Source organism: Melospiza melodia, chromosome 12 (genome assembly GCF_035770615.1).
Source record: "Melospiza melodia melodia isolate bMelMel2 chromosome 12, bMelMel2.pri, whole genome shotgun sequence".
NCBI classification, from domain to species: domain Eukaryota; kingdom Metazoa; phylum Chordata; class Aves; order Passeriformes; family Passerellidae; genus Melospiza; species Melospiza melodia.
Window position 1 is genome coordinate 25,697,398 of NC_086205.1, and position 72,089 is coordinate 25,769,486.

The 72,089-nt window shown below is 42.0% G+C and overlaps 1 protein-coding gene across 5 annotated transcripts; it reads left to right on the plus strand.

The window, feature by feature from the left end:
- The first annotated feature begins 5,004 nt into the window (after positions 1–5,004).
- BCHE (butyrylcholinesterase) lies at positions 5,005–54,234 on the plus strand. 5 transcript variants are annotated; one of them, XM_063167376.1, is made up of 5 exons: positions 5,005–5,096; positions 13,165–13,227; positions 30,036–31,557; positions 47,285–47,451; positions 53,989–54,234. In XM_063167376.1, exons 3-5 carry the CDS (start codon positions 30,041–30,043, stop codon positions 54,108–54,110), a joined length of 1,806 nt encoding a protein of 601 aa, XP_063023446.1. In that variant the 5' UTR covers positions 5,005–5,096; positions 13,165–13,227; positions 30,036–30,040; the 3' UTR covers positions 54,111–54,234. The 5 variants fall into 5 exon arrangements, with proteins under 5 accessions (XP_063023446.1, XP_063023447.1, XP_063023444.1 ...); XM_063167377.1 differs by lacking the exon at positions 13,165–13,227 and having other exon boundaries at positions 5,013–5,096; XM_063167374.1 differs by lacking the exons at positions 5,005–5,096; positions 13,165–13,227 and adding an exon at positions 26,766–26,936.
- The last annotated feature ends 17,855 nt before the right edge of the window (positions 54,235–72,089 follow it).

Below are 72,089 nucleotides of genomic sequence, written 5' to 3' on the forward strand. Positions count from 1 at the left end.
TCTTTTTGTGTTCTACAACCCCTGAGCTGGGTGGGCTTTGGGCAAACAGACAATTCCATCCTACCTTTGACAAGCACAATTTCAAAGTGATGCAGACATGGAAGAGTTGTTGATGTCTTTGTATGCAGAAATAGCTTTAAACAGAGGGAGCGAGGGAAAAAAAGTCAAATAAGATAAAACCAGAAAAAAATCTCAATATGGGAGTTGACAGAAGCTTGGATTTTAGCAAAGCATTTGACACTGTCTCATGAAATCTTAATTGAAAAATTAATTCAAGTCAGCTTGGCTGCAGACAATGGTGTGTGGGTTGAATATTGGCTAAAGCACAAATGAAGAAATGCTGATAAACAGCTGGTAACAAGATGGGTGGAAATGTCCAGTGGGGTGGACATAACAAACATGCACTGATTGTTAGTCTCAGTTCACTTCATATCTTCATTAATGGCTTAGAAAAAATATATAATCATGATCACAATTAAATATTATGCCCATCCTAGATGGATGTCAATAAGGGGAGTGAAATGAAAAAGGAAACATGGATAAAACATGGCCAAAATAGATTAACTAAGGGAAGAAAATTATTTTACTGCAAACACAAAACCAGCACAAAGCAGAGTAACTCAAGAGATGAACAATGGTTTGTCTTTTAGGGGATGGAAGAGTGGCAATGAATAAGAGAGCAGAAGGATGCTACAGGAATGATAAAAAGTGAAATGCAAGTTGAGGATCCAGTGCCCTTTGCATCCAATGGACTTCAAAGGGTTTTGGGCATGGCTGGCAGTCCCAGAGCAGGGATTATCTGCAACCTTGTTCTGGCCACTGCAGGCAGCCATAGGAGATGCTCTCCCAGAAAGATGTTAAATTGGCAGCAAATCAGAGAGGAGACAGAATAAAAAATGAAGGGGTTTTGTGAGAGCTGAAGTGGGAAGAAAAATGAAGGGAATTAAGCAGTTATAATTTGGCCAAATAAGGAATAAGCAGGAGCACAATAACAGCTTTCAAATGTCTGAGGACCTAAGCCTGTATAAAGGATAATAATTATTCACTCTGTTACATGGCAGAAGGAGTTTAACAGGTGAAGGGAATATATTATGAGGGAAGAAAGACATTTGATGTAAATATCAGGAAATGCTGCATATTAAACTGTTGAATAATAGAGGAGATGGAAGTCCTGTGGTCTGGGATTTCTGAGACTCAGATTGAATGCCAGCTATTGAAATGCAGAGAGGAACCTTTTCAATTCCCCAGGACACCAGGAAATGCATCTGCCTTGAAAAGATTGGGATCTTCTCCTGACCTCTCCCTGTGCAAGCTCCATGTGGTTTAAAGCCCACACCAGGAGATGCAGAAATATCAGAGGATAAATTGTTCTTAATAAGGAATAAACACTCCTCATATCTTCGATGGTGCAATCTGCTCCCACCCCTGTCTGGCTGAGATCACAGCCTTTTCTCAAATCACAGCCTTCTCTCAAGTCAGTATCTTCAAACTGCTTCGTTCTGCTCAGGCAAAAATAAAATGCTTTACTGGAGTGGGAAATGGGGATATTCATAGCAGTAACCCAAAGATTTATTAGTAGAGGACATTTTTTACCTCAATTTGTCTCAAAATTCTCTTTTTTTTCTGCTAGAAATACTGTCTAGAAGTGCTATAAGACTTCTTTTCTGGAGTTTTTCTTCCCTGGCCTCGATTTTTTCTTATATCTTTAGATTCTAAAACCACTGACTACACTAAAAACAATTAATGAATTTGTTTGTTTGCATGTGCCCACTCATTCACAGAGCAAAGGGTTTGACTAAAAATATTAATCAAAGAGAAAAATATAAAAATCTGACTTTTATTCCATCATGCAGTCCATGATAGGAGAGGGAGCTATTTCTATCCAGCAATTCCTTCATTTTCCACCCCCTGCATTTTGGTTCCCAGCTCTCCACCAAACGTAGGAAGCAAAGACAAATTTCAGATGATAAATCTGGAAGTCTTTTTTTTTTTTTTTGCACATATCAATGTGAAAAAAACAATTTTAAATACAGCTAAATATTTGTAAACATGGGAAATGCCAGTTCTCACTCGGTGTAAATGAACCCAAGTTTATTCATTTTGATTTGAGCATGACTGTTTACACTGGATATTTCAGTGTGTGGTAAATTACAGGACTTCACTCACTTTAATACCAGTTTTAATGACCAATAATGAGCTCAGGCAACAATAAATCAGGTTTTAGACTTTAGACACTGCTACAGTCTATGGCAGAAAACATTAAAAATACTTCTTGGCCCTTCCTGACTTGATTTGATACTAATGCACAATGAATTGCAGCTTAAGGAAACACTAGAGAAAGCTTTCCATGTCTTAGTGTAAATCAATAGATTTTATTACAGCAAAACACGTCTTGTACATCTGCAACACCATAAATTTATGCCTGGGGAAAAAAAAATAAAAATCAACATGTCCTGCACTGCAGACATCAGAGATGAGAAGCTGAATATTCAGCGTCAGTGGAATGCTGCAGGAAAAGCAAGGACACAACACCTGAGGGCAAAAGCAGGACAGGAAGGAGCAGGAGCAGGGAAGAGGTGGCAGCTGTCCACGAGGAATTGCTGAGCCCTTGGTTGGAACAATCTGTTTAATTCTGCAGCCTGATTTCCAGGCTGATCCTGAAAATATTCCTGTTAGAAAATAAGGAATAGGAATGTTTTCAGGATCAGCCTGGAAAGGAGGCTGCAGAAAATATTCTGAAAAAAGGAAGGTGGGATGCCTGGAAAAGATGTTTTATGGAGAGAAAATTATGAGGCTGAGTGTATTTGGTTTATATGAGTGTGGTTGAGGGGATGATTTCCTTGAAGTCAGGGAAGCACTGATGTGAGAAATGTTGTAATAATAACTTATTAAAAGCAGTAACTCTTCTGATCATCACACAAACTCTGAGAGCAGCCCTGGCATCACTGGAGCCCCACAATTCTGGGAGTCAAAGCTCCTGGGGGGATTCTGTGCTGGTTTCTCCTCAATAAATTCAGTCCCTGCTCTGATTTGCACTTGCCTGAAAAGACATTCAGGATCACAACCAATCCAGATGCAAATTAAATTCAGTCTTGGATATATGCACAAATTATAAATACCTGGAAAGAAACAGATTAAGGATTAAGGCTGGTTAAGTAAAGAATTAGCTCAAAATTAAAGGGAAACAATACACAAACCATGGACTGTAAAATGCCCTGACATTCCTGAAAACCAAGATTCTGTATTTCTACACACTTGTATGATGAACCTTAAAAGCATGAATGTGTTTTATTCCTTGCCAGGTTTGTTCCTCTGTTTGGAAAACATTTATTCTGCTTCTTGTTTACACTGAATTTAGAATTAATGTGGCTGTTCTGGCTGAGCAAAAAACAACCTTGACTTGTATGAGGCATCATTTTATCATGCCAAGATATCTTGTGCAAAACCACAACATGAGCAGAGTTCTCAGAATTAAGCTGGTTAATAATTACTATATAAACAGGTCAAGGATCAAGAGAGAGAGTAAATTCTTGTGAAGTGTGTGTAGATTATATTTCCAAATTACAATACTGAAAGGCAGAGCTGTCTTAATGTGCGCAGAAAAAAATCAGATATCCAGAGGTGAAATATTGTGGTCTCAGGGAACATTTTTCACACACTAATAATCAAAATACAAACACCAGTAGTTAGTTATATGAAATACTGCACTGTTGGCATTAGTGAAGTATTTCTTAGGTGCAATAATATTTATTGAAAAACTACATAATCCAAGCCACATTTTCTTATACACTGTAGAAATAAACAGAAATAACAACTGAGAGACTCCTGCCAGGTTTTCTGATGAGTTTTTCAGCTCAAACTCATTTCCCTGGCCCAGCTTTCCTCCCAGAGCCTGCTCAGACCCTGCTCCCATCACCTTCCCCAGGATTTCCACAGGGGAGGCTCCTCTGGGGTCCCTTTAACTCTTTTATCTCCTCCAGCCTGGCTTTGAACATTTCCTGAGGGTCTCCCCCTCTTCAGCTTTGGCCATGGTCGCCCTTGAAACTTTTTAGGCATTTGATGTTCCATTTCATGGTATCAAGAGCATGATAACAAGCTCCTTGGGCTGGGAGGGGTTGTGTGAGCAGCTGGAGCCAGCCAAGGTTCTCTCCTGCTGAACACCTTGGGTTGCTCTGGATGGACAAAATTCAGGACTAAATCAATGGCTCAGAGTCAAGGTTTTGAAATTCAGATAGTAAATACACACAGGACTGGGAATACACCCAGGTGGACACATGAGAGTGACAGCGCTGCAGATCTGATGAGAACTGAACTGTGGACTTTCTTCAACTGGAATTATTTTTCAGACATTTTTTTGATGGAGGTTTTCTACTCAATTAATTTGTTCCCAGAAAATAGTATTTAAAAAAAAACAAACCAAAAAGAACTGTTTTGTTTTTTGTCAGAAAATGGGAAGTGGAAAAGGAAGCAGTTAAATGCTCCAGCAGCTCCCTGAGCAGAACCAGCCCTTTCTCCCTGAGCTGATGTCCCACACTTGAACAGCCAAGCAATACCAGACATGAAAGCTGAATAACTGAGTTATTCTAGATGTTAATGTTTCTTTATTTCTAATAAAAGCAATGTGGAATGTAAATTCCACTCAAATGACAAGTCGAGCCCATGAATTAAAACTCCAAATGGTTTTAAAAACAATTTAATCCACATAAATGTACTTTTTTGGGACCTTGGAAAGGATTTCAAAACAAATATAAAACCCTGGTCGTATCAGTAACTATAAAAAATATGCAATATCAGGGAAAGGTCTGAGCATAGTGGGAAAAGCACAGATGTGCAAACAGAGCTGAGCAGAAATCTGTGCATGGCTCATTCACTTGTTTGCCAAAGTGTCATTACTGCAGTACGTTATTTACAGATAAAAAATAGCATATCCTTGCAGTCATGTGGTGTTGCTGGCTCCTGAACCTCCTGCTTATCTGACAGGTTAACCAGCAATTCTGGGCATAAATAATCTGGCTGCTCTAGTAGTCAGCTCTTGGCCCAGGGAAACTCCTTCATTCAGAGAAAGGAGCAGCCAGACGGGAAAAGCAGCTCTCCAGGTTGGTGTTTTTCTGCTTCCTTTTCAGACCCAAGAGTGCTCAAAGTGGGAGAGGTGGAGGTGCTGAAGTGATCAGACAGGCAGGTTGTGGTGGATAAACAAAGCCCTGCTGCTCCCCTACATTTTGGGTTAATTTGATGCCACTCCACAGCTCTGATGCTTCGGTGGGTGCAGGATGAGAGCAGCACAGCTGGAGGGGCTCTGTGATGTCCTTTAGTCCTGAACTCTGCACTGTCCCCTCCTGGGTTCCACAGACACCAGAGCAGAGCAGCTGGAAGGTGCTCAGGGCTGCAGAAATCCAGAAAAACCATGGAATTGCACCCAAAACCTGCAGCAGCTGCTGCACAGGACTGGCCCTGGCTTTGGGATTAAAGCAGGAAATTGGGGGGTTCCTCCTCTGTGGGAACCACAAAAAGGACAATTAACTGATTGCTGATGGGGGGCAATGTTGTGGTGTTGGTGCTTTCTAAAAGCAAAAGAAATAATCCTAGAAATATTTGGGTTGCAGGGCACTTTGAAGTTCATCTCTGCCATGGGCAGGGGTGACACCCGCTGGAGTAGTTTGTGCAGGAAATGCTCTGAAGAGTGGATAAGCACTTAAATATGTTGCAATACTTTACAGCCTTGTTTAAATACTGAGAAATCTCACCTTAGCCAACCCCAGAAAGGACATGCAAACACCTCTGTGTAGTACTGAGGAATGATGATAGGCTCTACAAAATGTACAGGTACAGGGAAATGTACAGGTACAGGGAAATGTACAGGGCATTACCTCTGTGCAAAGGGGAACAGTGTAGGAACAAGCAGAGCTGCAGGGGAGGAAGAGAGATCACCTAAATTTAGTGTGGTCAAAAAAAAAAAAAAAAAAATCAATGCCAGCCTTAAAACGGCACAGGAATATTGGAGGGACAATTAGCATTGGTGGTGCAAACCAACAAGATCATGAAGGTGCACATTTTCTTTTCTCTTCAAAGTGTTAGCAGGACATCAAGGTGGAATTGAAACATTTTATAAGTCTGTTGCTTGATCCCACTGTGAGTTTCCCCAGTCTCCAAAAATCCAGCCATAATCAGTGCACTCTCAACTGTGCTCCTGTTCCTGCTGATGCCACTCCCAGGTGTCTGTACAGGTGTGTAACAAACACCACAAATGGAGCACTCCCCTCTGAGCTCATCTCCTCTTCCTCCAGGGCTCAGGAGGGCTGGGTGCCAGAGGGTTGAGGCTTCAGGAGTGTTTTCCTTTGTGCTGTGGTTGTGCACAAAGCTCAGACACTGAACTTTGCCATCACTTCCAGCCTGCTCCTTGCTTCTGCAGGAGAAGCTCTGAGATTTCAGGGCTGGGGAAGCTCCTTGGAGCCTCCTTTCAGATAACCCCTGGTCACAGCTCACCAAGGCCCTGCTGATACTGATGCCCCTAGATTTAAGCTTTCCTATTTCCATCTCTCTGTAACCCTGCAGTTCTTTAGTGTGTAACTCTGAGCTCCACACCCAGTGCCAGCTGCTGCTGTCCCATTTGGGGCAGACACAACAATTCCTCTCCAGGCCTGGCAATCAAGGACACCTCACTGCCTCAGTGCCAGAGATGGAAACAAAAGTGAGCTGGGGCAGCAAACTGGGGCTCAATGCCTTCATTACCTGGAGCTGGAATTGGAGGATGAACCCCCAAAGTGCAAATGGCCCAAAGTTATAAAAGTGTGAAAGCCGTGAGCCGTGGGGCAGTTTGGGTGTAGGCCCTGGGGGGCTTGGGCTGCCCTGGATGTACCTGAAGGGCTTCAACCAACAGAACTGCTTTTTATTCCTTTAACTCTGTCTGCCCTCTGGTTTTAGGTAGCACCAATAAAAGGCATCAACACCCCAGAGATTTTGCAGTTAAAAATTCCAATTATTAATGTAACCTCCCTGATAGCCCTGATAGCCCTGATAGCCCTGGCTCTTTCTTCTTCCCCAGCTTCCTCAGGACACAGAAACTGTGCTCAGTTTTCCCTTTCTCCCTTCCCTTTTCTCTCCCAGCTGACCCCAAGGGCACCTGCAGCAGCCAGAGCTGGCACAATTAATTAAGTTAATCATTACCTGGGGTGGATGCTGCAGGTAACTCAGCTGATTAACACCTGTGATCCTGCAGTGCTGCTTGGTTAAATCTTTGCATTCTTCCTCTTGGGATTAATGCCATTTTACAGATTTGGGCTGGGGTTTTTGGATCATAGAGCAGACAGGCTGCTCCAGAGCTCCTCATCTTCTCAATCTCTGCATAAACACTTTTCCATAAGCAGCACTCTTGTTTCACTGAGCAATAGCAGCAAATCACTGCATTTCTAAGAATTCTGAAAAATAAAGTTCCCAGGCTTTCCCAGCTGTAAAACCCTCAGAAAGGCTTCTCTTCCCTTTTCTGCACTCGGGTTTCTCTGGCAGCAGTGTGGCTGTTACACAGCAATTTTCTTTCCATGTTTTTAAAGTGGCTGATTTTAATTTGGATGTATTTTCCCCTGCAAATCCTTTCAGTCAATATGGAATTACATAAAGCAGCTTTTTGAAGAGAAATTGTATCTGGAGAAGTTTCCACTCTGTGTGTGTGTGTATTTTACACAAACTATTTATTTTTTATGTCTTGGTGGCACTATCATTTTCGATGACCTGTGCTCTACCAGACTGACCTCAAAGACATAAAATGAAAAAAAAAAATGATGTAATAGTTTTGAACCTTCCACATCAAGAGTGCTGCTTTCAGATAAGGACAGGGTGGAAAAAGTTTGCTTGGATGATGGCAAGAAAGTAATTTTGTTTTCTTATCCCCAAAAAATGGAAAATAGGTTGGAGTGACTTAGAAATATATTTCCTTCATATAAGTGTAAAATGCATGCAGTGTATTTTACAAGTTCTTCCCATTAAGAAAGGGAAGAAATTGTAAAATTTATAATAAAAGGAGATTTGTGTAGGTTTATCTGGAAAGGGCAGTAAAGTTTCCAATCATGAGTGAGTGTCAAATGCTCTTCCATAAAGGATCATCAGTCTTGAATAGAAGGTGAATTCTTTACATGTGCAACACAAAACCTGAAATAAAATACAATTATTGGCTTCAGCTCTCCATTATTCTCAAAAGGGTAAAAGTACTGTGTAAGTTGGGAAAGCTCCAAGAGACATTTTTAGAAAAATGAGGTGGTTTAGGTGTCCTCCACCAGGCAGGATTATTTATAATGGAAATGAAAATATTCCAGAGTCCCACATATCAATTTTGATGTTCTGAGATCATGGCTGCAGTAACTGACAATGGAAATTAAATATTCAGCTTTGTTTTCTGTCAGAAAACAAAGCTGCCATGATACTTATGAAATAGCACCTCCAAGAGAACTTTTGGGCTGGACTGACCATTAATCAGTTTCTGTTCGGAATGATGAGCATTCATGGTATTCAGGATTTTTATTTTTATGTGCCCCAGATGTTTGAGTCAGGTTTCTCAGACCCCGTGCCCATGCCAGCCTGTCACATTCTGGGACATGGCACAGCTGAAATGGTCAAAAGGGAGCAGAACCCTGTGTAAAACTGTTTTTAGACTTTTCAGAGCTCTTGCTGCCCTGGAGACACTCCTGTCTGCTCCTTCAGAACATTTTCCATATTTTCTGTATCATGACTGAAACAATTTAAAATCAAGAGGATGTGCAATACCACCAAACATTTATTTGAGCTTCATCTTCTTTGCCATGAACACATTAACCACTTTGGGGTGGTTTTGAAGAATAAGCAGACACTTTTACTGAGTTGTTTAATTTTTTTTTTTAACATCCAAACCTGAATCCATTAGTGTCTCTATTGGTAGACTCATAAATCTTTATCTGAATGAAAGTTCCTCCACTGTCTTTTCCAGTTGGCTCCATGTGCTGGCTTATTTCCATGCTGAACATCTGCACACCTTTGTGCTATCACTTAAACCTTCAAGACAAAGTTTACTTTGGATTTAAAGAATCTTTTTGATGCCATTCATTCACACAACATAACAGCAACATTTTCCACAGCACCAGCATAGTTCCCAATTATTTTTTAATATATATATACAAGGGAAAAATATGTTTTATCTACCTTGCAGAGCTTGAGACTGGCAGGATGTTTAAAAGAAAAAAATGTCTTTACTCTGAATTATGAGAAATCACAAGTAATACAGATTCCCCCCTGTGGATATTTCTGGGGAAGTGGAACCACATGGAGATGGAGCTCCCTCCTGGTGTGCCCTGACTGTCCTGTGGGGGCTGTTACAGTTTGGGGCACAGCAGCTCAGGAGCCTGAGCTAAAGCAAGCGCGAGGATTTATTGCAGAAGAGAAGTGCAGAATATTTGCTGAGTAAGCCAGGACTTCTTGCATTATGCCAGGGATTGAAAGGAACAAAATAAATCCATGCCAGCAGCAAATCTTGGGGCACTCCACATTAACCTCTCTGTATGTCAAGAATTAGAACTTTCTTCTTCTCCTTTGTTTTTCCTATCTCACCCATGCATTTTAATCCATGGCAGAAAATTACCTTTTACCCTGCAGCTTTCAAATTTCCCTATTAAGCTTTGGGGATGTATTGGGTCAAAAGCCTTCTAAAACCAGCACTAGATGATCATCTTCAGACTGCTTTTATTCTGTAGATCTTCCTGATGGCACTCAATAGATCTGTGGGACAAGATTTTGAATGAGTCCAAAGGGAGGGCGAGGATTTCCCCCTCTTTCCCCACTTTGTAGATATTCTGGAGTTAAATATTCGCATTTATCAGCCCATCTGAGACTCTGAACTCGACATAGGAGCAGCTGCTTGTCGATAATTTAGACAGGAGGAAATCTGAGAATGCCCAACATATAATTACCCTCTTTGTGGAAGGACAGATTCACATCTCGGTGAAATGGACGGACAGGAGCAGGCTCTGAAGTGCTGCTGTGAATTTCAGTAGCTAAAAAATCCTGGTTGTATCCTTTGGGAGACTATTTTAGGAGAGAAAAGCATTGTGCAGCACATAATCTGCTACTGAAGTTGTGCTCTACAAGCCAGGACAGCCCCGGCTCCCACCTGGGAGCTGAATAACCTGAGTTGTGTTCCTTGTGTTCTAACAACTCCTGAGCTGCTGTATTCCCACCGAGGTGCATGAAAGAAAAGGATTCTTCCTCCTTCTTCTTTTCAAGCTGAGCTAAAAGCTTTTTTTCCTTGGAGTGCTTTGAGGGAAGGTAGGAGAAGGTGGGTGTTGTATCAGCTGAGGAGGAAAGCACACAACGTGGAAAAGCTCCTCAGCACCAGGGAAAAAGTTCAAGGGTAGTTCAAGACTCCTAAAATCTTTGAGAATGCTAATTAAGAGGAGAATAAGCAATTTTTTTTTTTTTACTTAGTGATGTAAATTCAACTAAATCATGTCCAAATGTGACTCTCAGTAATTTGCTCTAAATCTAAAGATTTGGGGCCCCAGTTTGGGTTTGTGTGGTGGGACTGTCTCATCTGTCTCACCACAAACCCCTAAAACTGGTGTTCTCCACTTGCCTGCATTTCTGAGGGAAAGAATCAGCATCCAGCCTCGGATCTTTGCCAGGTTTGACTTTTCCTTTATCACACGGGAGGCTGGCAGGTGGTGGGTTCAAAAGCAAACCACAAGGAGGTTTTCCATGGTTCATGGCATTTGTCATATGGATCGGGCACCTGATGTTCTGGACTCCAAATGTTTACAAGGTTGGAAAAAGTGCTCAGATCAATTCAAGGGAGAAAAACCTCTGGGTGGCAATAGGAGACAAAAACATCACCTTTTACTGAGATTCAGGTTTTTGTTGGCTAGAAAGTTCCACTTTAATTCTGTGTAATTCCGTGCTTGGCTGCTCTTCTGCAAACTTCCCCAACATTTGGAGAGTGTCCAGAGGAGGCACCAGGATGAGCAGAGGGGTGGAGCAGCTCTGCTGGGAGGAAAGGCTGGAGAATTGGGTCTGGGGAGACTTTATGTAGGTTCTTCTGAAAGAAGGCCTGAAATAAGGGTGGAGAGGGAATTTTTGTAAGGACATGGAGTGACGAGAAAAGGGAGAATGGCTGTAAACCAAAAGAGGGGAGGTTTAGGTGGGATATTGGGAAGGAATTATTCCCTGTGAGGATGGGCAGGCCCTGGCACAGGGTGCCCAGAGCAGCTGTGGCTGCCCCTGGATCCCTGAAATGTCCAAGGCCAGGTTGGACACTGGGGCTGGGAGCATCTGGGACAGTGGAAGGTGTCCTTGCCATGGGACTGGATGGGCTTTCAGGTCCCTTCCAACCCAAACCATCGTGTAATTTTATAATTTGTTTATTTACCTTTGTTCAGATTCAGCATGGCCGTTTTTGAATATTCTTCATTTAATGAAAAGTGTTATTCCTCCTCTGCAATTAACACATTTCTTCAGTCAGAATAGGAAAGTAACTCTGGGTCACTTCACTGCCTGAGGGGCTCAGTCCTGCAGGAACAAATCTGCTCAGTTTAGCTGTGGTGTACTTAGAAAACGTGCAATGGGAAACCTGAAAAGATTGATTTTGTTTAGAAGTTTGCAAGAAAAATAAATAGGTTGGGTATAAACTATCCCAAAAAACAGCCAGTGTTTGGGTGAGCTGTGCAGTGCATCCTAAGGTTATGCTGATGGCTGATTTATTTTTAATTATTTTATTTTTATTGTTTCATTCTCATTATTTTACTACTTTTGATTTTACTGTGTATTTTTATTCTTTTCCCCACCTGAATTTCCTGGCTAGCAAACACTGATGATGGCTTTCAAAGCGAGCCAAAACGGGGTGAAAAATACTGAGCTGTATAATCACAAGTGAAAATGAGTCTGAGGGAAGTGTTTTTCCAGGATTTCAGGGTCTTCCCAGACAAACTGCAGCCAGGAGTTGAGCGCAGGTCTGTGGTGATGTGCATTGCTTAAGGGCAACAGCACAACCTGGTGGTTTCTGGTTATTCCAATGCATCAGGATCTGCACAGGAATTTCCCTTCCCCAGAACCCAGCTCGTTGCCTGCACAGAGCTGAAGCCTGCTTTCATTAATTCATTTGTAAGGTTCCATTTTACCCGAGGTTTTCTGAATAAATAGAAAACAACAGACTGCAAGGGCATATGCAAAAAAAGATGAAGTAACAGGTCCTTCTCAACATCCCCGATTCTGAAACCTCAGGGTGCTGGATATGTCTGAATTTTGCTTTCAAGATAATAACTAGAGGGATATAATCGAGGAAAAAAATCTTGCAATATGTACTATGCAAATTTTGGGGAAAAAAAAACAGAAAAAAGGACAAAAGGAAAGTGTGAGCAGAAAAAATTGGAAGTTAGCTTTGCTTTTTCAGTTATGACAAAGCCAAGAAAGGTATATAATGCATTTACATAGAATGAATATTCAGACACCAATAATAATATTTATTCTCTTTCTTGTGTGTCTTCGGGGTAAGTGGCGTTGTTCAGAGTGTAACTTCTGAGGTGGCAGTGAAATGAAACGGGTGGCAAATTGGTCAGAGAGAATTTTCAAATAAAATTAATTACATTTTGTGTTTTGCATGGTTGTGAAGCACAGGCTGTGTGATTGCCAGTAATGCAGATGTGGGTGCTGAACAAAGCATCTTGCGAACTACATGTTCAGTTCATTTTCTGATCATGTAGGATGGGACAAAAGCCACTGTGATTAGAGAGGGGATTCCAGTCCAGTGCTGGTACTGCTCCTGACACTAGGCAAGGCTTTTTCATGGAATAATGGAGTTATAGAAAGGTTTGGGTTTGGAGGCACCTTTAATTTCATCCACTTCCACCCCTGCCATGGGCAGGGACACCTTCCACCACCCTGGGTTGCTCCAAACCCCATCCAGCCTGGCCTTGGACATTCCAGAGACTCGGAGTCCCAGAGTTATTCTCAGTCCTGCTTGACTTGATACAAAGAACATTTGATTTCACCTGTGTGGCTTTGGAGCTGAGAGCAAAGGGATTTTCAAAGCCACCTCAGGAGGACTGAAGTGCTTTGGGGCAAAAGGCTCATTGTTTTTACGCAGTGAATATTCCTATAGGATTGTCTCCACACGGGAATGCTGAGGTGTCTCATTGCTTCCTCTTTGTCCTTTAGCCCAGTCCATGGCTGAGGAATGACTCACAATCACTCTCAAGAAAGCACTGGAGTCCACTGCAGGTGTGTGTGATTCATGCATTTAAACTGACTCTAAAGCTTTCTCTTTTCTCTTACGTTATTGTGACCCAATGTATGTGAATCCTGCTGAAATTCATGAAAATGTTTGTTATTCTGCTTTGGTTTGTTACAGAAGAAACACATTGTTACGTAAACAGGACAAAATTTCTGAGAAGCTGTACAAAGATCTTTGTAAAAGTGTAGGACGGGGGAAGGAAGGAAGGAAGGAAGGAAGGAAGGAAGGAAGGAAGGAAGGAAGGAAGGAAGGAAGGAAGGAAGGAAGGAAGGAAGGAAGGAAGGAAGGAAGGAAGGAAGGAAGGAAGGAAGGAAGGAAGGAAGGAAGGAAGGAAGGAAGGAAGGAAGGAAGGAAGGAAGGAAGGAAGGAAGGAAGGAAGGAAGGAAGGAAGGAAGGAAGGAAGGAAGGAAGGAAGGAAGGAAGGAAGGAAGGAAGGAAGGAAGGAAGGAAGGAAGGAAGGAAGGAAGGAAGGAAATTGCCTTCTTTTCCTTGAGTGCTGAAGTAGAAGACAAAATGATCAAAGACCAAATGCTGCTGTTCACAACCTTTCCCTGTATCCCACTGAGGCAGTTCCTGAATCCCTCTGGAGCAGCCATGGGAAGGATGTTGAGCTGTGTCTCAGCCAGCCATAACCATGGACAGAAACCAAACTCCTGAGATGGAAGCTGTCCTAGCTTCCCACACATCCTGCTTCAGACTGGAGAAACCAGAGTATTTTTCAGATGTCTAAAAACCCTTGGCAAGCACAGAGACGTCAGTTCTCCCTGCCTGATGTGCTTTGATCACTCTGTAATTATTACCCATCAGCTCAGACACTGATTTGTGCCTTGCTCAGGAGCAGCAAACAGTGCTGATAGCTGGCTGGAGAAGCTCAGATCAGCTGGGTTGAGCTGACATCTCCTCCTGCTGTGGGTCCTGGGTGATGCCTGGGGCAGCACTGACAGGGTTAATTCTCTACTCTTCTTCCCCAGCTGTTTCACAAAGTTATTCCACATTTTCATATTAGCACAAAGGATTGTCAGGAATAATTTCATGTACTACCAGGGACATCTTCCTGTCATGGAATCATTAGGGTTGGAAAAATCCTTCAGGATCCTTGAGTCCAACCCTTCCTCTTGCCACATTATGTCACAGTAGAAGGTGAGCATTAATGTGGTTATAAAAAAGAAACCCAGCCCAGTTCCATAACCTGACCCCTGGGCTGACTGACAGGGTCTTCCCCCAAAAACATCTTTCCCAACGTGCAAGTATTTCACTGGTCCAGCACCTGGGGGCTGTAAAGATCAGACCAATGAGCTGTCCAGACCCAGGAGTTTTGAATTGCCTATAAAATCCAGCTCAGAACAATCAAACATGCTGTTTGCTGGTGACCAGTTCGTTGGGGATTCTGTCCCTGACGCTCAACTGCTGTGGGAACATGTGGTGACCCCGATGTGATGAAGAACAGTCCAAGAATTGTCCTGTGGGTAGAGAGGAGGGAGACACAGAGCAGTGCCTGCAGAGCTTGTCCCCACAGCAAAAAGCTGGAAAAAGACAGGGGCGAGTAGAGCCGACCCTGCAGAAAAAAGTGCAAAAAATTACAGCCAAAGGGCTCTGTAAAACAAAAACCCAGAGAAGCTGAAAATACAAGAAAAACCCCACAGAAGATATGGGGAGCTTTGTCTGTGCAAGACCACCCAGTTCTAAAGGAATAGAAACTTCTTCTTGAGGAATGGGACATAGATTATGATGAAAAAGCATTATTAGCTTTAATAACATGAGCTAAAAACCAGAACCTCTGAGAAGACAGCGGGCATGGCCCTGCCCCATGCCAACCACTGAGAACACAGCCACGCCTCCAGTGGGTGTGGCCCTGTACCAAGCCAACTGCTGAGAGCACAGCCACGCCTCCAGCGGGCATGGCCTGCCCCATGCCAAGCTCTGAGAACACAGCCACGCCTCCAGCGGGCATGGCCCCGCCCCATGCCAACCTCTGAGAACACAGCCATGCCTCCAGTGGGCATGGACCCGCCCCATGCCAACCTCTGAGAACACAGCCACGCCTCCAGCAGGCATGACTCCACCCCCATGACAACCCCTGAGAACAAAGCCACGCCTCCAGCAGGCATGGCTCCACCCCCATGCCAACCTCTGAGAACACAGCCACGCCTCCAGCGGGCATGGCCTGCCCCATGCCAACCTCTGAGAACAAAGCCACGCCTCCAGTGGGCATGGCCCCGCCCCATGCCAACCACAGGGGACACAGCCACGCCTCCTAGTGGGCGTGGCCTCTCCCTCAACGCTGCCTCCTTTGGCGGCTCTGGGAATTACATCCTCCAGAGCTGCTGATGTCAAACCCGGAAGCAGAGCCACTCCAACGCCATGGCCCATCCTGTCACCACCACAGCCCCTCAGAACCTTGCAACATCTCCTGACAGCAATGGTAAGCTTGCCAGAGCGTGGGGAGAGCCCCTGCAGGGCGTAAAAAGCATCCAAGAGTGTTATTACATAGGAATATTGGTAAAGAAGGCTGCCCAAAAAAATGGCATTGGCCGTGTAGCACAGCCGCCTCTCAGCAGCAGGAGCAGGCCACCCTCACACCCTAAGTACGGGCAGCGAAGATGCAAACAAAAAACAATCTAACAGCTCCAGCCAAAGCAGTGCCAACAAAAGCAATGCCAAGTTCTACCCCTCAAACATCAACAAAGCTCCACAGCCTCTACTGCTTCAACTGTACAAAGGTTCTCATATTCCACGGACTCTAATACACTAATAACATGTGCTAAGGGAAAAACTGTAGAAAGGGTGTCACACAAGGGCTATAAAAATACACAACTGCTTATTAAATATGCCCTAGAATTAATAGTGCAATGTTTATTGTTGTTGTTTGTAAAATCAAAATTAACAAGTCTCTCCCAGCTGATTCTATTACAGTTACTAAGTATTATGTTTCTGTCTCAAGTACAGGCTACTGTGTATTAAAAATATCCTAGAATAAGTTAGGAAGTTTATTCATAATACTTCTATCATTATTACTTGCAATGCTACTAGATCAACCTAGAAAACTCAAAGGAATTACTTGTAACATTCTAGATTTGTTAAGGCATACACATATGCATTAATTCAGTAATGTCATAAGCACATTCCAGTTGCAAAGTTTTTCAACTGAGAATTTGCCACCTGTCATAATTCTAAAAACTAAAGTCACCTATTGAAGTCAGTAACAAATTTGTAATTATAACAAAAGGAATAAAAGCATGTTACTTGCACTGTTACCATAATAACTGAAAGATTAAAATGCCTATATTTCTTTAATTATTCATAAGTTGTTCATGTTAAATGTTTTTGTTCCCAAGTGCCACACCCACACAGTTTTTGAACATTTTCAGGGATGGTTCCATTGCCTTTCACCCTTTCCCTGAGGAAATCTTCCCTGTTATCCAGTCAAACCTGCCCTGGCCCATTGGAGGCCATTTCCTCTGGTTCTGTCATTCTCACCTGAAAGACAAGACCCACCTAGCTGGGACCCCCTTTCAGGTATCTGTAGAGAACAAAATGTTGACAAATTAATGTCAAACACCCACTCAGAAAACAACCCCAGTTTTCCTGCTAGGATAAAGGAAAATTCTCCTTTTCCAATGCTAAATTGAGGGATAATAGAGAGGGTCTGCACTGTGTTTGGCCCCAAAGTGAAAGCTGCTTTCAGTACGCACAGATGGTGAATCATCCTTTACCCAGAGGAGTACAAATTCTGTCCTACAAATTCACTGTGTTCCCATATTTGTCCACCAAATTGTGTTCTCACTGCTGTAAATTTTGTATTAAATTATTTAGGTCAGCTTAAATTTGGAAAGCAGCAAAAAGAGCACCATTTTTTTTTGCCTCATTTACATGTCTGTGGTTGCTGTAACACAGTTTGCTTGCTAAATTAAAGTGATGCAAGCAGTCTGCCAAGGAAATGCACGGCAATATTTTTTGGTTATATTTTTGAAAAGCTGGTTGTAACTCTCAGTCATTAGCCCAAAAATAGGTGGACACGTGGAGTATAAAAATTTAGATTTCTTCCAGCATGCACTGGGTCTGTGTATGCTCTGGTTTGAGGTTTCATAATTTTCCTGTGAATGAAGAGCATTTTGAGTCTTTGCTTAATGGTTTAAGCATATCAATACCTGTGATCCTGTGATTGAGGCCTGCCTAATGGCAGGTATTGTCAGGATCCAGAGGATCACATTAAAAGCCAATAATAGCTGCATGCTGTGCTCTGACATGATCCAGTCCAGCAGCTGCCCCGCGGAGAAGCACTCCAGGCATCGTGTCAAAGGGACACAATGCTAATAACTGAGTTAGGATGGGTTTATTTCATCCTGATGGTGCCAGAGCCCTTCCTGTGCCTTTGGACAGGCTCCTCCTCAAGGCCTGCCCTCATCCCACCTCTTGTTTTCACTGCTGCTGAGATTCCATTCCAGCTCCTGCCAAAAGCTCCAGACCCCATTTCTGGCTGGCTCTGTCCCAGGCAAACACCTCTCAGTTCCTCAGGGCTTCCCATAAACATTTCCACACAACTCTGTCAGCTCCTGCTGCCTGACATTCCTCTGGGGATGCCCTGTGTGGGCTGACAAAAGTGGTTTTGTGGGTTTTCCTGGGTGGGTCCCACCTTTCTGCTCCCACCAGATGCCAATTTTCACAAATGGGAAGGTTTTATCCACTGAGGCTGCTCATATTTGATTGTCCTTGCATGAATCCTGCCATGGAGTGACCCAGCACAGCTTTCCAAGCAAGTTCTGGTGGTGTTAGCACTGCAGGCCTTCTGCCTTATTTTTATTTATTTGTATATTTTTTTTAATTTGTATTTTTTTCTCTCACTCTGGAGAACTTCTGTGCTGATCCCAGAGACTGATTCCCCATTTCTTGTGCACCAGATGCTCAGCACAAACTAAATTCCCCCTGCCCAGGTAGCCATCATGGTAACACCTGTCTGAGCATTAGCTGGAAATCATCTGCATGGTGACACTCTGGGGTCACCTCAGCCCAGAGGGACAATGGTTTGGGAAGCACAGAAAGAGCTGCATCCATTCACTCGCATTCCCTTTGGTCAAACATCTTGTTTCCTGTCTCTTCTGGTTTAATTACCCCAGCAGCATTTGATAAATTTTACTCCTTGCCCATCTTCTCTGGAATAGCTTCCAGGTTTCTCTGTAAAACACTCAGATTCAGGCCCTTTCCTATCTCATGCACCAATACCTAATTTTCACACAGATTTTTATTGATTGCTTTCCTTGGTGTTATTTTATTTTGCTGTTTTACGGCTGCTGTTAACATTTACTAGAGGAATTAATTTACACTCTGTGTGGAAGGACATCGCTGCAGATATTCTGGCAACATGAATTGCGACTAAAATTTGGGGAGGGGGGTGTGGAATAAAAGGAGGAGGGGAGGAAAGGCAGCAAAGGAGGGTGAGCAAATTGCTTTTCCCTTTTGAATGGTTAAATCCGAACCACTGGTAAATGGCCTTTCAGTGGGGAGGGCAGCTCATTTGTGATACAGGTACAAATGGGCTCAATCAGAGAAACAACCCCACAGGCACTTCCAATTCTTTGTGTGACATTCAAACCCTCCAATGTTTTCAGCAGGGATGATGGGATTTGCCCTTTTTTTTTTTTTTCTTTTGCGTGAACACAAAAATTAAAATCACTTGAACGCTTTCACCGAGCAAGTCCTCACCATCATGCTTTATTCCTCCAGGGGCTCTGGGAAATAGACTGAGAGTCTTTGCCAGCCTGAATGATGCTGTGATTCTGTTTTAGGGGAGCTGAGGGAAGGCAGTCCATGGGAAACTCAGCAGCACCCACCCTCCCACCTGTGGGCTTTCTCCAGTGTGAGGGAGTTTTAGTTTTGGCAAAAATGAAGGCACAGGGATTTGTGCCATGAGGTTCCATCCCTGCTTTCCAAATCCATTTCCAGACAGAGCCCTCACTGCAATTCTCATTGGGGTTGATTATTGGTGGCTCCAACACGAAGCACTGGCAGTTCCTGGGCGGGCTGATCCCAGGTGGTTTTCCTTCCCCAGGGCATGGCTGCCAGCCAAGGAGCCCAGGAATATTCTACATAACATCTTTTGGTTATTGCCTGTAGTGACTTCTAGAAAATGCAGCCTCTGAGTCCCAAGGGCTGACTTCTGTTTGCTGTGGGGAATGGATGGAAATGATGCTTTTAGTCAAGATTACCATCAAAAGGTCCTTATGTTTGGTGATATATTGAGAGAAAATCTAGGAAACTGCAGCGATAACAGTGGGGTATTTAAAACAAACCAAAATTATGGTGATGTCCCTAACTTTCGGGTGTCTGAATGCAATCCAGTATTTTCTTATGATCTTGGGCACATCTTTCAATTTCCCAGGCTCCTTGGTCTGACAGCTTAAACAGAAAGTCTTTCAGGCCCTGGACTCTCTTCATGCATTTTGTGCTGAACCTGCCTCCAGGCAAAAGGGAGAAAATGAGCAGAGAATCAGAACAATCCTGCAGCCACTAAAACTCCTCTCCCCAGCCGAGGTCAGTGAGCTCTGCCAGGTTCTCCAGCACTGCACTGAAGTTTTCCCTTCCTGTTTTGACCTCTTGCAACTCCTGCTAAGGGAAAGTATGCTGCAGGATCATTTTTGGAGTTGAAATGCTCTGACATGATAGAGGGCAAGGGATTGGAAAAGTTGATGTTTTAGGCTTGTACAGTTTCCATCATGCAAATGAAAGTTTGAGGAAGGAAAGAGAAGTTTATGGGGTGCTTGAATCATCAGGGATCTGCATAGGGCAGGATGATCATGAGTAGAATGTACTGTTATTAAATATAATTCTAGCTCCTCTATAATGAAATATTTCCTAATAGTTCTAAATGGATAAGCTTCGGAATCAATGCGGCCTCAATATTTCGATCTGTGCCCTCAAAATCCATACTGAGCATCATATTTTGCACATCCTCTTACCTTTCACTTAATGTTATGTACTTAATATATAAACATACAGCAACACCTGAGGGAGCCTCCTGTATTTTAGCAGGAAGCCACCTGTTCTGCCAGGGCTGTTTTTCCAAGCAGATGGTCCCATGATGGATTATCTGCTCCTCGCCCACCACAGTGTCTTCCTGAACAATTTGCACAGCTGTTTATAATGAGGTTTTCCTGCTTACACAACACTTGCACATCCACAGGACAAAGTGGCCTTCTGCTGAAAAGCCACCCAGCCTGAGAAGTTTGTTTCTGTGCTAGGGAAGAGCTTTCCCAAGCCTGTTCCCAATGGGATCTGGCAAGACACTTTGGAAGAGGTTGGCATGTGGTAACAAAATAAGTACATCCTCTCTCAGGCTCATCTGTTAAACCAAAGTTATATTTATTTCATGAAACAGAAAAGCCAAAAAAATAAAATCTGCTGGGAACTACAGAAAATGAAGAGAAAATGGCTCTGGAATGTTTTTTGTAATGATGAGGAAAAAGAAAGTGTGTGCTGATGTTGATCAACACGTCACAGAATCATTTAGGCTGGAAAAGCCCTGTAAGATCAAGTCCAGTCACAAACCCAGCATTGCCAAGCCCAGCACTAAACCATTCCCAAGAGCCACATCTTTTAAATCCCTCCATCCCCACTCTTTTCCTCCTGCTGGAGCATGGTTTAGGGGAGGTGCAGCCCAGTTGCACGGGGGCTGCAGGAACCTCTCAAACCTCCTCTCCACAAACGTCAGACCTACAGCAGGGCACCTGAGGCTTTATCTCATGACAAACACCCAGTTATTCCCACTAAAATCCGTGGCTGTGACACATTCAGGAGCTGTGACCCTTTAATGGGATCGCCGACTGTGACACGCTGAATTTGTTCCCTGTGCAGCTTCCCACCCCCAGGTCCCCGCAGGTCCTGGAGTCAGGATCAATTTTTACATTCCTATTTGCACCGTGCTGATGAAATTGGAATCTGAAAGCTGCAGTGGCTTGGGCTGAACCTTTGAACATCCTCATGGCATTTCCATCAGAGACGTCATCTCTCTTGTGGATGCAGAAACTCAAAGGCAGAGGATCATGTTAGACAAAGCCTAAAATAGTGAGAATTGGGAGGACTGGGAAGAATTTCTACTTTTTAGATACAAATTCTATTTAAGACATTCAAATGAGTTCATTGATCCACCAAACCTCTTATTTATTCACAGAGTTTTGGTATGGGAGGGCATGAAATGATGAATTTGAGCTGCTGTTGTTAGGTGATCATGGGAATTCAAATATCTTTATTTTAAACAATTAGAGCTTTACTATCTATAGGAAAGAAACAGGAAACAGAAAGGCAAAAGAGTCATACAATCAATTAATTAATTGTCTGCAGAAATCTGTGAAACCTAAGTTATAATTTAATTGGTTTTTTCTTGCAAGCTAAACACCAGGCTGCAATAATGGCATGCAAGTCATGTTGAGCACATATTAATAATTTTTTATTTTCTTCATTGAACCTGATCCCTAAAAGATAAGATACAGAATTATGTAATACCTCGAGGAACTAAGAATATGTGAACATTCAAAATAATAATAATAATAATAATAATAATAATAATAATAATAATAATAATAATAATAATAATAATAATAATACCTTTATCTTTTCACTGGCTCTATTTTCTCAGTGGGTCTGATTTCTCCAAGATATTTATACAAGTACAGACCATAACTGTGCTAATAAAGAGGAAATTATACTGATCTATAATTAGAGTAATAAGGAGAAAGGTACAGCAGATCATAATTGAACCAATAAGGGGAAAATATAATCATGTTTAATGATTATATTTTGCATGAGTGTTAGTGTATTCTGTATACTTAATAAATTGGTACCCATTTTCATGGTGTGTATCTGAAACACTTTTCCTGATATTATCAAATTACCCTTCAGATCTATTGTTGGGCACTTCTGCTGGCCCTGTAACTCCTCTGGGGCGAGGAATAAGCAAAATAATAGAATTTCAGATGGGTTTGACCATCAGCTTCAATCATCTGTAGCAACATTTCATCCCTGTGCAGGTTTATTTAGTGTGTCCCTGGTTTAAATCCATGGATATACAGGTGGGCAGTCTCCTAACAAGGGTGGGATTTGGAAAAAGAAATACAGAAATGGTTGAGAGGTGTAACCCCACAGGGTCACTGTGTTTGGGCATGGAAAGATGCTCTGCAAGCAGGACATGCTCGAAGGACAAGGCAATGATTTATTTCCTAATATTCACAGCAGAATAACGTGGCTGCAAGCCCCAGAGCTGAGCATCAGTAATTCCTTACTGCTGCTGCTGCTGCTGAGCTCCTACCTTGTGTGGGCTTTTTTTCCAACCTGAAAATTTCCCAGCTCGCAGCTTTGATGTGTTTCCCCGCGAGTCCTTGAGCTGCTAACTGTCCCCTTCTCAGCAATCTTCCCCCTGTCTGCAGTTTGACCTCTTGGAGCTCGTAGAGCTGGAGTTTACTTGTTTCCCTCGCAGCTTTTTCTCACAACAGGGCGGTTTGCTCAGAGGTTCCAGCCAAGGTCGCGCAGATGCTCGGCGTGGAAATCCAGCCAGGGATCAGAGACAGAGCTGAGCCCTCCCAGGGGAGTCCACCAAGGCTCAGCTTTAAAGCAGCCTCCCCACATCTTCACAGAAGTGACATCAAATACAGTTTGGATATAATTGCCTTGTTGGTTTCCCTCTCAGCCATTAAAAAAATAACGATGTTTCCTACAATTACTTTTACTTTCCTCAGACATGCTCACTCTTGGTGTGTGACATCCTTTACTCTGAGGTGACGCCTGCAAAGATTTTCAGCCCAGTTACCCAGGCAGGAGCCCAGGTGCGGTTTTTGAGCTGTGGGTGGCTTAGAAGGGCAGCACCAAATCTGGTGAACGGGATCTTCATGTGCAAGGTCAGAGAACACCTTGGGAGAGAGGCTCATGTTTTCAAGCAGAAACATCTGAGACATGTATTTCTCCATATATTTTTCTCTCTCAAAGATTTCTCAGCTCTGCTAAGTCCTGAAGATCAATGGAAAGAGAATTTACGAGAGCATGGAGTAACAGGACAAGGGGGGATGACTTTAAACTGAGAGAGAGGAGGTTTAGGGGAGATATTGGGAATTAGGAATTGTGAGGGTGGGCAGAGCCTGGCACAGGTGCCCAGAGAAGCTGTGGCTGTCCCTGGATCCCTGGAAGTGCTCAAGAACAGGTTGGATGGACTTGGAGCAGCCTGGGGACAATGGGAGGTGTCCCTGAACTGGATGGGCTTTGAGGTCTCTTCCAACACAAACCATCCTGGGATTCCATGATTCTGTGATAATATGGAATGTGTGTGAGTTAGGATATTAATAATACTTAGGTAAAATCCTGAGGGGCAATAATGGTGAAGTAAATAATAAAAAAATACTATATTTTTATAGTAATATATACTATAGTTCTGTATACTATAGTTAACTAAGTAAAAAATGCTGTATTTTTATGTATTTCCATATACATTTATATATGATATTTATTGTTCTCTAAGCTTCTTAGAGTAACAAATATCCATTTTCCCTAGACCTGAACTTTGCTTTCATTTCTTCAGACACTTGGGCATTTCTTTGATCAAAGTACCCGTGTCAATGTGACAATGATTTCACATTTGAAAGAACAAAAAGACACTTTCATATTTTGTGTTGATTTTTAAGAACCTCGCCCTAAGTGAAAAAAATTACATTACCTTATAAAACCTCAATAGATAGATAGATAGAGATATTTTTTAAAAAGGCAAAACCCATAAAAGTAAGAGTATAAATACAAATATGTATGTAGGTGTATAGCATATATATATGTATATACATATATAAATATACATAAAAATATATATACTATATACTATATACTGTACACCATATACATATAAAACATATATCATATAACATATAACATATAACATATAACATATAACATATATATAAATGTATATTTATGTATATGTAAAATATATATAAAACCCCCACTGGTTTGCACCTCCTTTTCTTCCACTCTCCCATAGGATCACTGAGAAAATTATGACTCTCCACACAATTACTGAGGGCATTAAATGTGGTTAATCTCTAATTTTTGCACAGGTATTTTTAGCAAGCTAAGCAATAACTAAAAAGAAGTGTTTCCTCTCACAGCGCACAGTTGTAAAACTTTAATTTATATGTTAATTTTTTTTTAATTAAAGAGGGAAAAATAGAGAATTTGGCTTAGTTTTCTTTAAAAATACAGCATAAGAGCCGAACATTGGGCTGAAGGACAGCAGTGGAGAGGGCTGACATTTACCTGAAGACATCCAGGTAACCCCAAGGCTGAACTTGGAGTTTCCTGATGCCTTGGAAACAGCCTGAGAACAGTGGATTCACTCATCCCAGGGTCACCTTGTCAGAAAACTCCACATTTTGCATTTACTAAAGCAGTGCCTCGGAGCAGGAGGCTGATCCTGGTGCCCTGGGCTCTCTGAAGAGGAGCAGGGAGGGGAAGGCACAGCCTCGACAGCAAATGAAGGGAAAAACGGACAAGGTTTGAAAACAGATGAAGCCAGAAGCAGCTTTTAGTGTTTGAGTCTCCTGCTGCTTCTCTGCTGCTCAAGGCAAAGAGGTTGAGAGCACGAGCATGGTCATAAGCAACTGAAATTTGCTTTAAAGTGGCCTCTAACAAGATTTAGGGGTTATGATTCATCCCTCTGATGTCAGAGAAATGAAGGAAGTGTGTGTCACCTGGACACGTCCCCAAATGGGCTGAGGAGGCAGCAGAGAAAGGCAGCAAATACTGAAACACTGAGACCTGCCTCAGTTTGAGTAGCACCATTCCGTGTTTCCTGCACTTGAAAGCTTTTCATCAGCAAGAGCTGTCACCAGAAATAATTCTGAATTAATCTAATTATAAAAAAATATTAATTTTTTATTAAATATGTTACTAATAAAGTTTTATTAATATATATATTTAATGCTAATTTTTATTATTATATTATATCATATTATATTACATTATATTATATTATATTATATTATATTATATTATATTATATTATATTATATTATATTATATTACATTACATTACATTACATTACATTACATTACATTACATTACCTATTATATTATATTATATTATATTATATTATATTATATTATATTATATTATTTCTCTTTTATTATTGAATATTTCTATTACGCTGCTGAATTAACAATCTTGGTTAAGAATTCTGAAATCCCACTGTATTGCACAGTTCTGTGCAGAAAGTTTAGTGATTTTTCATAAAATTATGGAATCCTCAAAAGGCCTGAGTTGAAGGAATCCTAAAAATCAGCCAGTCTCAACCCCTGCTGTGGTGGTTTGGGTTTAGAGTGGGACAAATTCTCTCCAGTGAACATATCCATGCAAAATACCTGTGGAAGGTCTGATCCTAAAGGACATGGTAAAATTACCAGGAGAAATTAAATAATCCTGCTTTCTTGAACTTTCCTCTGTTAAAACACTAATTCCCATGCTGGCTTTAAAAACCCCACTTGTAATCTCCATATTAAGGTCTATAAACTTCATCCTTAACTTTTTTATTTCTGCTTTATTCCTGCTCTGTGCATTGCCAAATATTGCTTTTGTGTAATTGAAACAGAGCTGTAGTTTGATTATTAAACAGGGAAGGTAATTGTGTTCGGCTCTAAAGGGGGAAGCAAATGTGGACAGCAGGAAAAAAAGCTTAAATTGTGGAAAAATTGCTTTTTTTATTTCTTCAGAGCAGAGCTAGAGAGCAGATGCTGCTGGGGGACAGCAGTCCCAGCTCCATGGGGTGTTCTCTGGTTCCATGGGGTGGCTCAGGGAAGGAGGTTTGACAAGGAAGTTTGTAAGGGTGTTGTATGGAATTTTTTCTTTTCCCCATCCCTCTGTTTTGATCTGTACCCTACAGAATTATTGCACTTTAATGCTGTGTTGTGGGACACATCCCCCAGCCGTGGTTCAGCCTGGCTTTGCACCTGCGGCCTGGAATTCTGGTAGGAAAAATACTCAGGAGCCTCAGGAAAAAGGAGGATTTCAGGTGTGCTCAGCACCACGGGTGATTTCCTGTTTGAGTGTTAAGGAAAGAGGGCAAGCAGCATGAGACACCACACAGGTCCCATTTTTAACCCTAAAATCAGAAGGGGACAATGCAGATCTGTGCCACGGCCTGGCTGGGCAGGAGCCAAGTGATGCAGCTGGTGCTTGACATGTCCAGGCAGGCCACATTCCTGTTTTATCTGCCACAGCTGCTAAAACCAATAATAAATACTTATTTACAAAGAAAATACTTATTTACAAAGAAAATCTGAGGTTTGAGTGCAGGAAAAAAAAAATTACAGGTGAGAATGCTCTAAGCAAAATGAGAGGCTTGAATTATTTACATTTCTATTTATTTGTATAAACAGATGCCCCACGCACAGAGCAAATCCCTGTGTTCCCCCAGCCCTGTGCCTGGTTTTGCCCAGCCTGGGGTTGTCCCTGGAGCATTTCCAGGGCTGCTCTGGGAGCAGATGTGGGATGGGAGGCAGATCAAGTGGCTGCTGCCAACTCTCGCGAGCTCCATGTCAGAAAGAGTTGATTATAATGTCAGCACCGGCCAATTTACGGGCTTAAAGCAGCAGCTGCACCGCTGCATTTCCCCCAGGGATCCCAGGAGCCCCACTCTTAAAAACTTTGTAGTTCCTTGTAATAGAAGCAGGGTAAGTGATTCTCTCTTTGCACGTCTCTGCCTGCCAGGATAATTTGCGGTTCAGCCTGATTTGCGCGGGGATTGGGATCGCAGGGAATGCTCTGCTCTGCCCATTTGTTGCTCTCCGGGGGAAGCTGCCTCTGCTCTGCAAATGGAACGGCGTGTGTAGCAGAGCCTGGCATTATTCAAGGGATCCTGGGCTAAGTAAATTAAGCTGAGCTAGAAATCACTTATTAATTCAACCATCTTTCCTATTTAAATAGCGATTATGTAGTCCGGTGTATAGATTTTTTTTGGCTGGGTAAAGATTTGCAAAGGGGGGGAAAGAGGCTTTGAGATAAATAGTGTTCCCTCGCTGAATAAGAATGCAAAAGTAGAGTCTGTTTAACTTTTGCTGGGGGAAACTACTAGAGCAGCAGGTTTTTACAATGTGCAAATACACTGCTTGATACAACTCTGCTGGGCTGGTGCTGATGAGCTAAAGCAATCTTCTGACCCTTTTACTCTCATTGTAATAATCAAGTAATGTTTGTTTTGCTCGGTTTGCTTTACGTTGCTGAGTTTGGTTTAAAGCAGCATTAAAATCCTTATTAAATGTAATATTTGCCAGGCATTCAAGGTGTAATAATAATCCTCTGTCACTTGTTACTTTTGTTAATATTGGCAGAGTGACCTGGGAGTAGATGAGTTCTGTCATCCAGTAGTACAAAACTTCTGTGTTTTTCAAGCTTGATCCAACTTGTTCTTTGAAATGCCAGAGCTAATTTAAAAGGAACAGAACTGATTTTTTTTGGGTTTTTTTCTCACTACTATTATGATCTAAAACTATTACCTCTATATTTTGCAATGCTACATTGTTTATCCCATCTCTTTTTAATTAACAGGAAAGTACAGGAGAAGAATTAATTTTAATTAGTATTCAGGTGGATTAATCTTGAGGAACTTTAAAGTCTCTTGTTTTTCTTAGCATCATTTTCTCTTCATAATGACAATATTTTAAATACTTTATTATGTTCAGCTTGCTGTGGTTTTGTCGTGATCAAATTCACTGAAGTACCAGTGCCACGACAGACTTAGAGAAATAACTTCTCCCATCTCACAGTGTTACTGGGCGCTCCAAAACCCAACTGGATCCCTCCTCCATCATTATCCTTCTCCCAGCTCTGGTGGCTTCTCAGGATTTTGGGTTTGGTTTTGCAGAGGGGCTGAGAGAAGCCCTGGGATGCTCAACACTAATGATTTTTTAAGCACAGATTTACAGAGCAAACCAAATCATTCTTCTCACCTCTCCTTCCATGGCCTCTCTTAAATCCTCTTGAGAGCGTTTTAAAATAAAACGTGCTGTGTTAAGAAAAATAATCCCAAGTCTGGGTTGGTTTAGCAGGCTGGAAATATTCAGCAAACCTGGTAAATTCTGCCCAGTTGTCTCAGAGACAGTGGGATTTAGGCTTGAGTGCTTTAGCAAGCTGGGGTAAATACAGGCTCTTGTTTTGGTCTCTGTGCAGGTTTGGGGTGGATATCAGAAAAGGTTCTTCCCCCAACCCAGAGGGGGAAGCCCAGGCTGCCCAGGGAATGGGCACAGCCCCAAGGCTGCCAGAGCTCCAGGAGTTTTTGGACAACACTCCCAGGGATGCCCAGGGTGGCATTTTTGGGGTGTCTGTGCAAGAACAGGAGCTGCACTGGATGATCCCTGTGGGGCCTTTCACACTCAGGATATTCCCTGTTCCCATGCCTGGCACAGAAAGAGGGGAACCAAAGCCAGTGAATTTGTGACTGAGCCGCCTGCCCGTGCCAGGGCGAGTTGTGCTGACCCAAACTCCTTGGGAGCTGCTGGACCCCGTGAGCTGACAAACCACATCTCTACTATTTAACCAAAAATGGGACAATTGCAGGTTTCTCTCAGTCAGGCTGAATTCTTGGTAGAATGTAAAACCAACTCTGAAGTCTATCACCCCCCTCTGCCACCTCATCTATTTTATTTTAACAAAACAACCACAAATGTTTATCTTCTCTAAAATTTATCTACTTTCTGTCTGTTTAGATGAATGCTAAAAATATTGTCCCTGAAGATTCCTCCCTGCTCCTTTGATGCTGTCTCAAAATCGGAAGCCCCTTTGCACAAAATCTTCCCTTCCACCCCTCTGCTGCATTTTCCTTCCAAGAAAAGGCAAACAAGCAGGAGGAGCTCAAATTGGGCCACAGCTGTATTTTCCAGAGAAATTATCCTCATTCCTTTTAAGGCCACGAGTGCTCCTCATTAACAAAGAATGGCCTGTTTAAAGGGACAGGACAAAGCATGCCAAGTGTGACAGGGAAACTGGCAAAAAAAAAAAAGATAGAAGGGAGCTTTGTTGAGCGTTTTCAGATATGTAAACCATAGAAATGGATTTATGCAAATGGGCTTTTTGCGAATTTTCAGTTTCAACGATGGTGCTGAGGTTTTATTTGAAAATGTTGGGGTAAGTAAGATTATTAGAGTGCTTAAATGTGATACATAATCAACATTTATATACTTAGCTTTAAGGTAATACTAATTATCACTTGGAAAAGTTCTCAGGAAGGAAAGAGCAGAACTTACCCAAATTATTAGGCACTATCTTCATATATTCAAAAATCCTTGATGTTTTAGCATTTTAATATTAATTCTAAATAGTAGAAGTATGACTGCTTCATATGACTCTTCTGGCTGTAGACTTGGTTCAGATGCTCTAGAAAAACAAGATCTTAGAAGAAATTATTCATGTAGTTTTTGGTTGGTGGGTAGATCATCTGCAGTGGTCAGAGCCTGCTTGTATGATTCCATGTCTCCTGGTTTGTCTTCCCCAGTTCTACACTTTTTAGCAAGAGAATTTTTCTGAAGTACTGACCAAATACTAAATACTGAACACAATCTTTGCAACACAAATAACCAACAAGAACTTACAGATTAAAACTTCTGTGCTTTGTGTAGCAGCACCTTCTCATTTTCAGATCCCCTGGCATGACTTGCACTCTTATTTAACAGACCGTTTTGGTACTAATATATTGCAACGCTAATTCTGAAATTTATTTTTCATTTATTTTTCATTTTCTGAATTAATTTTCATTTATTTTTCATCCTGTGTTGCAGGCATCATGATTTGGACAAATGGTTTAAGTTTCTTCACCGGGTTTCTGATGGGCTTTCTCCTCCTGTCCGTGTTCAGCAGTAAGGTGGTGCCTGAGGAGAACATCATTGCAACCCAGAAGGGCAAAGTCAGAGGGACCAGCCTGCAGGTGCTGGGGGGGACAGTCACAGCCTTCCTGGGAATCCCTTACGGGCAGCCCCCCATTGGGAAGCTGAGATTCCAAAAGCCAGAACCTCGGGAGAAATGGGCAGATGTTTGGGACGCCACCAAACACGCAAACTCCTGCTATCAGCTCCTAGACACAACTTACCCCGGCTTTGCTGGCTCAGAGATGTGGAACCCAAAAACCAACCTGAGTGAGGACTGTTTATACCTGAATGTGTGGGTTCCTTCTCCCAGGCCCAAGAACGCCACTGTCATGGTGTGGATTTATGGGGGTGGCTTCGAGTCTGGGTCCACTTCCCTGCCTGTCTACGATGGGAAGTTTCTGGCCAGGGTGGAAAGAGTGGTGGTGGTTTCCATGAACTACAGGACTGGCGCACTGGGATTTCTGTCCTTGCCAGGAAACGAGAAAGCTCCTGGGAATGCAGGTTTGTTTGATCAAAGGTTGGCACTTCAGTGGGTCCAGGAGAACATAGCAGCCTTTGGAGGCAATCCCAAAAGCGTGACTCTGTTTGGAGAGAGCGCTGGCTCGGCCTCTGTCAGCTATCACCTCCTTTCTCCTGAAAGCCACCCTTTATTCACCAGGGCCATCATGCAGAGTGGGTCTGCAAATGCCGCCTGGGCTGCAATCACATCTTCTGAGGCCAGGAACAGAGCAGTGGCTTTGGCCAAACAGCTCCAGTGTCCCACCAGCAACGAGTCAGAGCTCCTTTTCTGCCTCCAAGACAAGGACCCGAAGGAAATAGTGGAAAATGAAATTTTTGCCGTTTCAGAGAGTTCTCTTTTACAAATAGAATTCCCCCCGAGCGTGGATGGCGATTTCCTGACGGACATGCCAGAAGTATTGGTGGAGAAGGGTCTTTTAAAAGAGACCCAGATCCTGGTGGGTGTTAATAAGGATGAAGGTTTATCATTTCTGGCATACGGAGTGCCTGGCCTGGACAAGGACAGCGATGGCTTGATCAATAAAACCCAGTTTGAGGCAGCTTTAACTCTGGCCTTCCCAAGAGCCAGCAAACTGGCCATAGAGTCCATCATCTTCCAGTACACAGACTGGGAAAACCTGGGAAAGCCGGAGCACTACCGGGATGCCATCGACGACGTCGTCGGGGACTCCATCATCATCTGCCCCATGGTGGAGTTCAGCACCAGCTTCGCCCAGCTGGGCAACCACGTCTTCTTTTATTTCTTTGAGCATCGCTCCTCCAAGCTGCCCTGGCCAGAGTGGATGGGGGTCCTGCACGGCTACGAGATCGAGTTTGTGTTCGGGCTGCCCCTGGAGAGGAGAGTCAACTACACCAAGGCTGAGGAGCTCCTGAGCCGCTCCATGATGAGATACTGGGCAACTTTTGCCAAAACTGGGTGAGTTTACTCTGGGAGGTTGGTTGGTTGGTTGGTTGGTTGGTTGGTTGGTTGGATGTGGTTTCAGCAGAGGAAATCTCAGGCAACTTTTGCCAAAACTGGGTGAGTTTACTCTGGTTGGTTGGTTGGTTGGTTGGTTGGTTGGTTGGTTGGTTGGTTGGTTAGTTGGTTGGACGTTGTTTCAGCAGGGGGAAAAACTTGGTTGTTTCAGTGCTGCTTTGGAGCCTGATGGAAATTATTAATTGATGGAATGATGGAAACAGATTAATTGTTCAGTTATCCAGAATTCCTATTTTAGTTCTGGCAAAAGCACTAAGGTTTCAGTAAAATAAACTGTAGGTGTTTGCTCCCTGTATTGGGCAAGCTTAAGGGATCAATGTTTATCCACCCATAAAAGCAAATACAAAACATTTCTTTGCTAGGGCAGCGGTTGTTCCAAAGGCAGGTAATGGTTTCAAGGGTTGGAAACAAAATATTTCAAACACTATAAAAGACTTCCAGCAGTAGAAGTAGGAGGAAAAAAGCCCAGTTTCCTAGAGGATGTAATATGCTGAGAACATTCAGGTGTATAACAGGGAGGTGTGTTATGTTCACACGATGAAGAAATTGGGATTTCAGAAAGCCTCTCATCCCTGTGTGCTGAGTGCAAATCTCCAGTTCCAGTCCAGTCATCTTGAAGTGAAATATGGCCCAGCCTGCACAAGGTGCAAACAGGAATATTTAATTTGGGTGTTGGAATGGATAAATCCAACCCCTCTCCAGCTGGGCAGCCCCTGCTCCTCTCAGCAGGGCTGGGGGCTCTCCATGAGATGCTCAGTTTGAAATGAAAACGTTTCAGATCAGTAACAAAAACAGCCCCCACCACAATAATCTTGTAGGATTAGTCCCAAGCCTGGTGGGAAGGGAAGATTTCTTTTTACAGAAGTTTGGTTTGTGCTCTCTCCTGAGAAAATTATACATACAAAAAGCTGTTCCTTGGAGAACACACAACCAAACAGTCAATTCACACTCTAAAAGCATTTCTTTAACTTTAATGTTAAAATCCTGCATTAATTCTGTTTCTAAGGTGGAGCCTGTGTTTGATTTGTCAAGGATATATGGATTTGTAAAGGGAAATCAACGTTGGAACAGGATCTAATTAATTTTTGAAATAGATTAGAAACCAGAGGGGACCACTGTGCTCATTTAGTCCACCCAACCTTGTACATAACACAAAACACAGGTAGGACTGAAATGTTCCCACTGATTAAAAATGTTTCCACTGATTAAAAATCCAGAACAAACACTGTTAGGTTGTTTTAAACCTTAATTCCACTTAAAACATTACATTATAAAAGTAAGTGTTTCCAGGCTGAATTTGCCTATTCTAATTCTGCATTTTCCAGATTTTACATTTTGTTTGATAATTTGTAAGATTAATTTTATGATTTTTGTTCCATATAGAGATTGATTATTAAGGATCTATTAAAATATTCCTTAATCCTTTTTTTTAATTGTTTGTTAAACAAATAGGCCATACCCTTGAGACTTGCACTAATGTGCTTTTTCTCAAATTATAACTCTACACCTTTAAACCTGTGATCCATCCACACCTTGTTGGAACTTTCCCTGCTAGAATTAAACACTCATCCCCACAGAGTTGTAATTCCAGGTGCCACCTCTCCCTCCCGGTTCAGCCTGACATTCCCTGTTCATCCATCCAAGGCAAGAGCTGTTTGTGCTTCGTGGTGTTATCTTGGGGCTGCCATTGTTCAAAGGCTCCACCATCCATCCCAATTCCACATTTTGCCCCTGCCTGGGCTCTCTCCAGCTCCAGAACACCCCAAAATTGGAGGCTGCCAACCCCAGCCCTGTGCTGTCCCTTCCCCTCATCCTCCATGGTGAGCTCAATGCTTATTTTTATGTGCATCCCTTTTTTAACAGATTTACTTGTCAATGTATCTGATTGGTTCATGGATTGATTGATTGCCTTGATTTGTAGGAGGATTAGTTACCTTAATAAATCCCATCCCCTTTATATGCTGGAGCTTGTAATAAATATTTCTCTTACCAGAAGAGATGAGCATATTAAAACTCAGAAAATAACCGTACCAATAGCTGTACTCATCACTGCATAATGCTTTCATACAGCTTTAATAATTGTAAAATTTAATCTAAAATTTAATCCACGAGCTCTTCCTGGCTCCCTCTCTGCTGAGAGCCTGAGCACACCCCTCTGTGTGAGTTTGGTGGGGAGGGCTGTGGTGCAGAGCAAAGCTTTCTGTGGGGTTCAGTCTGGAATTAAGCTGAGGTCGATTTATCAAGGACCAAAATGCACCTGATGGGTTCCCAAGATGAAGTCAGACATTGGGACAGGCTTGGGAACACGTCCTGCACCATGAGGATGTCCTGTGACACCGTCCCTCTGGGGCTGGTGATGGTGGAGAGCAAACTGAGTGGAAGTTCCTTGTTCCACCCTGCAGCAGCATCTCCCACCAGAAACAGCACATGCTGCCATTGAACACAACTGTTTCTTGGTGGAAAAAGAGAAATTCAGGTCTATGGTTGATTTTGCAGAGCAATATTTACATTTCTTTGAACTATTGGTTTCCACTGGATTATGTATGTATTTCATTTTCATGTGTATATTTCATTTTCATGTATATATTTAAAAATACATCTAAATATATTATATTTATATAATATATTTATATTATAAAAAGTATATATATTTATAAATACATCTAAATATATTATATTTATATATATTTTTATTCTATAAATGCAATATATTTATATGTTTATATATAATATAAATATTTATTTATATAAATCTGTCTGTTTATAGAGAAATATATATATTTATAGTATTTATAAATCTCAATAACCTGCTCCGCAAAGCACTGTTCCTGTCACTGCAGCTCCTAAAATTAGACAGCATAAGGTACATTCAGGTTTAAGTTTGTGGAAGTCAGTCCTGTCACCTACTCTGATCATCATTCACACTATAATTAGATTACCCCACAGATTGAATTTCAAGTGGTTTCCACAGCAAACAGCAAATAATCCCTCCCTCTGCTCCCACCCCGAGGATCCAAAGCACCATTATTGGGAAAAACAATACAACCCAGCAATTTCTGTGTTAGTGAAAGATCAGATGAGGATTAACCCTCTGTGTGACCCTTTACTCATTATCCAGAGCAGAGACACCTAAGGCTCTGTGTCCCATTATTCAGAGTGGGCAAGCACTGGGGAAGTAATAAAAATCCCTATTAATTCCAAAATTATTAAGCAATCTTTTTTTTCCCCAGCACATTTGAGCACAGCAAACATTTATAAGGAGCTGGGGAAGCCCCATTTTGACTTAAATGTTTGTAGGGAACTCTGGCATGATCAAAGGGCAAACCTCTGAGGGGAAAATTACCATTGATGTCTCCAGCAGATGAAGAGAAAAAAAATCAAGCAAAAAATGAGAAATATTGTACAGCACATTTTTTAGTGAGGGTGTTTGACCTAATATTCTAATGTGCTGAAGTACAAAAGCACAAGGGAGGGGAGAGCAGCCTGCAGAGAAAAGGAGATGGAGTAGAGTCAACAAAACTGGAAGAAATCTTGTTTTTCCTGGTGTTTTCTGCCTGGGAGGTTCCAGAGCTGCTTCTCATGAGCCCAAACTTTGACCTTAGTGAGCTCTGGGTTTTATTATCATGCGAGGAATAAAAATACTGATAGGAAAATTAAAAATATGCACTGAGGAACATTTTCTCTTTCTGTCATGGTTTAACCCCAGCCAGCAGCCAAACCCCACAAAATGCTGCCCTCTTCCTCCACAGAGGGATGGGAGAGAGAATCCCAGGGATAAAAGCAAAGAAAACTTGTGAGAAATCCTTAATGTCGAGTAAGGACAAAAGAAAAGATGTTAGGGACAGAAAGGGGCTCCTCCAAAGCATCCCAAGGGTGTGAAATCCTCAATTTCTGCATTTCTCAGTAACTGAAGGACTCTGTCAGCCAGCCCAGGGGTTTCCCAGCCCACCACCGTCCCCAGCAGGAGTGGATGCAATTTTCCAGATCTCCAACACTTCCTATTTCACGTCCTGGCTGAAAATAAACAGCAGTGATTAGTGACCATTTTTCCTGGGAAATGACAAGCATTTCTATTTTTGAGTATAAACAGGGACTGGAGATGTAGAGGGTTCAGCAGGAGACAGGAACACACATTTTTCCTGTGAGCCTTGGAGCTGGTGCTGCTGTTAGACTCCAATTTCTCTTCTGCATCCCAGGGAATAGGGTCATTTTTAGGAATCAGCCATATATTGGCATAGTCTGTGAAGATCCTGCTCAAAAAATCTTTTTCATGGCTGAATTTGGGTATCAAGTAAGTTTAACCAAGTATCCCAGCCATTCCTTTCTAAGCTATTAAGTTATTCCATAAAATACTTTTATTTTTCATACATTTGAGCCTTAAAAGAGCAACATTTTCATCATACCCTGAAAAATCCTTGTTCTACCAGCAAGGGAAGAAAGAGAATTACTACTCCTGCTGTCAGAATAAATCAAGCCTAACAAAATATTTGGGTTATAAGAAAGAACAGATTCCAAAATCAGCGTTCTTGATTTACACTTTGAGGTTGAATTCATCCCTTCACCTTGACCTGGGGTCTCCTCAGCTTATTCTTGCATTTAAGAGTATTGGCAGTTGAATATCAATTCATAGCCTCAAAATGTGATGAAATACCAGATATCACCACAGTGAGACAAAGAGAGATTGGATTCAGCAGGAAACCATAGTGTGGTGTCATGGAAAGTGCTAGATCAGCTCTGGTATAATTGTCTTTGTGTGGAAATAACATTTATTTTAACAATAATGTTAATTTTCATTGGCCTTCTCCTAAATTTTTGCCAGCACACTTGATTTTAAGCCACGCTCATGAAAAAACAGAAATCTCTCTTTTTGAACATTTTTGGAGTTCCTTTTTCTGCCTCAATTTTGTTATTCTTCAGAAAGCTTTTGAAAGCAGGCAGGTGACACCAGCAGGTCCTACAAATGCTCTGCCAGCTCTGGGAAGGGGAAATTTTATTTATCCCCAGAAAAACAGGATGGGATCCCGAAATCTGTGGGTGCCTTTTCCATTCCTTTATCCATTAGATTTGGTGTGTTCTTTAGTGATGAGAGATGCAAAGTGACAATAGCCAGACAAAGCAGATGGGCTGAGAACTCAAGCAAGAATATAACAGAGCACACAAAGATAATATTTTTTAAGGCTTTGTGAAAAATGTTTCTGATAAAAGGAAACGGGCAAAACTTGTCTCCCTGCCAGTTTTACAACTGCTGAAACAAATCTTTGCAGCTTTTTCTATAAAGTGAAGCCTTTGAAATATTTCCTCCTATGTTTTAGGGGAATTTGTGAGGCTTTGATTGTCCCACTAAAGCTGTGAAGCATTTTGTCTGGTTATTATGGCCCTTCCCTGATGTTCCTCTGGTAGACACATAATAAATTTCAGTGCTTTTGTTACCAACTTAACACAACCTGTTTATGGAGAGTAGTTTCAGAGCAGTGAGAACAAAACCAACAGCCTCATATAGAGTCCAGGCAGCACTTGAACTGGGGACCTATATACTCTGGGTATGGGAAGGGCTGAATATACTGGGAAAAAATAAAAATAAAAAACTCCTAGCACTTTTAATTTCCTTATACTTCAGGAAGTTGGAAGTTTTATGTGCCTCTGAGCCATTTCAAGGGAAGAAATTTACTGTGGGCTGTATTTCTGCCAGAGATTCACTCATGTTCACAGGGATGGAGGAAAGTTTTGGGGTTGGAGTCACTTTGATCCTCGCAGGGCCTTCAAACACGTCAGAGCTCAGGGGGACCAAGAGGAGCCTTTCCCTGAGGCTGCTGCTCCTGAGATCTCACACCTTTCCAGAAAAGTTAATTTTTCATCTTAACAAGTGATTTTTTCCTGATTAGGTCAAGAATCCAGAAAAAAAAAAGGAGTATGAACAGAGTGGGAGAGAGGTTCCCAAAAATACAAAAATGTATATGGAAAATCTTTCTTCACCATGTTAGGGAAAATCAAAGCTTTCATTTTGACCCAAAAGGACACATTTGCTCTCTCTTTCACTGTCTTTCATGTGAGAAATTTCTGAGCTATGCTAGGAAATTGCAGAAATTATAGTCTTGAAAAAAAGGGAGGAAAATGGTTTAATTTTGAAGAAAATTTACTCCTATTTTTCCACTTAGAAGTGACTCATCGTCTTTGCCAGAGTTTACATCCATTGTTCTGTTCAGAACAGCAATGGAAACACCTTTTTAGCAAACTAATAGGGAACAGTGGATCATGGAAAATATCAGTAACCAGAGACTCACCTTGGCAGGCATCTCTCTCTCTCTCTGGCTCGCAAGCTGACAAGCTGTCATTGAATTTCAAAACTGAAAACAGGAGTATTTGATTCAGATGCCTTTTGAAAATTAGTCTGGGATACAAATTGTTGAGATTGGTTTAATTTTATTACAAACATTGCAAATTACACAAAGTTCCTTTCCGTATGTGCAGCAAACTCAATTCTGTCCTCACGGATTTTCCTCCCTCCAACAGATGAGTCGAACCATTGTTTCCAAACAGGAGATGAGAACATCTATTAAGGAAATGTCCAAATATTGTAGGAGCCTTTGAGTGAGAGCAAAACTTAAACCTAGAGCTGCAATGCAGAGGATGGCCTGGGAGAGAACTCTGGCAGTGCTTTGTGGAGCAGGGGAAGCTCAAATTAAATTGTCAAAGACTGTGGGATCAAAACCATCAGTGGTGGCTTGGGGCTGAGCAAGGAGAACCAGGCCCTGGAAGAGAGGGAGATCTGAGGGGCTGGAGGGAGGAATGGAGCTGGGGATGGTCTGGAGCACCAGGAGAGGCTGAGGGAGCTGGAAAATGCCCTGGTAAATCTGCCCAGGACTGTGGTACAGTCCCCATCCCTTGAGGGATTTAAAATCCGTGTGGATGTGGCACTTGGGGACGTGGGACAGTGGTGACCTTGGCAGTGCTGGGTCAGAAGCTGGACTTAAGGATCCTGGAGGTCTTTTCCAACCTAATTCTTTGATTTTATGGATCCAAATCTTGGATGTGGCTCTGCCTTTCCTCATTAAGTGAGATGGGTTGAAGAGCCTCTATTGGAGAGTTAGGTGTGGTATTTTCTGAGGTCCCTATCATTGGAAGGAAATTATGAATCTGACTCCATGTTTTTAGAAGGCTAACTCGTTATTTTATGATGTTATATTATATTAAAGAATGCTATACTATAACTATACTAAGGAATAGAGAAAGGATACTTACAGAAGGTAAAAGATAATAATGAAAAACTCATTACTCTCTCCAGAGCCCCAACACAGCTGGAGGGTGATTGGTCATTAAGTAAAAACAATTCACATGGAACCAATGAAACAATCACCTATTGGTAAACAATGTCCAAACCACATTTCAAAGCAGCAAAGCACAGGAGAAGCAAATGAGATAAGATTGTTTTCCTTTTTCTCTGAGGCTTCTCAGCTTCCCAGGAGAGAAATCCTGGGCAAGGGAATTTTTCCAGAAAATATGATGGTGACAAGCCAGAGTTTCAAGGGCCTGGCAAGGAGTCTACACAGACACATTCTGGGGAAAGGAGGGGCGTGAAGAGAAAGAAACGTTTCAAGAGTGAAATAAAACCATGGCATGATTGCCACTTCAAATTTGGGAGTGGGAGTGGGAAAGTTGGATGTAAATAATTTAGTGTCTGGTGGGAAGTAAGGAAAATGAGAAAGCAAGAGAGGGAAATATAGCTGCTGCAAGACATCAGGTGACCAAGAAATGCACAAAAGGGAGAGAACAAAAAAGAGATTGAAATGTGAGAGCAGAAAATGTCTGAAAGACTTGCAGGGGGAGAACAAACCAGAGAACAGAGAAATGAAGGAAGGGCACACATGGACTTATTATGAGTTGTATTTGCTTCACATATAAAGCCAGGCACTTCAGAGAGAATGTATTTTACAGGCGTGTAAACACACAGTCCGAAAAGGCACTGAGAAATTCTAATTAATGTTTGCTCACCCTCAGTTAATCCCCTTTTTGAGGGCCACTCTTCTTCCGTGCTGCTTTCCTGCAGCTTCGTCCCTGTTTCATCACCAGGAGGCAGAAATGGGAGCTGGAAAGGTCTGCAAACCCCATTTTTCCAGGTGGTTCTGGAACACTGATCTGAAGGGACGCTGAGAAGTTCCAGGGGAGGAATGGAAACCTCCCAGTGCACATTTTAATTTAGTCCCCAACGCCAGAGATTGGCTGTTCCAGGGAAGGGGCAGAGGCGAGAGGAGAGGAAATGAGGAGCAGCAGAGGTTACCTAACACCACATTTTTGAAGGGAGCTCAATGTGGTGTTTAATTCTCTTTTCAATCAGCTGCAGGGGAAGGCGGTGGTGGGGAAATGTAGTTAGAAATTCAGTGTTGGGATTTGGGAGATTCTGTCCCCAAGAACTTGAAGCCGTGTTGGTAGAAATTGGGTATTTTGTGCTGGCAGTTGGTGATACTACACAGTTTCATAATATCAAATTGAAAGGTGACATTCTCTGCTTCCCCAGACACTTCTGTGCCCTCTACCTTTCCTTGCAGGAACTTAAGAGAATTTCTTAATTTCAAAAAATGCAAACCCTAAAGAGCACTACCTCAAATGTGTCCCCTTCCTACAGGAACAGATGTTTAAAAACAGTGATTTTTTTTTTTTAAATTCTAACAAAGCTTTTCATTTTAATGAACTCTTAAATATCTGCCTCTCATGGGTCTTATTCATGGTGCAACCTCCAAGTGGATTTTCTGTACAACTGGCAGTGCTCAGACGTTTAACAGCTGTTTTTTCCTGGCAAGAAAGTAGTCTGCATATAATAATTTCCACAAAACCCTCTCAATTTTGAAAGAGAAGAACTTTAAACAGGTTCCTCCTCTCTTCTCATATTGTTTCTCCTTAAGAGCAACACTTCCATGCTCCCAGTCCATGTGTTGGTACTTGGAGATCTCCCTCTTGCTGCAGCTCAAAGCAGAGACTCAGAAGAATTTACAAGAATGGGACATAATTCAAATTTCCTTATCAAAGGAAGTCATATGTAACTTCCACTAGTAAATGTCAAACCTATAATGAATTTATACAATAAGAAAATATTATTATCATCATTATTATTATTAAATATTAGGGGAGAAGGTTGAGAGCACTCTATTTTCTTGCTTACATTTCCAAACACGATCCTGCAGTGGTTCAGTTTCTGATGAAGCAGCAACACAAATTCCCCCTCCTGAAAACTACCCAATAGTTTCATTTTTAGGACTGCTCAATTTGGCCTATATTATATGGTCATGAAAGTTTGTGACTCATGCACTTCCTCCCACTCGCAGAAATAAAACAGTAGTAGAAAATATAAAGAAAAATGCCACTGTGATGAAATCCATCAGGACACAACGAATCCAGAGGGTTTTGGTTGGTGCAGGGCTCTGTGGAGCATCCATCCTGAAAATAAATCATGATTAGGGCAATTTCCATTGAAAACAAATCTCAAATATCATATCCTGGCATAGTATCAAATACACAGTCTCAATTGCAAATTTAGTCTCTCGAGATAAGAAAAGCATTGAACACATTTATCCAACAATTTCTGAGTGCCTGGGATGAACTTTATTAATGGCAGGGAAGGGAAGGAATGGAACCAGCAATAATATCCATGAGCACAGTGTTTACTCTTTCTCAGAACCAGCTGGGCTGACAAATTTTACCAAAGACAGTGGGAATTTAAAACACAGTATTAATAGTTTTATGGCTATAAAAACATTATTCTCTTCCCTACCCTCTTTTTTTTTTTTTTTTTTTTTTTTTTTTTGTTTCTGATGAAACCCTGGTTTGTTCCAGGGAGTAATTCTAGTTAAGATATTGTGTAAATTCGTGGTTTTCCAGGTCATGAGGAGGAAGAGGGGTGGCAGAGGGCATAAAACAGCCCCAGAGGATGACTAAAAGGCCAAGTGCCACATACCTTCCTATCTACTCTCTCTTTACTTACCTGTTAGGGAAGGTCCTTCCTCCTGCAAGGTCTCAGTGGGGTTCAGGACCTTCTTCCATTTCCCAATATCCCTTTTCAACAAGTTAACACTAAAAGCTATAGTTCCATTTGATGTCATCCTGCAGCCAGGACTGTTAAGAAATAGCAGCTTTGAAAAGTGGCCTTTGAAAGCTGAAATTGATACCACACAAAAGGGCAGAAGGATCTCACGAAACACTTTGCAGGAACATTGGGGGGAAAAAAAAGAGGTAAAATTGTTCCTTCAGCTTAAAGGACTAAGCTGCAGTGTTGCCTCTCTCATGTCTATCCAAAAGCCATATAAATACTAAACACTCAGCAAAGAGCTGAGGCAGAACATCCTGCATCTGAACGTCTCAAATACTCCATTATTTATGACCAACACCTTGAGGCCTGCCTTGTGTACAGCAGGAATTTATGACATGCACGAGCAGGAATTGCTTCAACTCAATGGGTGCTCCATGAGGCTCTTTGGAGCAGAACACAAGACAAAAAACATAATAGCAAATAGCACAAAAAAAAAAAAAAAAACCCAAAAAAACAAAAAAACCCCTCCAAGAATAAAAGGAATATCAGCTTGTTGCTTCATTTCCTGAAACTGATATATAATATCACATCCCACGATAATTTATAGTTGAAGGCATTTAAACAGGCAGCTGCTGTGTCCAGGCTGGAATCTGGGAGGAATATGCTGAGCTTTATTTAGCCTGTGAAGGTGTAAGAAAGCCTGGCTGCAAAGGTTCTTCTCCAGTTTCTCTCAGTTAAGGACTCTGCCAGCTGGATCCTGCTGCTTTCTTCAGGGATCAGCAGAAGGAATAATATTTACCCAGGCTAGGACTTGCAAAGCAGTTTCCCTCTGGCTCAGGGACACTTTGCAGTCACTGGATTATGGACTCGTGTGTGTGATGTGAGAGTGAGAACTGAGCACAGCAGGGTATAATGAACTTCCCAGAACCAGCTGATTACAAAGGGAGTTGGAAGGATCCAAGCCTGCACATCCCTCAGACTCGTGGTGCTCGTCAGAGCAGCCCTTGCTTTCCTACTGTGGCAATCTCAGTAAGGCTCAAATGCCACAAAATCAGGATTTTTGCACCTTATTAAGGAACAATTATATGAGGAAATTTTCTAATTTCAATTATATGATAATTTAAATCAATTATATGAGAAATGTGTAATGACTTATATTTTCAGAAACCCGTCACTATTTTCTCACATCCATGGTGCCATCCAAGCAAAGCCTTACAAAATCTGCCGTCACTACCCCATCATCCCCCCAGGGACCACACCAGCCCCCCAAATTGAGATTAACCTGGCGGGCAGTGTGCTGCAAGGGGAAAATGAGCATAGGTATCAATATCACCCATCCTGGCCTTCAGGAATCATGTAAGACACCTGGCTGTGCTGGCCTGGCTAATGCCACAAACATTTCCCTCCCCTCTGGAGTGGGACTTGGGCAGCACAGGAGGGCCTGGAGCTCCTCATCAACAACAAAATGTTTCCTTCCAAAATGTGAGGGGAAGGAAAGGCAATAAAAAGAAAGGTTCATCTGTTTGGTTTAGACCTTGAAGATCATCCAACCATCAGATGTGCAGGAGCAGCCCTTACTCCCAGAGCTACCCTTGGGGTGAAACCTTTATGTTGTCCATCTTGTTTGATGCTGAACTGACTGTTTCCATCATTCTCAGAGGTTTTGCACTGCAGCTGCAGGAAACCTGCAGGAGTTGGGGTTATTTTTTTGCTGTTGCATTCCCTCCAAGGCCATTCCCCCTCCCGTTTTTCTTGTGCCCATGGAAACACTTCATAAAATACCATCCCATGGAAACCAGCTGATTGCCAGTGCTGCCCCACAGCCACCAGGAATCACAAAAGCCAATGAAAGGGATTCACATTCCCTCTCTGCTGCCTTTAAACCAGCTTTTAAAAGAAAAGGGGCCAAATTGGAAAGGAGCAGCAGCAATTCCAACCAGGGTGAAGCCAATCCACTCACACTGGGAGGGACAGGCCTCCCTTGGATGTCAATTCCTTCTGCACAGGGAAGGCACAAGGTGAAGCAGAATTGTCATTAGTTTTCATTCATCTTAGTGGGCACTGAGATGTGGGGTTGTTTTTCTTGTCCTCTGGAGAAACCCACAATATAAGTCACAAACAGGAGCATGGTGAAAGCTTGGGACAGTCTAAGCTACACTGTAGGACACTTGTTTTACAAAAGTAAATCCTAAAGCACTCTAAACATGCTTTCAGGAGGGTTAGCAGAGAATATTTGCCATTCTGGACTTTTTCAAAGTACAATTTACCACTACAAAAGAATAACCTCTATGTGGTAATGATGGAATTCAGTCCATGACTTTTCACTGTTCAGAAGTTGCTCCCAAAAATAAAGGGGACATTTTCCAGGTGCTTTATATCCTGAATGTTTACCAAAAGCAGTTAGATGATGAATTACATATTTTTGTGTGTCTGTATGATAAACCATTTGTAAAGGTAATGCAGTGTGAATATTAATAAAAATGCAGTGAGCTGGTATTGTTTCTCAGGCTATATTGATCATATTAATGAGAATGGTAATGTATGTATGTTTATTATGATTAACAGAGCTCTGTTCATGTTGCATTTTCCATTGGAATGAAATTAACTTTCTGTTTCTAAAGTTGCTGAAGATGAATATTAAATACAGAGAAATGATTGGTGAATAAGCTCTTCAAAACCCTCTTCACGCCTATATCAAATTTAGTACACTTGCTATAAATTAATCTCGAAAACTAGAAGTTATTGGCAATTGTGGATGGAAAAACCCAAAGGAGGAAGAACCTGATCTAAGTAACAACAAATACAATGAAGAAACTTCCACTTAAAAACATATCTTAACAAAATAATTTACTATAAATGAGCTGCTGTGCCACTGACAGAGTAGAGAGAATCCAGCTTATAATTTCAGGGCATATGCAAAGAGCAAACATAGCTGCAGGAATGAGACAAATTCTGTTTACACCAGAGTTTAAACACAGGTGGTTTGAGTTTGTGTTTTGCTTTGGTTTGTTTTGCTTTGTTTTGTTTTGTTGTGTTTTGTTTTGTTTTGTTTTGTTTCGTTTTTCTGCCTCGGGTTTCTTTTCTGGGAGCAGTTCAAAGAATTGCATTTCTTCATTGCCTTAGGACTTGCTCCTGCAAATGGTAAAAAGGGTAGAAAAGGAAAAAGATTCTTTCTAAGATCTTCAGTGAAGCTCATATTCCTGGTACAACTGAAGATGTCCATGCTCATTTCAGGAGGTTGGATCTTCCAACTTCCCTTCCAAGCCATACCATTTGATGATTTTCTCCAAACAAAATTAAGGCCTTCTCTGAATAAATCTTGTCCAAGAAAGGTGATTTGACCAGATAAAACCATGAAATAGAGGCCTGTCCTGAAGGTGCACAGCCCAAAGCCTTTTCATGACACACCATCAGGCTCCAGTGCCAGCATTGAAGTGGCAAAACTGGAATTACTGAGGCAGAGGTGATTAAGCAATACCAGAAGATGAAAGTGCAGAGGATTAAGGCATTGATAAAAGATGATAGAATGGAGGTTTCCATGCAAATGGATCTTTATTTTTTCAGTACAAACAAGTTCCTGTAATCGATCACCAAAGATTGTCCATCCAAACCTAAATGGGCAGCGACAGGTTTGTGCAGGGTATTGCATTCCTGTCTGCTCACTGAAGGTATTCCCACCACACCCCCACTGTTCTGTATGAATATTATTAGACCTTGAATTTGGTGCAAAGAACAGGGAATTTTACAGCCTATTCTGGGCACTGCAATTCTCATCATGAAGTTATTAGTAAGAAGGAATGAGCAGTAATTGTGAGGGAACAACAAGGTTATAATCATAACTTGTTCCAAATTATACTCCTGTGATCTCCCTTTTGCTCTGACTGGGAGCTGCTTTTTAACTTGGGAAATTTTCAATATTAAAGCCAAGAAGGAAATTACTGGGCATTTCTTTGAACAGTAAACTTCCTAGAAATGCAGAGATTGTCATAATCAGCAAGTTCACGGGCTTCAAAGTGCTGTGTTCACCTGACAGTTCTTTCAATCATTTTTTAGTAAAATACATCTGTAGCTATCGAGGCATTGTGTAATCCCCCCACACACCTGTAAATTATAATGTGGGATGTCATGATTTATTTCATAGCATAAAAGCTGTTAAATGAATACTGACAGCACCATTAGCATCCTGATCTTGAACTGAAGTGCAAGTCAGCTCTGCTTAAGTCATCATTCTCAGGAGCCACGAATAAATGTGCACTCAAAAAAGGTGCCATGGGTTAATCAGTGCTGAATTAGTCAGGCAAAATCAGTGAAGAAGGAAGCAGGTCAGGAAATGACAGCCTGAAGCTTTTATTCCAACACTTGTTCTTGAAGCAGCCAATGCCAAAGACCCCAGAACACAAAAACATGGGCTGAAAAATTGATTAATTCAGAATTAAATGAGAAATATCGATATTTCTTCAGCATCTTGTGCTCTGGGTGCTCGCCCCCACCCCTCTTGCCTTGTTCCCTCTATTGGGAAGCAGAACCCAAATGGGCTCCACTCCCTGGACTCCTCTTTGCCTTCTGCTTTCCAGCAGGAGTCCTGGTGAAAAGCAAAGCAGAGAGAACCAAATGAACTCAGCTCAGAGTTAATTTACCCACCAAGAACCACCACTTACTGTTGCTCTGCCCTAAATCCCAGATTCCTTGATGTCAGCTTCCAGGAAAGAAAATGGCTCCTTGTGCTTGCACTGAGATAAAATGTTTAATTTCTGTTCTTAACCTCCTCTGAGCTAATGGAGATGAGTGACTGTTTGAAATACAAATCTACTTATTCTAAAATTCATGTTCTGCTTTGTTTGTTCCCTAATGTAACACTGCCCATTTTGTTGTTTTCCTACACATTTAAACCATTTTTCCCCTCATACAGATTTTGTCATTTCTGGAGGTGAAATCTGGATTCCTGTCCTTAGAGCCTTTAGAATTCTGTTGTATCATAAATATTTATCACAACTCTTTTAATACCAACAGCTGTGCTCCTTTCACATGCAGAGCTGGTTTTATAAGGGTCAAGCCCTCTGTACCTCTTCCCAGTTTCCACAAGAATTCAGATTGTTCCCATTTGGCCCTCCACAAACAGGACTCAGCACACCTCCAGGATGAGAGTTCCTTCTTAATGAGGAATAATTGTTCTCTCTCTCAGCACAGATCCTATCTCAGTTTAGACATTATTTCTACCCTTACTTGCATGTTTATCCCAGTCATTTACTCCAATCTGTTTGTCCAGCTAAAGGGATCAAAGGCATTCAAACTAAGACACAAACCACTCAACCTCTCAGACTGGCAGGCTGGGTAGTTCTAGAGTCATCCCTAATAATTCACAGCTCCTGTGAAAATCTCCAGATTCAAAAAGTTGCTTGAATGTGATAATTTATTAAGTTATTCCTTTTGATGAACCCAGAACACCTCAAAAAGGGGATTTTTTTTCCCTTCAAATGAGGGTGAATGAAATTTATCTGGCTTTTTCCCCCTGTTACTTCCAAAAGAACACATCAGTCATCCCAAACTAACACACTTAAGCTGAACAACTATTAAATAAACCCAAATCATGCTTTGTTGTGTGCTGAGGTGGTTTATCATTCTAAATGGAGTGTTTATTTTCTCATTTAGATCTCCAAATGGGACCCCAACTAATGGAATAAAATGGCCAGTCTTCACTAGTGCTGACCAGAAATATTTGACACTGAACACCAACACTTCTGAGGTACTGACAAAGCCACGAGCTCAGCACTGTCGGTTCTGGAAACACTTTTTCCCCAAAGTGATGGAAATGACAGGTAACAATTCTTTCCTAGATGCTTTTATACAAAACTTTCATGCAAGGACCATTTGCGGGATGTCAATGTGATAACTGAGTTCGGATCTTCCTGTTCCTGTTCGTAACTGAGATGTCCATTTGGGTGGAACTGAACTGGTGCTGGATTGAGCTGTCCGTGCTGTGCTGAGGGGGGACCCCAGCCCTGTCCTTCTGGCTTTGGGGTCTCCACCCTGTTTTGTACCAGCACAAAGCCTGGGCACGCACCAAGGGCCAGGGCTTTGTGATACGGAGTTTTCCTGTCCCAAAATCCAGATGCGGCCACACTGTGAGACCCTGAGTGCTGAAACCTCTGTTCTTGGGTGCCCCCTGAAAGAGTTTTGGTGCCGCCAGGGTTCCTGGGTGCTGGAGCGAGCAGGAATATCAGTGCTAAAGGAGGGTTTGCACTGGGAGCTCTGGAGGCTTCAGATGTTCTGTATAAACTGTGGGACGTTACAGGATGTTATATTTGGATTATATTATCTATTATTTATGGGATTCTATTTTATGCAACTGATCCCCTGAGGATATGAAGTGCACTGCCAAGAGGGGATTCTGGTTTCCAGCTCACGTGAGAGCCCTGTGTTTTATTTCTGGAGTGTCATTGCTGAGAGCCCAGAGCCTGCAGGATTTGCTATGGAAAACAGAACTGATTTGTGCCTGGCCATGTCTACAATGGATTTATGAGATTTCACTGCCAGGAAAAGTATAATTGTTTGAAACTTTAGGATCAGTTGAACAAAGAAGATCCAAGTTTTTCCAAGACCCCATAGCCCTGTTTTACCAAAGCCCAGCAATAGATGAAGCCTCTGTGCTCTGGATTTCAAAAGGAATTGATTTTATAAAGTGATTTTGCAGCTCTGGCATCACATTCTGCAGCTTGACTGAGGGAAAGTCTTGTTTCAAAAATGAGATACACTTTTAAGATGTTAATTAGTAATTTAAAATCTTTCTCTAAGACTCAGTATGAATGCTCCTCTTAAAAACACGTAAGCCTTAAAAATATGTAAACTGTCATGGTGCACAGATGATTCCTTCTGAAATAATTTATTCCCTCCTCATTTGAGTCTGTGACTGTATTATGGCTCAACTTTTATCCCCTCTCAATTCAACAGATGTTTTTCAATTAAATCAAGAGACACGAAATCAGTAGGTAAAATGAATAATTTATGAAGCCTACTGTGTGATTTCAAAATCACAGCTTTCCCAATTACGGGTGGATTTCGGGGAGGTTTCAAAGATTCTGACAACTTTGTGCTGAGCCAGGAGAACTGAACTCTTTTAACATATTCCTTTAACCTGGCTGGGGAACCCTGGGGAAAATGCGGATCCTACAAATGGGCTGAGCTTAGCTAAGCCTGCGTGGAGCAGAGCACCAGAGTCCAACTCATCCTGGGGGAGAGGAGAGCTCTGCCTGCTCCTCTGGGGTGAGGGATGATGGAGCAGCGCTCAGGACCTGCCAGCAGACATGAATTCATCACCGTGCCACATCGGGTAATTGGCAGCGTCAATTTACATAATTTAATTAAAAGGAATTCGCGAGCGTATTCTGAGCAAAAAGAGAAGAATCGTCGTGTCTGGATCCAAATATAGAACTGAGGCAAGGATGTTGTCAACAAGTGGCACTGCCTTGTCTTGTATCATCTGTCAGTCCTTGAAACATTGCAGTAATAAAAACAGTATTTCCATTATGTTCCCTGTACAATATTATCCAGTTCTGACAGAAAACCCTTTGAAATCCTGTGTACAAATGTGATATAATAGCTTATATTGCAATAATTCTCTTCACTGAAATATTATTTCGCATTTTCTCTCTCCTTTTATGCCCAAAGGACAGTGCACAGCATTAATGCAGAGATTTCCTCTTGTTCTGAGAGTCTGTCCTTTCTATTACTCCTTTCATTGAAATATTCTTAGGAAAAGAAGGTTGCTTTAACATGAGGTGATATAAGATGACAGGGAACAAGTAAGGAATTTTTATGTTCTCATTGTTACAAGTTCAAGTAGGGTTCAGATAGGCAAAGTAGAATTCTATCAGGTAGAACCCAAAAAGGACAATCAAAACAACTTATTTTGCAGAAATTACAATTTTTCGGCATCAAGTGATCAGGATTTGCCATGGATTTGCTTGGTACCCCCTTGCCTAATTCCTGACCCACTCCTAGCCCAAGTCTTGCCACCCAGTGAGGGATTTTAAAGCCTTTAAAGGCCAGCTCCAAATGTGTCCTGGATCTGAACCAGCCTCTTCCCATCACAGGCTGGGTAAGAAAAGTTCCCTGAGGCAGCTAAATATATGAGAAATATATATCTTTACTGTTAGAAAATTCACTTTTTCCTCAAGCAATCATATCAGATTTAAAAAAATAAAATTATTATGGTTGTGGGGTAGGAAAATAATAAGGAAAAAATAAGGCTCTCCAGTAATACAAGAGTAACAGCCATATATAAAATATGGCTTTGATACCTATAGAGTGATTTGTGTGGTTTTGGAAGATTTCTCAAGGTATTCTCCTCGGGTTTCAATTAGAAAACTAAATTCACCATCAGAACCTGGAGTTTTGTGTCCAGGACAAGTAGACCTGGGCTCTCAGCTCCAGGCAGACACAATTCCTACAGGATTTACCCCAATTTCCAAGGCCCTGAGCACTCCCTGCCCAGGCCAGCACAAGCTGGGGGCACTCAGCATTTCCCATTCCAGCCTGAAACCTGAAGGGTTTCTGCTGCTGCTGCAGCTGGGAGAACCACACTGGAGGGACAGTAAACAGTAAGTGACTTTTAAGTGGCTTTTAGAGCAATCATCTGTTAATTATAAAAGGATCTGTGTTAGACTTTAGCTCCTCAACACAACCTTTAATGCATCTAAAGCCCTTCCTATTTATATGAGCCCGTTTCCTCTTGATTGTAGAACGCTGCAGGCAGCCAAACTTTCCATTTACTCCTCCATTACTATTTTAGTGAGCCTAATACATATTTTTCTATTTTATTTGATATTACTGGATCATGTATCATCTATGAAGAAATCAAGCTTGGCCATATGAATACATTACTTTTTAAAACCACCATAAAAAGATTTTTTTAATGTGGAGGCAGAGAAATGTTGAACCTCTTGACCAATGAGCAACAAAAATTACTTTATTTGCTGTGATCCTCCAACCTATATCTGGATTCTACAGAGATAGATACTCAGGGTGGTAAGAATATTAAAAAATTGGCTAAATATAAAATTCACCATCAGAATTAAATTAAATTTTCACAGAGCAGGATACATGAAGAAATGTGAATTAATCACAGGTAACCTCACCAATACTATCACACCTCCCAACAAAGACTTTACTCATTGCACCTATGCGTAAAAATTTTCTGTGCCTAAACCATCTGATTTCTTTCCATTTCATTCCATGTCAAGGAAGATAACAGCCCTTGGAATAACTCATCTCCCTGAGAGCTCTGCTGACTTCTGGAAGAACTAAAAAAATAAAAGAGAGGATTTTGTAGTCCTTAAAAACACACGTGAAAATGAATATACTGCTGTGTCTAACAAAGCTTTGATATCCAGAGAGTGTGATTTAAAGAATATTCAGTATAGATATTATTTGTGATGTTTGTGGAGAAACTCTCACCATGAGAATCTTCAGCATAAACCTGTGGCATTTATCATACTACTGAACCCAGAAACGAAGGTTTGCAGAAACCTGCAGTTGTGAAACCTGAAATTGTGAGGTGCTGAGGACAGAAAAATTAATTCCAACTTGCCATCCCTTATTAATTAACAGCTATGTGGCCTTTATCCCAATCCTAAATGGGGTTCTGTGTGTTAACATGAAGATTAGCACTTCATTGGCACATCCAGCAGTTCAAAGGATGGGATGGGGATGAATTTAACTTTGCTGTAAGACCACGAAAGTAAGGGAGAGATGGAATGAGAGGAAATTCCAGATGAAGAATCAAAAAAAACCCTTTTTAAATTTTGATCTGTTAGACTGAAGCCTTTCAGAGCACTGATTCATTGCCTGTAGAATCTCCCATTTTCTCCTGCCCAGCCTCACTGCGCTTTGCACAGGAATTAAGGTGAAGTTTGGGATTGCCCCAGCGGCTTCTAGAAAATTCAGTTTTCACTGTTAGCTGGCTCTGCAGGCCCCCAGTGCTCTGAGCTGTAATTATTGGTCAGCTTGGACTCTCTAATCTTTTCCTTTTTTGCCTCCCAGCTCATCTAAGTCATGGGTGGTTGCCTCCCAGAGATTGATGATGTTGGCGATAATGGGATGCATTGACTTGTGACTTCAATTTGGATCTTATCACTGGGGGGAAGAAAAGCAAACAAATGGGAATCCAAGTTCTTATTTCAGTGGTTTCCATCCCCCTTTTGTCTTTTAGTTCCATAATGGTGGCTCCTCTGAATTTTTTGATGTCTTCTTTCTCTAGCTGGCTCACTTGTTCACCATAATCTTTAAAAAGGACTGAAAAGCCCCATAAGTTATACTCCAGAATGGTGACTTTTAATTCAAGATGTGTCTATGGTAGAGATATTTTGGTGTCTTTGGGCAGATTTGAAATACCTCTGCACCTGAATAATTAAAGAAGAGAGGGTTTTGAGTTTCCTTTTTAATTCTTAAGTGGAGGTTTTGCCTGAATAAATAGAACTGGATACCCAAAATCAAGAAGAAAATGAGAAATACAGTTCAGGCAGTTTTCTCCAAATAATACTGCTACTGCTTCATACACTAAATTACCAATCCATTTGACTTAATGTGAAAAATTTGGCTTTGCCTGAGACCCTGACTACATCCTTAAATTAAATATGTGTAAAGGAGAGTTCTTAGAGTCAGGAAAGCAGAATGTTGTGCATGTTCTGTCCCCATGTTTCTGACTTCTATCTACATAGTTAGCAATGAAAATGAGATTTTATTGTTACCAGCACTTCCAAATCATCTCTGTGTTAATGGCAGTTGTGGCCTGCAGAAAGAAAATTTTAAAGTATGTGAACTTTCCTTTGATCTCTGTTATAACCAAGCTTATTTACAACTTTGAGCTGAGGGAGAAGGATGTGGTTAATTTATTGACATTTTTTCCTATATTTGTTCTTCACACTTTTCTTTTTGACTGCATTTAAAAGTACAGGACTTCCCGGAGAAAAAAAATATCCTGGTTTTATTTCTGGTCTCACTGGAACCAAGAAGTAAATCTCATTTCAAAGTCTCATTAAATTGCCATCTGGATTTCCAGACCAAAAAGGTTTGGAAACGTTGAGCTAAACTGCAGATAAGCGACCAAATTACTGGATGCTTCTCCAAGCTAAATCTCGGAATCAGTGAGCTCTCTCCCCCGAATATTCTCTCTAGTGATGTGTAAAACACTGAAGTATTTCATTTTCACATCACCAGTTACACTTGCAGCGCTGGCAGGTCGTAAAAAGGGGGGAAGGGGTGTATTTATGGAGGGAAGAAGAACAGCAGAAGAACATAAAAGCCAGAGGAGCATAAAGAACCCACGGAGTTCTTACCTCAGGAACACCATCCCCAAGTTTCTCTGGAAGGGAGCCATGCCAGCGAGGGACACCACCAGAGCTGGGTCCAGAATGAACAGAGCAGCCACAGATCATCAATGGTTTCTGAACTTTATCCTGAGCTCTACAGATGGTACAAAGGGATGAGCAGCAGTGACTGGTACAGCCTGCAGGTTTTATCCACATTTTGGTGCTGCCTGGGATGTTCCTCTCGTGGTGTTAATCACCTTTTGGGGCTTCGGGAGGGGATCCCTGTCCATAAAATACTCTGGGAACCCTGTGAAATGCTGTATTTTTGAGACTCTTTTCATCCTCACCCTCTGCTCCCATGCTCATAACAAATTTGGCAATAAACGTTTCCTTGGGACTCAGGATTACTTGGAAAGTGCTTTAAAGGTGGGGATGAAAAGGAAAAGAGAAGTTGGTTTCATGTTGCCATAGTGCACATCTGACAGTGTTCCTCTCCAAACCTGTGCCCTTTATGCTTTAAATTTGGGGATTTGTTCCATGGGAGGTCGAGGTCTTGGACATCCATTGAAATCCATTAAAACAATGGAAATCCTGTTGTTGCCTTAAACAAAGATGTGATTTCACCTTGTCTTTACAAGCACCTCTCTCATTTTGCATTATTTATTCTTCAGGGTGTGTGGGTTTGAATGCAAGGTATATTTAAACAAAGGAATATGTTGAGGATAAAAAAAGAAAAAAAAAGACTTTAAAATTATGATTTTGATGGACAGAAGAATTATCTAAAATGTATTTCAAAGATACATATTTTAAAAAATCCAAAGTATATTTATTACCCTGCCAGAATAATATCTTTGCACTCCTTCCTTTCTGATGTAAAGACAAAATACTAATCACTGAATTTTCAGTCATTCCAGGTTTAAGGAAAGAAGCAAAAGACCATCCCATAATGTATTTGAAGCAGATGACATTGATAATCAAAATTATTTTTCAATTAGCATACAAAGAGATTCAAATTTAGATTAATGTAACCCATTTCATGTTTTACAGGAAATATTGATGAAGCAGAACGAGAGTGGAAAGCAGGATTCCATCGCTGGAACAATTACATGTCAGACTGGAAAAATCAATTTAATGATTACACCAGCAAGAAGGAGCTGTGCAGTCTCTAATTAATATGTTTACTCTTTCCAGTGTGTCCCTAGAACTGTTCATCAGGCAAATATCCAGGTAGCTTCCCAACCTGCCGAGCATTAAATATATTATGCAGATTAAAAGGAAATATGACAGCTACAACTCTGATTTCAGATCTTTCATTTATATTTTACCTCCTCTCTCAATATAAAAATATAAGGCACCCACACCCTTTGAAGCCTCCCTGGGTTAAGTAGGACTGCAGAGATTAAAGGCTGGAGATTAATGGTGTACATATTCCTATAAACACTGGCTGCTTAAACTCACCCTTCAAAGAAACAATGCAATCTTTTAGGGGAAAATGGATTTTATTTAAAACAGAAATAGCAGTTTTACAGCATTGCCATGCAGAGCACAATCAGATTTAATCTTTAACTGCAATGCCACCTCACTCAAGCCTTGTTTCAGACATAATTTCATCAACATAAACATAAAGACGCAATAACTTTGCTGGACGCACCAGGCAATATTTCCTTGTTAGACCAAAAAGTTTTAAGACTGCCATAAAAGTGGGAATCAGAGCTTCTTTCTGGCCAAATATGTGGACAAAGCCATGGCAGGAGAAGATTTGTATTGAAAATCTAAATCAAGTGCTACAGTGAAATAAGCTGGAAAAGCCAACACCTTCCCCATAATTCCCATTTTTTAAGGAGTAAAGAATTACGGACTCACAAATAATGAATTCACACCTTTCCAGCTCAGGCATGCTGGGAAAAGTCCTTCCTATGGAGGCAAACTCCAATTATGATTTCTTTTTTGCCCACTCAGTTTTCTCCTGGTTGAGGGACCCCCCTCAACATTTACTGAAACACCCGGGACAGGTTTTTATACCTGCACAAGAACCTCGTTCTCTGTGTCAGCAGATTCCCAGCCCCAAAACCTGCCAGGAGAGTGGGGGTGAGCAGGAATCTCCTGGATGGAAGGCTGGGGAGAGGATCCTTGCAGAGGGACCTTGGTGGGAAGGACCCAAAGGACTCCTTGCCGCGGCCAGGTGAGCTCCCAGCCCTGTGAGCTGGCACCTCCCACACTCCTTTCCACCTGCTTGAGCTGAACCCCTTAAAAACCTCTACAGAAACCCATGGATAATTCTTCCTCCTCCCCTGCTTCTGGATGGGGCTGGAATTTTTTTTCTGCCTGAACACCACCGTAATTTGTTGCTTTTCACTGGCCCCATGGATAATTCTTTCTGGAATTTTTTTCCTGCCTGAACACCACCGTAATTGGTTGCTTTTCACTGGCCCAACTGGGAAGAATAAATGCCAAGAATTTGATGAATGTAAGTAGTATGTAAGAGCAACAAGCCATCTCGTAAATAAATTATCCTGAAGCTTTCTGTAAATGCAGTAGCATCTCAGTGCATCTATTTTCTGTGCTAGTGATTGCAAAATGCCTCCTTGGATTGAGCTGAAGAACTCCAGATAATGAACTGAGAGTGTTCTCTTCCTGGCAATCAGTCTGACCACACAGGCTCCCTCCAGTGAGAGGATTTATTTATACAGGAAGGCCAAATTCTGCAAGAGAGGATGCCCTATCATCTTTCCAGTTATTTCTAAGAGGACATGATTATTTCCCTGACTACTCTATGGAAAAACCACTTTTTAGCACAGGATTTTCAAAGGCTGCAGTCAAACCTGCACAGAGAAAAAAAAAATCCGATCAATTTTGAGCATGCTGATCAAAACTTGAAATGATCTGGGATGCAAAAGCCCTTTTTATGTAGCACTACAATTTATACCACAGGTAATTACCCCATGACATAGATTAGCATAGTATTTATCAAATATTCAATTGGATACTGAAAATAAACACAGAAGGGTGAATTTTTTGTCCATCCTTGAGCAGTTTTGGCACTCTCCATTTTATTTCTGTGCTGTTCTTCATGGGGATTTTGGGTGCTGCTGTGCCACAGTGAGCCTTGACAGCACCATCAAAGCACATTTATTTCTTCAGCCATCCTCTTCACTGCAATATTTCCTTATCCACCTGTCTGATCAGCCTAATCAATAAGGGAAAATTATCTGAGCCAATTAAAATGTAAAATAACCTTTGGAAAGGTGCTGAAGGAGTTTATAAAATATTTGGTTGCAAAGGTGGTTTTTGTTTGAGTAGAACAAAGGTTAAACCCCTTTTTGAAGGTTTTACTGTTTTTCTTGGTGTGACTTGCTAGCTTTGTATTTATTCACCTGCTGGGAAATAATATCACCATTTATCATTCAAATGAAATCAGTACATCATGTAGTCATTCATGGCTCATATCTGCAAAAAAAAAACAAAACAAGGAAAGCCTGAAGTACTTGGATGTAAGTGGTTAAAGTAACGAGGAGTGAAAAAAGACTGTGATTGCTGAAAATGATGATTATATATTAGAGGGATGTCTCACCCAGACCTTCCTGAAGATGGAATGTTGTTAATTGATGTTTTCTTTTTGCTCCTGAGAGCCAAGAAACACAGGTTTCTCTGTGAAACCTGAGAAAATGTGTTGCTTCTTTCTTGCCATCTTTGTTACCCAAAGCAAGAATTCTGAATTTAGTCACAGAGTCGATGAAAGATCAGAACAAGATGAACTGCAGTGCCAACAAAAACGTTGGCATTAAACCAGTTCTCATTGGGTTTATAATCTCCCAGGTTTAATGACAGATATTTCACACTTATTTTAGATGTTGGCATTGGAGGACTGAAGTCAGACATTTCCCAGCAGTCAAACCCATCATTTCTTTTTTTTTTTTCTTCACATTTTAAATGTTTTGTCTGAAGAACTTTTTGTTAGATAAGCTTTCAGTAAAGTTGAGCATTATTTGTTTGAAATCCAATCTGGGTGTCAAACTCACAAGAGTTGGGATGTTCACGGTACCAGGCCTGGTCTGCAGAGCTGGACCAACCAATGCTGAAGATTTCTGGCTTTCAACAGAGTCCAAAATTGTCCTTAACACAATTTGGACCCTCCCAAAATTTCCAGGCTTCCTCCCAGCTGCAGATATTACCCTCATAACCCCCTCATAGTTTTTTGCCCCTCATAGCCTGGACTTTTGGAATGGAATTTCAGGCCTTGCCATTCCAAACCTTGGCTGTCACTCTGATGCTTTCACACTAAAAAAGGCAAATTTCTGTTGCAGTGGGAGGCTGGGGTTTGGCCTTCTTTGGTCAGCAGAGGCTCAGTGTGTTTATCCAGCAGAGATTTCTGCTCTATAAACACACGGATTTATGTACCCAGTTAAATCTTCATGAGGAGACAGCTCATCCCCACCAGCTCAGAGCTGGGAAGGTGTCATTTCAACAGAAGGAAAGGAAGCATTTTGGTTTTTTTTAAACAGAAAAATTAGTATTTGAATTAGAGTTTGGGAGAGAAAATTAGTTTATAAAAGAATTCTCATGTTCCTGTCCCAGCAGATCATTACCAAGTGGTTTGGCTTCTATAACACACAGATACCAAATGGATTAATCTGAACATAACATGGGCAGAGGAGGGATATAAATTTGTCTCTATCAACATCACGACATCGTCTTCAGGGGCTTGATTATGTTTTATCATTTCTCCTGGCTCAGCACCAGTTCTGCACCATCAGCAGAGCTATTTAGAGGGACAGAACAAACGTCACCGTGCTGGAGTTACACCTGCAGCGTGTCCAGAGCCTGGAGAGCTGTGACAGTGCTCACAGGGGTCCCAGGATGAGGGAAGAGAGGAGGATCTGACTCCATGTTTCAGAAGGCTGATTGATTATTTTATCATATATATTACTTTAAAAATATACTAAAAGAATAGAAGAAAGGATTTCATCAGAAGGTTAGCTAAGAATAGAATAAGAACGAATGAATAACAAAGGTTTGTGGCTCGGCTCTCTGTCCGAGCCAGCTGGCTGTGATTGGCCATTAATCAGAAACAACCACATGAGACCAATCCCAGATGCACCTGTTGCATTCCACAGCAGCAGATAACCATTGTTTGCATTTTGTTCCTGAGGCCTCTCAGCCTCTCAGGAGGAAAAATCCTAAGGAAAGGATTTTTCATAAAAGATGTCTGTGACAGTACAACAGCCTGGGCTGTCACTGCCCCCTGACACTGTCACTGTCCTCCTCAGTGGAGCGGAGATTTGCACAAGTGAGAAAATAAACATCCCAAAAAATAAAAAACAAGGAGAGGAAAATAAATATAGAGGGGAAAAAAAAAAATTTAAAAAGTGAACAAAACCCGCACCAAACCAAGCAAACTAAAAAAAAAATAGCAAAAAAATGAACAAAAACATCCATGCTCCCCACAAAGAAACACCAAGGAGGGGAATTAAAAAAAGAAAACCAAACAAAAAAGTGGAAACAAACAAGGAGGAAGGGAAGGGAAGGGAAGGGAAGGGAAGGGAAGGGAAGGGAAGAGGAAAAAGGAAAAAGGAAAAAGGAAAAGAGGAAGGATACAACCAGGGTGGGGGAGCAAGTCTGGCAGAAAATGGGAGTGATAAAAACAAGGTGTGAAAAGAACCCAAACAAATAAGGGGAAGGAATTAAAAAGCCTCACACAAGAGCATCTCCCCCAAGAATGCTCAACCATGGAAGGGTTTCACACCCTCCACTGAGGCACTGAGTATCCCAGTGTCTCTGTTCCAGTAACTCCAGCCAAAAATTCCTCCCCATGAACTGCCAAATAAGTTTAGGAATCTGACAGTGATCCTGAGCACGGGGTGAGGAATGAGCCAGGCAGGTTTGGCTCTCTTGGGGGCTGCTCTGGAAGGTGCTGCTGCCAGCTGACTCCTTTCTCCCTGGCTTTTCCCTTCCAGCTCCTGGAATTCTGGGCATGTGCCAAAGCCCCAGTGCCCTTGGCCAGGCAGGGGCTGAGCCCAGCACCTGTGGAACAGATCTGTGCAGCTGGAGGTGTTCTGCCATGCCTGCTCCATCTGTTCCACATGCCACAGGTGTGCTGAATTGGGAGCAAGAATCCTTTAGGATAAACAAAAACAAAACAAAAAAAAAAAAAACAAACACAAAAAACCCCAAGCAAACAAGCAAAAAACCCCCAAAAAACAGTCCCTAGCTGAATTACTCCTTCCTTCCTTCCTTCCTTCCTTCCTTCCTTCCTTCCTTCCTTCCTTCCTTCCTCTCTGTTGTTATTTATCCTCACCTACACCTCTTTTCCATTGCTGCTGGATGAGCACAAAGAGACTTTAAAAAAAATCTCTGGTAAAATATAGAATTTTAGACTGTTTGGATACTTTGGGATCCACAACAGGAATTTGGCAGCTGGGTTCATATTTAACAGCTTGACTCTGTGGGGTGAGAGGACTGCATTGTGTGTTTCTGGGGGAATATGCATCCATCCACACAGATATCCATGGAAATGCAGGTTCAGCAGCATGGAGATGGAGTTTTATCTGCTGCACCTAAAAACACAACTCCAGTATGATGCTTTTTTGCTGAAAAATAAAACACTCACAGAACTTTCTGATATAAATCAACACCTCAGCCAAATGAGTTACTCACAGCTAAAAGTTCCAGAGCTTTTCCCTCGGATTTCTGCTGTTTTAGGTCCAACTTCTATGAACAAACATAATTAGCCATTTTGAAATGCTTGGCCAGACAAGATAATTCCTGCCTGACCCCTGCTGATTATCCTGGTTCAGCACAGGAACCTTGCAGCTCTTTGTTGATAAACCAGATCAGCTGCACTCATCCAAACTTTAACTCGTGCACTTAATGACTGCAGAGCAGTGATGTGAATCTACAATTAGTGCAGGTGCAAGGTTTGGAGAGGCTTTAATTGGATTGCAGGTGAGATTAACTCAGGCTTCCAGAAATGCTCCAAGAAGTGCAGGATGGGGAGGTGATGGTTTGGGTGGCTTCGGGGAGAAGCAGCAGAAAAAATGAACTTTAACTCCTGCACAGGGGCTTCTGCACAAAGTGAACAGTGATAAAAGTGAGGACACTTCCAGAGCCTGTGGGTGCTGTTTTTTGGGATTTACTGAATTTGGTCATTACATGTATCACTCTTTAAACCCCCTGGTGTTCTTTTCAGGGATCTGGAGCTAGCCAGGAAATTATTATTGTACTAAATCATCATTGTATTGCAAATTATCCATCTATTCCTTCCAAATCTGTACATTATATATATATATATATATATATGTGTGTGTGTGTGTGTGTGTGTGTGTGTGTATGTATATATGTATGTATGTATATTTATATATGTGTATATATGTATGTACATATGTATATTTATATATGTGTATATATGTATATATATGTATGTACATATGTATGTATATATGTGTGTGTGTATATATATATATATATATATATATATCTCACCAGCTGCTGATATTTCCAATCTGTTCCATTTTAATATGAGCCCTGGTTGCAGGAGTTAATGTTTTATCCACTGTTAATAGAACCATGTGTGAAAGGTGTGAGTCTGGGAGTGCTGGGGTTAATTATTTTAATTTATGAACTATTTATAAGTCCTCAGTTAGAGTGAGAAGTGGTAAAAATGTGTAGGCAGAGAGGAGTTCTCACCACAGCTCTCAATCTTCCCAATGAAATTCCTCCTTGCAGGATGTTTAATCACCTCATCAGCCTCTCCCCAGCACAGCCTGTGCAGCACCTTTTCTTACAAAACAGTTACATTTCAACTGCATTTAATACTGATCTCATTTTATCATCTCACATGTGAGAAAGTTAAGGTTTTAACCCAGAAAAAGGAGCAAAAGATGTGACTGATCATTTATCCAGAATTGTTTAGAAAGTAATTCAAAGGACCTTATTCAGGACTGTGAGAACCAGCTGAAATTACACATCCAAAGGGATGCTTCTGAAATATTAAACTTTTCTCACTCACTAATTAAAGGGATATAAATTTTATAGGTACTGTTAGCAGGAGTTACATCAGTCATTAAATAACCCTAACCAAGCCTCATTTCTCATGACCTAAAGCGAATATATTAAAATTATTTTTCTTAAATTAAGACTTACAACTGCAGAAAAAAAGAATTAGCTCCTGTTCTATTTTCAGCATATTTTTATCTAGATCTTCATCCCGTTTCATCTCTCATTTTCAGTGCTACAGTGATGAGCACAGTCAGAATTTTCCCCATCTCTGCTCTTAAGATCTTGACCCTGGAGCTCTCACTGCAGAATTCAGGTTGCAAAAAATCATTACTACAAACCAAAATCACAATTTCATCCACAAACAGTCACTACTGCCTCCATTCCATTCCATTCCATTCCATTTTTCCATTCCATTCCATTCCATAAACTTCTAGACCCATCTATCTCTGGGAATGACACAGCCCTCCCACTTCTTGATCATTGGGTGACTTTCAGTTAATTAAAATTTTGTCATTGCCCTCAGAGGAAACACAAAAGCTCCTTTGAGTGACATTTGCAATCTTCCTTATCACTTCATAATCTGGGAGGTATTTACTATTTAACAAAAAAAAAAAAAAAAAAAAAATCCACACCTCAGAATGTATTTTTTTCCACAGATTTCTCTTAATGATGAGCTAAATGGGAGCGTAAAGATGTGAACAAATTGTGTTTATCTTCTCCTCTTTGCAGAGGAACATCCACTACAAATGCCATTTCCTTCACATATTCCATGCTGCTGCTATTTGTGAATAAATGGACTCTGAAAAATGGCAGCAGAACCCAAATTCTCCTCTGCCAATCCTTAGGAGAACTGGCAGTGTCTGCAGCCCACCTCTGTTCACCAAGGCTCTGCACAGATTTTTGTCATTGTCCCATAAATCTAATCCATTTCCCATCCTTATCCACACTCAGAATAGGTATTATTCCAAATATTTAGACCAACACATCCAAAAATTCCTTCCTAGAGAGGGATCTTGACAAGAAATCTCTGCAGGAGCTCCCAAGGCTGGGGTTTGTCAGCCCAGAGTGCAAAGAGGGATCTCAGACAAAGCTCAGCCTGCAGGGAAGGGAATGAAGCTCAGAGCAGTGGAAGATTTAACCCAACATTTCCCCCACTGCAGAATAAACCCTGAAATTCCTGTTCATTCAAGAAAAATGCCAAAATCCCTGAAAATCCCCCCTCTGTTATTTCTCCATTTAAAGGAAGATTTCTTGACGCATATCCAACCCCTGCAGCCTGAATTCCTCGTCTTTCCCACTGTCATTGGTTACAAGCTCCTAAAAACCAGGCTGGAGTCAGAGTTCTGCAGTGAATTCATGGCATTTGACACTCATAACTCCAGTTATAAAAACAGATTAGTGCATTAAAAACCTCCTTAATAACAGCTCTATCAAAGCAGACATTGCCCAAAGCAATACAATTATTGGTCAATAATTCCTCTTGAGCTGTTTCTATTACCACCACTTTATTTCAACACTTGCCTTCTTACCCTTTGATCTGCTAATTATCTTTTTACCCTCTGATCCTCTCTACAATTCCCTGGCAATTTGATCCATTAATTACAGAGCCCACGTTCCCCATTTTCCACAGAATGTGCAGTTTTTGTGACCTTCTTCACCTTCCTTCCTGCAAACACTTGCCATCTTTCTCTAGGGTATGGCTTCTTTTGTAAATACATAGATAATGGTACAAAATGCTGTAATTAAAAGCATTTTTTGCATTTTTCTTGCAATCCTTTGGGCTTCGTGAAAACATCTTAATAGTTTGTCATTGACTTAGATTTCAATGGAAGTGAGCAGTCTGGTAAATGCTTTTGACTCCATCTTTACTGCCATAAACATTTGAAATTTTTTTCCCAATATTAAACATTGATTGTATTTCCATGCTGGAGATTCTATTAAAAACACAGTTTCTGCTATATTTTGTGTAAAATAAAATTATAATTATAAAATTATAATTATATAATTATAATTATAAAAAGTATTTTCTGATTTAAAGCTTTTCTCATTTTATGAGCACATGACCCACAGATTAATGAATATTCTGCATTGCCAATTTCCCACTCCCTTCTAAGCCAGATTCAAACCTAAATAAGTTCTAGAATAGAAGAATTTTAAGAAGATAAACTTGAGTTTTTTACTTGTACAATCCAGAAATTATGGTGCTATGGAAGGGGGGCATTTTGGGGACTGAGGAGCAAAAGTTTGGCAGCTGGAACAGAACCTCGGTGTTTGAAAACTGAATTTAATTAATTTATTGTGACCAGGATATCCCATAAGGATTCCAAAGAGTGTCTTATTCCACCAGGAATTCTCTGACACTGTTGGGTTTCTCCTGTGTTTCTGCAAAAGGACACTCTCATTTACATCCCCAGTGCCTCAGTTGGTGATGTGGGAATTCTTCTGTTAATATTTGCATTTTTAACCACAGATTTCGTTCAGAACTGAGCACTTGGTAAATCCCCATCAATAAAATGCAGCAAAACACAGGCATTGCAGTTAATTTTATTCTCTTTTTCTGTGCAAATGCTCACTTAGTCCTTTGGCCAAAGTTACCAGCTGCTTAAAGTAATGGCTTTGTGCTGTGTCCACTCAAATGAACTCAACCACTTCTCATTCCAGAGAAACCTATGCAGAGCTGCCAAAGAATGATCATTAATGCAAGATTTTTCTTTTTGACAGCTTTTCTGCCTGGAAAATGATTGATTGGGCACTTCTTGTATAAATAATCTTTGCAATTTTTAATATAGAGAATCCATTTTAATATCTGCATCGTAAAAAACAAGAAATTCTCATTTCTGTGCATCCAGTTCTTTTCAATCAGATTATTTTTATAAATAGGAGGATTGGAAAAGCAAAATGTGTCTTGCAGAGCAGAAGTATCTTCAATAATCCAGAGGAAAATCTGCTAAGGAATAAAATTCTTCTTGCACAATTTCAAACCAAAATTGTGCTTATTGAATATAGTCCTGTCTAATCATATTGACTTATTCCTCCTTTTTTCCCTTTCAGACCTAGCTGGTAGCATATAATTTGCCATTTTTCACATTAGTTCTTAAATAGCTCACACTTCCTCGCATCACGAGGCACTTAACAGCTTCTCAGTAATCTGATTGTTCAATTGTCTGAAGATTTCAGACACAGAAAAGCCAAGTACAGGATCAGCCTGAACTACTTGGAAATACAGGAGGCCATTCCAGCGCAGCTGAAGCAAGTAATGGAGAATTTGTAAAATAAAGCACACAGGAATGAGTTGTGGTTGGCAGTAAATACGTGAGCAGCTCTGAGGGTGTTTCTGTCTGAGTTATGGAGCTCCTCAGGAGCCGTTTGGGGATCAGGGCTGGTCTGCTTGGCTTCCCTTTATGGTTCCCCAGCCGGGTGTCTGGGTGCTCCTGGGAGCTGCAGTGATTCAGAGCTCAGCCCTGATGGATGGCACAGCTCAGAGCTGCTGACACCGTGCTTTTCCCTCCCTTCCACCTCCTTCCTGCAGGAAAACTTTCTCCTTCCTTTGCTGGTCCTGTCAGAGATTCCAACCCAGGCTGCACCATCCCAACAAAAACCTCCTCACCTCCAGACCTGCGCCCGTGACTGACCTGGAATGTGCAAAAGGAAAAGGAAAAAGTCGTTTATCGAGAAAATCTTCAGAGAGATGAACCATTCCCTTGAATCAAACAGCCTTTCCTGTGTAATACTTATCCTGGTCAATATTTAGGTTATTAAAATCCAGCCAGCTACAAAATATGAGCACATACAATTTTTTTTTGACATCAGAATCCAGAATTCAGCTGATTGTGGCACTTTTTAATCTCCAGTTTCAATCCAAATTCACATAAGAAAAACACTTAGGTAATTTTCTTTTGCCATCTCTCACTAACCACTAAGTAATCTCTATTTTTCTTTTGAATCCCTGTGGCAAATTGCATCATGTAGACTTCAGTTACTCATGTGGTTTTTTACCCTTTCCTTTCTGTCTCTTGCTTTTCCTCTCTGTGTTGCCTGGACTGTTACTCAGTGTTATGGAATTTTAAAAAATCAATTCTTCTCTATAATTTTGCTTTATGATGAAAGAAAGGCAAGGTGATTTTCCATAGAGATTGCCAACCAGGGTGATGCCATCCACAGAATTCAGCTGCAATAATTTCCTCATTCTTTCTCCACTCTGCATTTCCTACCACCCCAAGAAGTTTGGAACTCTTAAAGCTTCAGCCTAGAAGAGCTTTTCCTTTCCCCAGCTTGTGTTTGTCCTTTCAGCTCCCAATAGCAATGAAACTCCAAGGTTTACAAAAACTTGATGGTTTTATTTCCAGTCATCTCCTGATTTCATTCTCCAAGATTTTTTTGCTGCCAACTGTTTCAATATTTTGCACCAAAAACCTCATTTAAAGGTGACTGAAGCCTGCCAGCCTTGCAGTTGGGGTTTGTGGGATTCAAAGTGAACCCTGATTTACCCCAACCCTTCCAGCAGAGGATCCATGGGTTGTGCTTGGGCTCAGGCACACACAGAGTCCAGAACAATTAAGCATTTATTTATAGCTGAAGTTGAATGTATGAGTAAGCCACACACGCTCAGGAATTGCAGTGCTTTGTTGACCATAACATTGCCCAGGAAGATTTAGGAAGGAGTGAGGTGCCAACTTCACTTTTGCACCAGGGGCCTCTCCTGTTTCTGCTGGGAGAGGCCCAGCCTTTAAACCTGGTTTAGCACTGAAATGTTTACCTTTAAACCTGGTTTAGCACTGACATATTTACCTATCTTTCCTCTCCTCTTTTCTCCCTCTGATATTTCAGCAAGGAGCTTTGTTTGAACAAGAGCTCTTTAACCTCATCACAGGCAGGGTTTGTTTTTTTCCCTCATTTCAAAGTTGTGATTAATTAACACAAACCCCAGTGATCCTGCTGGCCTTGCCTGGAGAGGAGCTGGCTGTTTGGTTTTTGATGAGGAGGAAGCAGTCTCCAAACAGAAGCAGTGCTCCAGGACAGGAGCCAGTGGGCAAAACCTGAAACCCAGAACATCAGGAAACACAAATTTATTGTGAGGGTGGCCAAACGCACCCTCACTTGTGAGGATAGCCAAACCAACTGCCTCGGGAGGTTCTGGAGTCTCCATTCTTGAAATTATCCAAAAGATGTCTGGATATAGAATTTTGGAATATTTTGGGTCGGAAGGCACCTTAAGGATGATCTTGTTCCAGCCCCACTGCCCTGGGCAGGGATGTCACCCAGTAGACCCAGTTTCCCAAAGTCCCATCCAAGCTGACCTTGGCTCTGGGTGGTCCTGCTGGAGCAGAAGGGTTGGAGCAAGTGATCTGTGGAGGTTCCTTCCAACCTGAACCATCCTGAGACTCTGTGAATGTGCCCATTAATCCAGAGCCTCAATGTGAAGCACATCAGACATGAAATGTGAGGATGTCAAGTGCCTCTGACATCTTCACATTCTGCCTGGAATGAAAATACACTGCCAGGAGCAGTAACAAATAATAAAATAAATCATATTAGATTAGGTTCCCTCCATCCAATGAGGTCCCTAAGCTGTGTAGCACCCCAAATAAGGTAATATTTAGATTACATTTTTTTTTTATGTCTTTGCTCGCTTATGAAGCCTCTTGGCTCGTTCTTCTTTGCTCTCCTATTTCTGTAATATGAAATAAACGTTTCTTCGCCTGGCCAATTTTTCTGAACTGAAAAATAAACCTGTAACTTGGGGCATGCTTGGAAGTGTTTACAGATGCTCAGTAACCCCGTGAAGACTCTCCTGTCCCTTTGAGTTTAATGGAAGCTGACACGGAATTCAATGAAGTGCGAATTTCCCTCTCGATTTCAGGAGCCCTTTCCCTGGATTTATTATGCCTGTGATTCCACCCAGTGTCTGTAAACAGTGTTATAACACAGCCACCAGCTCAGCCAGGGCATTCCAATTGAGAACTCAGAGACCAAAAGTTTTTGCCATCAGCTGCCCCCAGTCCTCATCTGGGGTGGATAATCTGGATTTAACATTCTTGACATCTGTCTTTTATTACTAATTGGTTTCATTTCTTTTGGAGTAGTTTCTTATTAGAAAGGATGAGTCCTCTGTTTTTAGGGGACACACTAAATTCTTCATGCCTCATTCCTGGAGGTGTCCAAGGCCAGGCTGGAAGGGGCTTGGAGCAACCTGGGACGGTGGAATGTGCCCATGGCAGAGGTGGAACTGAGACGAACTTTAAAGCCCCTCCTTACTCAAATCATTCCATGATATCAATAAAGTATTATAAGATGTTGCAGAAGGGTCTCACAGAGCAGAGAGACCTCAGCAGCTCCATCCTCCTCCTGAGGACTCCTGTGGATGGTAACAAACCCCATGTGGGACAATCCAAACTGCTCCCCATCTCACAAACAGGGGTGTGTGACGCTGCCAAGCCCAGTGTGCCAGCTGGGCAGCCTGTGGAGATCACCTGCTGGGATATGACTCCAAAATATGGATTTTTGTTTATTCATTTATTCATTTTTTATCTTATATGTGTGAGTAAATTGCCATCAGCAGGATCGCTGCAATCCTGGATCCTGTGTAGCACAGAATATTTGGCCTTCAAGTTCCTCTTGCAGACCTGGCAGGGCAAGGTTGAGCTTGTTATCCTTCTAATCCTGCCTCAAGCAGGTGCCTGGAAGGAAATGGAGTCAGAGATCTGGTTTCTGTCCCCACTGTGCTCCCAGGAGTGATGACAGAGTTATCCTGGGACCGGCGTGAGCGGGAAATGGAAGGGAATGGCAGAAATGCCCTGCCCGGGTCACGTAGCACAGAGCTTCCCTGGCACAAACACCTCCTGCCCAGGCTGGCACAGTGACAGACCTGTCCCCTGGCCAGCAAACGAGCAGAGGGCTCAGAGGGAGGCAGAGGCGCTGTGCTGGCAGGGAGCAGGATCTCATCCCTGCGAATGCGAGCGCTGACGCCTCTGCCAGGAGAACTTTGCTAAACTCCTCTCCTGGTTTTAGTTTCCACAAACATCTAAGCAGCAAAGCCCTCTTAAAATCAACTGAGAGCCACCCCCAGAAACAAGTGCTTTGCTGGGAGAGGCTGGGCTCGAGCTGAAGGCCTTTGCTGCACAAAGTTCTGAGTCAGTATTTTCAGTGGGCTGTGCAATTTGCCGTCGTTCAGTTGGAGGCACCTCCCCGCTCCAAACAGTCCTGCACACATCAGGAATGCTGTGCTCATCCCGTGCCTTATTATGAAATGATAATGGCCCTCTCTAACCTTGCTGGAGGGAGAGTTCTGAGCTGAGGCAGGAGAGCTGGCCTCCCATACTGATGAACAGAGATTTTAAAGGAGATATCCCTGCATCTCCACCTTGGTGCAGGCAGCTGCAGTGGATTTCTCTTGGTTATCTTAAGAGAGCTGGAGTTCATAGCTTTAAATATCGCCAGCCCCAAAGTCTGCTCAGAATATTAGGAACTTAGTTCTTGGCGGTTTTATCTTATATGGCATTTCTTATGTTGCCTAATCATGCTGTTCGCACATTTCAGCCCCAAAATGATATAAAATTATGCATGTTCAAGTGGTCTCTGGGAAATATTTTCCCTCTTTGTTTGCCTCTGATAAAGATCTGTCAAAAAAACCCCTTCAGACCTGCCAGTCAAAAGGCATTAAAATATATAAAATTCAAGAACCAGGGCTTTTGAGAAGCCTAATCTTGCCTGAGCTGTTGGAGGCAGAACTTCCCCAGTGCAATAAACAGTGGGAACATTCCCTGTGAGCCTGATAAAACCTGCTGACGTCTGCAGGGAGCTGTGCTGCTGGAGAAATATTGCAACTACTCCATCACTGTTGCATATACAGAGCTGGAGCCAGCTTGGAAATGTTCAGGCGAGTTATTCCCAGTCTCGTTGACAATAACCACTTGTCTCATGTAAAATATCCACTCCTGCAGGCACAGCGGTTGCTGTTCCTGGGCTGGGATATTCAGGATGTCGTGTTGCCTGAGTGATTTCCAAACATGTGCAAGTGGAGGGAGAAGGAAAATCTATGGGAAGCTGTAAAAACGTCGCGTGCAGTCCCTGAAGTCGCCGAAATAATTCTGTGAAAATTATTCCCCCTTCCCTCGTGCAGTCCCAACCTTTCTATTTCAGCCCCAAGGAAAAAGTATATTTGGAAAGCAGACTGGCATAATTACAGCACAGAGAAACTTGTGAGAAATGGCAAAATAGCACTAAAAAAAAGCCGCTGGGAATAACAGGCAAAGGCAAAAAAAAAAAAAAAAAAGAAAAGAAAAAGAAAATAATGTTATTTGTACAAAGTTTATGTGCAACAAATGCAGAAAGGAGAACTCTGCTGAGTAAATTCAGAGCACTCCTGCTGGCCTGTGCAAGTGAGGGCACCTCAATATGATCCATGGCATTGGCTCCGTCACTGCTCTCTGGGGGTGGCAAACTCATGGAAGAGTTTAGATGTTGCCCAGAAGTTGGTTAAAATAATCTGGGTTATTTTCAGGGATGAGCACAATGACAGTGTCAGGTTTGGACATTGCAGGGGTGTTGGCAAGGTGTTCCCCAGAGCAGATCAGATCAGCAAAAGGGCTTTAAAATCCTTGGAATTTCTACAGCTCCAGCTCTCATTCCACACTTCCCTTTACTTAAGCAATAGGAAACACCAGAGAAGAGGAGAAGAAATACTTTCCAGTGCTGGTAATGTGTGTACCTGGATAATTCCCACCTCGTTTTCCAGGGATTTGCCTTGGCATGGAGCAGAGGAGCCGCTCTCCTCCCCGTCACCATGCACCCAGTAACTCGAGCGCTTGTGAGTTTTCTCTAAGTGCTTTCAAGTGGACCTCACTTCTCCTCACACCTCATTTCTGGAGTGGTTCCTGCTCCCTCCGTGTGCCCCTGGGAAGCAGCTGCAGCATTCCTGCTCCTGTCCCTCAGAGCCCTCCCTCTGTGCCAGGGTGTGGGACAAGGGACAGCGAGCCCCAGGAATGGCACGTCCAGACTGCAGCAGGAAATCTGGGCCGGCCGAGGCTCCTGCTTCATCTGTCACACCATCCCCACTGACATCCCCCTGATCTGACCCACAGGGAGGAGCGCAAGGAATGCAAAAATCCCATTTATTCCCGCGGGGAGGAATGCTGTGCTCACAGCTGGAACACAGCAGGTTCAGCCCCAGCCTCCTGAATCTCAGCATCAGAGAGAGCAGTGAGCTGAGTGAGTTCATTATTGGAGATGTTGTAAGCTGAGCTTTGCAATTAATTTCTCCTTTTTCTCACACGAACCCTGGTGCACTTGACCTGTGTTACACTGCACTCTCTCTGACAGAAACACCACAGATAAGCCTCTCATCAGCAGTGGCCTTGGTTATCTGGCTCTGTTTGGGAACAGAAATGTGCTATCAGGATCTAAAAAAAAAGGTCTGCTTAATGTCAGGGTCTATGCCAAATTATGGCATGAAAAAAAAAGGAGAACATTTCTGATATGATTTTCTTTTTTTGAATAAACTAAAGCAGGAGAGATAAAAAGCTGTTTGATGAAGATAAATGCAGAAATAAATTTTTGCCGGCCATGAAGGTCACAGAAAAACAGAATGAGAAACGATAGAAAAGCCCTCAAAGATCGTGGATCACCTGTAACCCATCCCCACCTTGTCCCCAGCCCAGAGCTCTGAGTGCCACATCCAGGAATTCCTTGGACACCTCCAGGGATGGGCACTCCAGACCTCCTTGGGCAGTCTGTTCCAATGTTTATTCACCCTTTCCATGGGGAAATTCCTGCCAATGTCCAACTGAGCCTGCCCTGGCCCAGCCTGAGGCCGTTCCCTCTCCTCCTGTCCCTGTTCCCTGGGATAAGATCCCAAATCCCCTCCTGTCAGGAGCTGTGCAGAGCCACAAGGGCCCCCCTGATCCCCCTTTTCTCCAGGCTGAGCCCCTTCCCAGCTCCCTCAGCCTCTCCTGGTGCCCCAAACCCTTCCCAGCTCCCTCAGCCCCTCCTGGTGCTCCAGGCCCTTCCCAGCTCCCTCAGCCCCTCCTGGTGCCCCAAACCCTTCCCAGCTCCCTCAGCCCCTCCTGGTGCTCCAAACCCTTCCCAGCTCCCTCAGCCTCTCCTGGTGCCCCAAACCCTTCCCAGCTCCCTCAGCCCCTCCTGGTGCTCCAAACCCTTCCCAGCTCCCTCAGCCTCTCCTGGTGCCCCAAACCCTTCCCAGCTCCCTCAGCCCCTCCTGGTGCCCCAAATCTTTCCCAGCTCCCTCAGCCCCTCCCCACAGCACCATGAATGTTCTGGCCCCAAGACCTGATGTCCCTTTTGCCCCTGCAGGGTTGGTTTTGAGAGGGTAAATCTTGACCAAGCTGCAGAGAGAGGGGAGCACACCAAGGATGGCTTTGCCTTTCAGATGTGCATCAAATTGAACTTTCCATAACATTTTCCAGATGGGCAGATTCTTCGTCGTTCACAAATTACCCCTGTGTTTCCTGGGCCAGATTCCCCAGACAAATTCCTGTTCCCCTGCATCCTGAGAGATCTGTTCCTGTCTCTCCTTCACGCATTTCAATTTCTATATGATTTTTACATTACATGTGAGATAGCTGTAATCTGTGAAGGGATAGCGAGATCAAGAGAAGAACGAGATTATTCTCTTTGCTTGTCAAAACAAACAGAAATAGCATTTCTTCTTCTCTGCAATGGCTGATAGGAAGAGAAACACAGGAAAAAATATTCATTTTTCTACCTCTTGAAGCTGGATATGGTTCTTATGAAAAGTTCTCTGTGGCTTCTAGCTGGTAGAAGAGTTTGACCTAAAATATATTGGACTCACTTGTAACCATTAAAGGGAAAAAAAGAAAAAGCAGTGGCAGCAATAAAAATGCTGACAATAACATAGTGTCTTGGTCCATGGAGATTTGGCAATAATCAATACATGATGCCCTCTCTAAAAATACTTTGGCTTTTGGCAGCTTTAAAAGTTTTCCTCCCCATAGGTGGAGATCAGGCAAGTTGAAAAAACCCAGGGAAACTTCGAGAAATTACTGAAAGAGCAATAAATATTTAAATCTTGGAAATTCACCCAACACCTCCAGCTGGGCAGGAGCAGACAATATTCCCCATCTGCAGTAGCATGGAAAATCAATAACACAGAGGCCGTGGCTGTTCCTGCTGCAAAT

Excerpts from the sequence above, each read along its gene's own strand:
- BCHE (XM_063167379.1), top strand. The coding sequence starts at position 27,023 with ATGCTCTGCTCTGCCCATTTGTTGCTCTCCGGGGGAAGCTGCCTCTGC. Across the intron at positions 27,090-30,035 it reads CTCTGCAAATGGAACGGCGT|GCATCATGATTTGGACAAAT; the intron begins GTGTAGCAGAGC and ends CCTGTGTTGCAG. Across the intron at positions 31,558-47,284 it reads GCAACTTTTGCCAAAACTGG|ATCTCCAAATGGGACCCCAA; the intron begins GTGAGTTTACTC and ends TTTCTCATTTAG.